At 41.6% G+C, this 72,089-nt stretch overlaps 2 protein-coding genes across 5 annotated transcripts; one reads left to right on the top strand and one right to left on the bottom strand.

Moving 5' to 3' along the window:
- The first annotated feature begins 15,604 nt into the window (after positions 1–15,604).
- Positions 15,605–40,712, top strand: vrk2 (VRK serine/threonine kinase 2). Of its 2 annotated transcripts, none has more exons than XM_069689841.1 (14): positions 15,605–15,612; positions 17,079–17,213; positions 17,734–17,789; positions 19,462–19,531; positions 20,339–20,426; positions 21,989–22,097; positions 22,320–22,412; positions 23,271–23,403; positions 30,393–30,513; positions 33,518–33,576; positions 34,910–35,076; positions 37,736–37,879; positions 39,672–39,845; positions 40,145–40,712. In XM_069689841.1, exons 2-14 carry the CDS (start codon positions 17,084–17,086, stop codon positions 40,511–40,513), a joined length of 1,713 nt encoding a protein of 570 aa, XP_069545942.1. In that variant the 5' UTR covers positions 15,605–15,612; positions 17,079–17,083; the 3' UTR covers positions 40,514–40,712. The 2 variants fall into 2 exon arrangements, with proteins under 2 accessions (XP_069545942.1, XP_069545941.1); XM_069689840.1 differs by having other exon boundaries at positions 37,733–37,879.
- Positions 40,543–70,255, bottom strand: fancl (FA complementation group L). 3 transcript variants are annotated; one of them, XM_069689852.1, is made up of 15 exons: positions 70,177–70,255; positions 69,799–70,001; positions 69,187–69,245; positions 68,996–69,056; positions 68,440–68,496; positions 68,026–68,123; positions 56,838–56,934; positions 54,095–54,163; positions 48,661–48,811; positions 48,419–48,502; positions 46,454–46,499; positions 44,611–44,692; positions 43,474–43,590; positions 41,041–41,112; positions 40,543–40,627 (listed from the first exon to the last, which is right to left on the bottom strand). In XM_069689852.1, the coding sequence occupies exons 2-15, from the start codon at positions 69,883–69,885 to the stop codon at positions 40,592–40,594; spliced, it is 1,116 nt and encodes a 371-aa protein (XP_069545953.1). In that variant the 5' UTR covers positions 69,886–70,001; positions 70,177–70,255; the 3' UTR covers positions 40,543–40,591. The 3 variants fall into 3 exon arrangements, with proteins under 3 accessions (XP_069545953.1, XP_069545952.1, XP_069545954.1); XM_069689851.1 differs by lacking the exon at positions 70,177–70,255 and having other exon boundaries at positions 69,799–70,133; XM_069689853.1 differs by lacking the exons at positions 43,474–43,590; positions 44,611–44,692; positions 70,177–70,255 and having other exon boundaries at positions 69,799–70,133.
- Between the last annotated feature and the right edge of the window lie 1,834 nt (positions 70,256–72,089).

Genomic DNA, 72,089 nt, shown 5'->3' with positions numbered 1-72,089 from the left:
CTCTTAAAGTCCCTGAGGACCGAAGGATAATGTTAATAAGCTGCTTGAAGAACCATCACAAGAAAATACGTAAAGTTTTTCATTTTATGCTCTCCAACAACTGATATAATACTTCAATATGTGTGAGTACCAGTCCTGATGAGAAATACTGATGTTTCCAGCTATGTACAGTATGTCTACATCCAGAAGACAGTGCCCTATTTTGGTCTTTAAACTGCTGTGCAAAACACAAACATTGCTCATACACGTTAACCAGCAGTCACTTCCAAGCCATTTCCAAGCTTTCCAATTCTGATTTTAATGTATGACCACAATACCGTCGGACATCCTCATAAATGTAAGCTAAAGACAATGACTGCACTGTATTTACAAGTAAATGATTCTTCAGAGAGAAAGTTAGAAGTAACGAAACATTTGTTCTCCCTGAATTATGTGATTTTTGTTTCCTCTTCAGCTTTCCTTTTACTTTGGTGGTACTTTCCGTCTCCCTGTCTTTATTCTTCCTCTCTTCATGAGCCCTTTCAATTGCCGGCTTTTCAAGTGTACCCGTCAGGTTTCTTGTCTTCACACTCTGTCGGTTTGTTGGTGTCCTGGGCTGCTGACTTTTGGGAAAGAGGAGGATTTCAGTGTGAAACACATATCCAGCATGGTAGGGGTGTGAATCTGTGCCAGTTGGTGAAACACATGCATGTGTATGGCATGGTGAAGGCAGCTCAGCAGAGATAGAGGTTGAAACCAAGTGCTTCATCAGCTCAGGATTGGGCCTTTCTAACACCGTGTATGGCTCAAACTCTGCATTAGAGAAAACATCTCTGTTGTAAGGTAAAACCCCTACGGACCTGAATCCAGGAGAGACATTCCACAGTGTCATTGCTGACATGAAAGCCTCATTCACACAGTCAGGAATTTCATATATGCTGGCTGTTTTGCTTGAGCTGAATCTCATCAAACTATGAAAAGCTCTGTTGAAGTCGGTCTCAAATGAACCGTGAACACTCTTGTCCAAAAACTGCAGGTGTTGGAGGGCGGAAATGTGAACATAACAATACTATTTCTTTTTGCTATATCCAAAGTCCTGAGTGAAATGTGGGCCTGATGGTTATCAAGGATTAGCAGTGGCTGGTCGGGGGAGCACTCGGTGTGCTGAACTAGATGCTCAGCAAAAGGTCTTCATTGTTCCAGCCAGATCTGGTGGAGGTATCAATTGATTCTGTAGGTGCTCCTATAGTAAAATGGTTCTAGTGCTGTATCTAACCCATTGGCAAGGGAAAAGGTTTGATGTCAACATTAGTAGGGACACAACAATTCACCCCATATGCCCCACATAGGGGTAGACTGTGGTTACATTACACGTAGATTGGTCATTTAATAGAAAATGTTGAGTCACAGTACTACTTTAGGACTTCATCTTCCAGCTGCTTTTCCCTTAACCTGCTCTACACAATCGTCACTTGAATTCTGAATTTCCTATGCATAGTTAAATGATACATTAAAGAAAAGGTTCATATAAACATTTGGTTCAACTTAGGGCCTCATTTGTTGTATTTGTAAAACCAACTTCTTCTGATGTAATGTTTTTCAAAATAAACTCATGACCCGATGTGTTGACTTCCAAAGGTTATATTTGTTAAACATCAAAAGAATAACTTCAATTCTGATGCTTCTTTAATTTTAAACTATAAATCATAATTCGGCCCTCAACTGAAAGGCTGAAGATGCACCTGTGTCTTCATTAGTCTCCTCCACTTCTCTGGCCTCCTGCTGTGTTTCATGAATACAAAACAAAATTAATGGTGACATTAACTTTCAGACAGAAATTTTACTGTACTCATTTTCAGTTCTGCTCTGGCTTTCAATCTGACTGCCAGCCTACAGATTAGTTGCTGAGCTTTTAGACTAAAGCTAAATCTGAAAAATGTCATGAAAAGAAAACATGCCAGTCTGTCTAGTAAAGCAGATGCTAAGATGCTGAGAAGGTCAGTGGATATCCAAATTCAATAGAATACACCTTCTGGGGATGCTGAATGTCTGTACGCAATGTCATGTCATTCCAGTAGTTGTCAAGCTGTTTCACTGAAATATAAAAATCTAAACCTGCTGGTGGTGCTTGAAGAAACATCAATGGATTTCATTCTTTGGGGAAGGATCGGTATTGCCAAAAACAATTATTTTGTATATCTATATTTCTGTATATCTCCTGTATATCTTAATTTTTTGTAACTGTCACCAATTGCTGATGAGTAGAATAGCATGAAAGCGAGGGACAACATTATAAACATGCACCACATAACCGCTTTACTGGCCTCTGCAGTCAGCAACTATTAGGTAGGTAGGTAGGTAGGTAGGTAGTTACTTTATTAATCCCCAAGAGGAAATTCTTTCGCTACAGCAGCATTTATAGATACAGGAAAGCAATAAAATAACAGTAAAAACTATTAAATATAAAAATGCACAGTATATACAGTACACTATATATATATATTTTTTTTAATATTTAAACAAACAAGAAACACAGACAACAGTGTTATTGTTGTGGGATGGATTTTGCCAGAGGTGAGTTATTGTACAGTCTTATTGCAGTGGGCAGGAATGATCTCCTGTATCTGTCCTTGTGACAGCGGAGCTGGAGGAGTCTATTGGAGAACGTCCTCCTCTGTCCCTGCAGCAGGTGGTGGAGAGGGTGGTCAGGATTATCCAATATGGATAATAGTTTGTTCAGCGTCCTCCTCTCCACCACCTTTTCCAGGCTGTCCAGTTTGCAGCCAATGATGGAGCCGGCCTTCTTAACCAGTTTGTTAAGTCTGTTGGTGTCACTGGCTCCAATGCTGCTCCCCCAGCAGACCACAGCGAAGTACAATGCACTGGCTACAACAGACTGCTAGAACATCTCCAACATCTTGCTGCACACATTGAAGGATCACCTCAAGAAAAAGAGTCAACTCATCCCCTTCTTGTAGACAGCATTGATGTTGGTCTTCCAGTTCAGTCTGTTGTCGATGGAGACACCAAGGTACTTGTAGAACATCTCCAACATCTTGCTGCACACATTGAAGGATCGAAGTTTCCTCAAGAAAAAGAGCCGACTCATCCCCTTCTTGTAGACAGCGTTGATGTTGATCTTCCAGTTCAGTCTGTTGTCATGGACACACCCAGGTACTTGTACTCCTCAACTATGTCCACCTCCTCTCCCAGAACGCTCAGCGGTTGTGGAGCTGTCGTCTTCCTCCTGAAGTCGACCACCATCTCTCTGGTCTTGGCCACGTTCAGGAGCAGGTGATTTCTTCCCGCCCACTCCACAAAGTCCTCCACTACTGCCCTGTACTCATCCTCCCGTCCATCCCTTATACACCCAACCACTGCAGAGTCATCAGAGAACTTCTGCAGATGGCAGGACTCTGAGTTGTACTGGAAGTCAGTGAACAGGTGAACAGGAAGGGAGACAGAACAGTTCCCTGTGGAGCTCCAGTACCACTGACCACCGTATCAGACAGCACACCGCCCAGACGGACAAACTGTGGTCTGCCTGTCAGGTAGTCATTGATCCAGGAGACGGTGGGCGTGTCCACCCCCACCACCTGCAGCTTCTCACTCAGCAGCAGTGGTTGGATGGTGTTAAATGCACTGGAGAAATCAAAGAAAGTGATTCTCAGAGTCACCGGTTCCGTCCAGGTGCGACTGAGCTCGTTGCAGCAGGTAGATGAGGGCATCGTCCACTCCCACATGAGGCTGGTACGCAAATTGCAGCGGGTCCAGTGAAGATTTCACCAGCGGCCTGAGGTGGGCCAAGACCAGCCTCTCCAGCACCTTCATCACATGAGATGTGAGGGCAACCGGTCGGTAGTCATTGAGGCCGGATGGAGTCGTCTTCTTTGGTACAGGAACCAGGCACGATGTCTTCCACAGCACCGGGACCTCCTCCTGCTTCAGGCTCAGGTTGAAGAGGTGTTTTAGGACCTCAGCCAGCTGGACGGCGCAGGTCTTCAGGACCCCGGGGCTGATGCCGTCAGGTCCTGCAGCCTTGCGCTGGTGGGGTCTCTCCAGCTGTCTCCTAACCTGGCCAGTCGTCACAGAGAGAGAGGGGTGGGGGGTGGAGGGGTCATGGCGTCGATGGAGGAAGAGCGCTTTGAAGTTGAGGGCTCTGTGTCTATGCAGCTCACTATTAGTGTCTACTGCAGGGGTGGGCAAGCTTTTTGGCTCAGGGGCCACATTGACTTTTAAAATTTGACAGACGGGCCGGGCCAGCACCAGATGCATACATATCAAACATAAACATAAAAAAGGCATTACAGTGTTAATACGTACATTCACTTTTAGTGGGAACAGTGTTGTTGATCACTCTTCTTTGCCAGTGCATTGAAGTCTGGTGTTAGTTTTGTTGTGGCAATTCTCAGAACAGATCTGAGGTGTTCATCACTCAACTGGGATCTGTGAGGTGCTTTGTTGGTGTTCATCACACTAAAAGTCTGTTCACACACGTACGTAGAGCCAATCAACACCAGCATCTTCTGTGCCATCTTCTGGATGTTTGGACATTTGGCTGCGCTTAATGAAGTATAAAACTCATCTAGTTTAAGAGAGTTGAACTTCTCCTTTAAGACGGTGTCACATTGGTGTCATGTGGTGGTGTTTACAAGGACCCAAATGCAAGCTCACAGACTTAGGTATAAGTTCCAAAGTACAGTCTTTATTGCAAAAAAACACAAACAAACCAAAAAGGTGGCACCTATCGCGTCCACTTGCTTCCAGTCGGGAGGGCAACTCGACCGACAGATCCAGGGGGACATGGCTGACAGGGCAGCCGGCAGACCAACGGAAGGGACGGCGTCAACAATCCTCCGAGTCGGGAGGGCAACTCCACCGACTGGTGACTTTGACAGGGAGATCCGCAGGAGGCACAGAGGCCGGAGGGATGGGAATGGGAACAGGAACAGGACTGACGGAGAGCTGACGGAGAGCTGATGGAGGACGGACGGGTGACTAACAAAATGAACCGACCACCTAGAGGAGTGCAGGGGCAGGGTACATATAGTCTGGGGAGGTGATCAGGGAGATGTAGCACACCTGCAGGTGGTGATCAGGGGTGAGTGGCTGCATCTGCTGGGACTGGTGAGGGGCGTGGCCACGGGAGGTGAGGGGCGTGGCCACAGACAAGCAGACAGGGGACTGAGGGGACACAGGAGGAGAGGTGATCAGGGGCAAAACAGAGGAACAAAACTGGACTCCTGACAATTGGAGACCAATCAGTTCCAACTGCAGCTCCTGTGGTGCTGTTTCAGGGTCTTGTGTGAAGGGACACGACACCAGCTGAAGTGACTTGTCAATTTTTCCAAAATCAGAGAACCGATGACAGAATTCTCCGTGCAAGTTGTCCAGTGATTTTGTGTATTTTTTCACATGTCGAGGGGCGTCTTTCAGCGTAGCCAGCGTGGGGAAATGAGTGAATGACTTGTTTGACATTTGCTTTGAGAATAAAGCTAGCCAGGTTTTGAAGGATCTGACGTTTGTGTACATTTCATGGACAAACTGGTCTTTCCCGTGTAGCTTCACATTCAGCTCATTCATGTGTGTCAGTATGTCCTCAGCAAAAGATAAATCACAAAGACAATCTGTGTCACTCAGCTCAGGAAAATCATCAGCTTTCTCAAGTAGCTCCAAAAATGAGATAATCTCCCGTTTGAGCTCCAACACTCGTTGACGTACTTTCCCCAAACTTAACCAGCGGACGTTGGAGTGGTAAAGCAAGTCCTGGTGATCAGCGTCATTTTCTTCAAGAAACTTAATAAACTGATGATGGTGAAGTCCCCTCGCTCCAATAAAGTTCACCACTTCTACACCTGGCTTCACTACATGGTCGAGCTGCAGGACGGATTTACACAGTGTAAGAAAATGACCTCCTGCTCAGGGTTGTCCTCTTTCACCCTCTCCTGGATTCTTTTGAGCAACCCGACGTTTTTTCCAGTCAAATCTGGCGATCCGTCTGTGGTAACGTTGGCGAGCGTACTCCAAGGTAGCTTGAGCTTCTCGATGACCCCCGACACGCCGTCATACAAGTCCTCTCCCTGTGTTTTCCCCTTCAGGGATTCCATGGCCAAAAACCCCTCTGTTATCTCAAAATTGTCATTAATCCCTCTGATAAAAATTAAAAGCTGAGCGGTGTCCTTTATGTCATTACTTTCGTCCAGTGCCAAGGAATATAATGTAAATGACTCCGCTTTTTTGTTTAGCTTGCTAGCCAAGTCTTCGTCAATCAGCTCAACACGGCGAGTCACTGTCCTGCGTGACAAGCTCATTTTTTCAAATTTGTTCTTGCTCTCAGGACACAAGATACCTGCTGTCTCTACCACGCACTCTTTGAGAAACTCCCCTTCGGAGAAAGGCTTGCTGGTCTTTGTTAATTAGAATGCCAGCAAATAACTTGCCTTCGTGCTTGATTCTTGGATGGCAGTTTGTCAGATAAAGGTGTTTGCTGAGCCTGCAAACTAGCTGCCGACCTCTGAGCGGTCGCCGTCCGTTCCTGCGTTGACTGGTTGTTAGCGCAATTAGCATGCTTGGTGGAAAAGTGACGGCTGATGTTGTATTCCTTTAAAACCGCAACGGTTTCTTGGCAAATAAGACACACAGCCTTCGACCGGACTTCAGTGAAAAAGTATTTAGTCGTCCATTCCTTATTAAACACTCGGCACTCGCTGTCGACTTTTCTTTTCTTTGGCCCGTTCATTGTTGCAGATGGGTTCAGAGCAGCAGCAGAGTAACAACAGAGAGCAGCCAGGCCTCCGCAAAATCAAGTCAATGTATCACTGCGCCTAGTACGCCACCTAGTGGACCACCAGGTATTACAGGACAAGGTCAAATGAATGCAGTCATAATTATGATATGATTTGATTTGGGCAATTCTGTACCAATCTTCGGCGGGCCGGATTAAAAAGACCAATGGGCCGGATGTGGCCTGCGGGCCGTAGTTTGCCCACCCCTGGTCTACTGTGTGTTTAAGTGAGTCTATAGCTTGGATATTATGAGACAATTTGATGTTGGACTCACCTACGCATTTTAGTGACAGTTGCTCAGACAGCACATATGATACAAAATAATAACATTGTTTTTTGTATATCCCATACACATTACATGACAACATCACAGTCTGTACAGAGGAAAACGTCTAGGCTATAAACCTTCATGTCACATTCACATTGTTTTCAGAAAATGCTTTTTGTGGATGAGGGTATATTATAGCACTATAACAGTGCTATAAATGTGAATGTCTGCCACTGAATGAGTGATCCAAGTTTCACCATTCACCATCAGCTGAATGCCATGTGACCAATTTAAATTACACCATTGATTGGCCAACTGCAACGACTCACTGTTTCAAATGAAAATCTCATCTCATCTTCTTATAAAGGGTATACAGTAGGGTAAAGCAGAGAAGCCCAGACGCACCTGGGACATGCAACTTCCTCCAACATGTCCCAGTGGATCCTGGGACACTTTAAAATGCTATTCCCTTGATCATTACCCATAGTTTATGTCCCTCAGGTGCCATAGGCCAAAACAATCCTCTTCCACTCTATCAACTCTGTCGTCAATCTCGATGTCCTCAATTGTTTAAATATGTCTCCTGCACAATTTTACACCTTTCTGAAATTCTTCCAGGTTAAGATTACGAAACTTAGGTTGGGTGCTACATCTCATAAACATTTGTCCCATCTCCTCTGTTGTGTTGAATCAGTCAGAGCCTGTCTCCCCCTCAGTTTTTTTTTCCTTTGGTCTCTTAAAAGTGTTGTTTTGCTGTAATTGGTCTCTGTATACTGTCCATTATGAAGGGTTGTCTGTCTGTTGGTTCTGTCCAAGGGTATTTGAAACACTTTGTCCTTTTATTAAGAAGTCAAATTTGGACCGTACAGATCCAGTTAATTTCATACCAATAATAACCTTTTAGTCATTGCTGATGTTGTTGATCCGGCTGTCCAGGTGTTACTTGATTAATTGGTCTGATGACTTAGACCATGAAATTGTATCTCTTGCCGTGCCTGTGGCACCTGACTGATATAATCTTTTCTGTATTAACAGAACCCATATATATAATATTAATGGGTAACTATTTTTATCAATCGGCGTTTCAGACTTGTGGGGTACTGCAAGGATCCATTTTGGGTCCAGTTCTATTTCAACAGTTTGTCCCACCACTTGGATTTATCTGTAAAAAAAGAAATAATACAACATTGCCTATCACTTTTATGCCGATAGGAGTCATATACCTACCACTGAAACTTGACATCGTCTCTTCTGTAAATTCTTAAATAAGTTGCTTAGCCGATGTCAAATCTTGGCTCACACAATTTTGTATCAATCTCAATGAAGGTTAAAAAAAATATTTTACTGCTCAATTCAGCTCACCGCCCAGCTGTGTCTCTTGACAATATTTCATCTTGTCTAGATTTTGTAACATCCCGCTGTGTGGCATCCAACTCACGGTAAAAACCTGGTTGTTATTTTTGACTCTTCTTTTAAAATATATCTGCTGATTAAATCTGTTGTTAGTCAGTTTTAGCTGAGGTCGAGCCCTTCCAATCCTTTAAAGACTTTAAGAAGGCCATTCAAGCTTTTATTACTTCAAGGTTGAACTATTGAAATTCTTTGTATGTTGGAATGAGCCAGACACGAATATCAGCTTCAATTGGTGTAGAACGCAGCAGCAAGGCTCCTGACTGGTACCTGTGAGAATGAGCACATTTCCCCCATCCTTACACTGTTTTAAAAAAAAAAAAAAAAATTGTTTGTGCTTAGGAGTGCTTAAATGGAGCAGCCCCGGCCCATTTCTCCAATCTATTGCAGCCCTATACCCCGTGTCGCTAATTCAGGTCATTGTATTAGCAGCTCTTAGCCGTTTCTGGATCTAAACTGACTACCAGAGCCGACTGGCCTCTCTCTGGTGCAGCTCAGAAACTCTGGAACAACCTGCCCCTCCAGATCAGTTCGCCAACCGCTCTACTTTCTGGCTTTTCCACAGTAAACCCCATTAAATTGCAATCACATTTTAGCCTGTGCATGCTAGCGCAGGTGCATGGGGTACAAAAAGGGGGAGACTCACCGACCATATCCCCACAATACCACTGCACTCAGGTACTCCACATGCCTGTGTGGCATTAGGCTGAACTGTGATCTGTATTGACTTGTGTATTGATTAGCTGAATGTCAGACCAACATTGGTCTGATATCCAGTCCAGTTGTCTACCTCTGATATGATGGATATGATGCAATATTATTTTATTGTAGAATTGATCCATGCTAGTTTATGATGAGCCTCTGAGATGAATTCATTTAAATTGATCTTTACATATTACTACAATGGCTAGTACATATATAAAAAAAAAAGATAATAATAAAAACTGCAAATAATTAATATAGAAACTATCAATGTGCTGTAGGTTAAGCCCACGTTTTCCTCAGCATGTTCTAACCACTGCTTGCTGTGTTTGTCTTACTAATACACACCAGAGTAAAACCTCATTCATGATTAAACAGTTAAATTCATAGGGAGGAAGCTGCAGAGGGGACGCAGATTAACATAAATGAACTGTTACAGCATCACAATTCAAATCCAGACTTGCATCTTTGTTCGACGGGGCACAGCCTTTTCAGTGCATTTCAACGTTTGCATGAAAGAAAGCAAATTACAGTTAAACAGCTACATGTCTCCAATTTCCACTTGCTGGGCCACATCAAGAAATATAAGAACTAAATGATGTTTGGTTTGGGGTTTTACATTTCAATTTAGCCTCAGGCCTGGAAGCCATTACAGCCTAATCTGAATCCTGGTCAGTGCTTGCTCCCTGGAGCAGAAAGTATGGTTTTATTAGCATCAAATCATACACAGCACTGAGAATGCACACACACACACACACACACACACACACACACACACACACACACACACACACACACACACACACACACACACACACACACACACACACACACACACACACACACACACACACACACACACACACACACACAGCCCACGCCCAATAATGGCAAAACAGCATCTCATTACTGGCCATTAGATTTGTATTACATTCATTTGAACTGGCAATACATCTCATATTCATAACGGGAACAAAGTCACAACATGATATAGTGACACAGCTGCATGATGGGAGCTGAGAGTCAATGCCAGGAACAAATGATTCATAAAATGAAACAGTTTGAAAATGTCATTTTTGATACGAGGGCAGGATGTCTGTAATTACAGACAAAATGTAATGCCCACTAATGTACTGACAGGTATGGCTACTGTACTGTAGGTAATTAAGTACACAAATATATCAGTGAATTCTGTCCAATTTGTTATCAGACCGAAAATGGAAATTTATGTGTGTATGAGTGAGTTAGAGGAAATAGAAAAGAGGGCAAAGAGAGTTAAACCTCCTCCATCTCTTTGGCACAACGTCCATACTGAGTATCTCTTACTGATGGACACAGCACATTAACTAGCTCATTATCAGCCTCCCACCATATGGACTCAGGCCGGGGTGGGTCAGAGCCGCGACCGCCCCGATCTGCGCCCCCCTTTCTAATTAGGACAATTATGCCATCTCTATCACGAGGGCCAGTTACACAAAATGGTGTCATGCCCTTGCCAAGATTGGTGTCACCAGGCCCAGACTATGAGAGGCGGTTAGAGGAAACTGCAGTGTCGTTCGGCGGGCAGCGCAGAGCTCTCAGAGCAATTACTCTGGGTGAGAGGTGGCCGAGTCGGAGGGAGGAAAGAGAGAGAAGAGAGCAAGAGAGGTAGAGGGCAAGTGAAAAGAGAGAGGACAACAGAGAGGAACTGACATAGAGATGGAGGGAGGTGAGGGTTAAAACCTGGGCCTCAGTGAGAGGTTACAGTATCAATGAAGTTAACATCGCTGACTTAAGAATCGATTGGTTGTGAGGCTGTACAGCAGTATCCTACTGGAGAAGGACAAAGATTTTATTCACTCATTTAACTTCTACTGCTACCACTGAAGTAAACAGCCTCTTTCTCTGCAGAACTGCTTATAGGAATAGTTCAACAATTTTGGAAAAATATGCTTGTGTACAGAGCAAAACAACCACCCTGGTCATCTGCAAAGTTCAAAAACACACCTACCAAAAACTTTAAAGTTCTTTTTGTAGTTTTTCAATTCATCCAGCATCTCCAGCTATAGGCAAGGGGGTCCACACTGGATAGTCAGTGAGCAACGGCTTTAGAAAAGGTGTATATTTGTCACTACCAATGACAAGGTGCTGGTGAATTGTCCCTACCAAGAATTGGTCAAATCAAACAGGCCCAAAGTCCACTTGGCTGTTACCTGGTTTTCATCTCTCAGCAAGCTGATTGGAAAAGAGGCCAGAGGAACCCATGTCTATGACGACCGATCGAGCTAACAGGCTGGTGGGCATGTGAGAGTATTGTATTAAGACAAACTTGAAAATATGAAACTTTCCTTCAAAGGGCTTGGAGAGTAATTTAGCGTTCCATATATGGTAGACAAAAAAAAACATTAGCGTGTGTTTATAATAAAAATGCATTCTCGTTATCTCAATTGTGCCTCGATCTAAATGCAAATAAGTGAGCTGGGACTGGCTGACTTGTCAACAAGAGTTAAGAGGTGGTGGTCGACGTCCTTTCAACTTGCTGGATGGATTTTTTTTTTCTTTTAAAGAATGTGGTGACACATAATTTATTACATTAACTACTGCCAAGATCCACTTACAATCCAAGCCATTTGAAAATCTTCAAAATGCAGTCTGACTGATCCGATCCCAATGCATTGTGTACTTACACCTGCTACTAATGTGTGTTGTCCATATATTGGTACAGATTGCAGTTTAATGACAGGTCTAAATGAGGGATCAATCCTTCTTGTGTGGCAAGTTTAAAACACTTCTAGATTTGACATTCTCCGTCATTAAAAAAAACAAAAAGTGATAATATGTTGCTGTTTGCACTACAAGTCAAACAAACACTCTTGTTGCAACAAAATTGTTGCCATCACTGGGATCTTGTGGTTTCCTTCTTTGCCCTCCTTACAGACTTTGAAGGCTGATGTTCAAACCACTACACTCAAAGTGTCCAACAACACCACTGAAGAATATGTCACCATATTCCTGCAAAGTTATAATTTGATACAATTGCGCCCCGTCATTGTACGTCCACGAACACCGCTTGCTTTTGCCACTGACAGTCTCAGATTGTTAATATAGCTGTCTGGCAACATTATGGAAAGGATCCCTAACCCAGATCAGAAGTCTTGCTGAAGGAGAATTCTCACTCAACTCTTTCTCAACACAATAGCATTACCTGCAACGAGGCTCTGTTCCAAATTACACACACTTAACACTCACTATTTTGAGTACACAAGTGGATTTACTTTGACAAATAGAGAAAATGCAGTGCACTATGAGTACTCAAAACAGTCCAAACATAGAGTGTGAAACACTGGACACTTGCCACACTCAACGGTCGCCATCTTGGCTACGTACTGGAAAGGGAGGGACCACCAACCTTAAGTATTTTCAAATTGTGGGTCTAAGAAAGCAGCTGTTGTTGCAGAACACCATGCAAAAGTGTGCATTTTTCACTAAGTGCCACTATAGTGCTGTTGGATAGAAGCCATCTGATTTTTTTATGTGTGAATTAAGCAGAGGTCAGGAAAACATGTTCAGCTCTGGGTAAAATAACTCAAGTTGGCAGATATGTTGACAGGTGATACATTTAAATGTCATGGTTATTTCCATTAATAGCAGAACAGCAGTGTGTGATGATGTTGCCAAAATCAAGCACTACACAAGCCGGTGTACTATCATTTGAGTGTACTGTATGTGAGTGTACTAAGGGAAGTCTGTCATTTGCAACACAGCCTCTGTCTGCAGCAGCTCTCCACTTCGAATAGCATTTTTCTCTCTTCTTTGTCCAGCAGTAATCATCCCGGTGAAAATGGTCCCTGCAGATCTGATGGTCTGCAAGGCACCGTGTATGGACAGGAGCATCCATTTGTAGCATACCTAGCCACAGCTTCAGCATGTCTTTATCCAGTAAAGACAGCCTATGAAAACTATGTAAAGTTCACATGATTTGGAAACACAACTACATTGTACTACCATCCTTCAACAACTTACTTTGTCTGTTTGCCTGTTTTGTGGCTGCTGGCTGTATATACGTATCAACACTACACTGAACTGATGATGCGTACATTTGTAAAAAGCTGTTTGGGAAGGACCATGCAGTTAAAAGCATTCCTTATCCCATTTTGTATAAACTCAGTTAATAGCAGGTATTCAGACACAACGTAGGCTCTATCGTGCAATAATTAGGATACATTCATCATAAGTGTTGTTCCATTGATCTTCAAACAAACTGTGCACCCGACTTAGAGCTGATCTTCAATCCAAAGCAGATCCAGTTTCCCCCAGGTTTCCCTGTGACTATCTGATGTTCAACCAGTGATGTTCTATTTTCTTCCTTTCATAGCAGAATCCTTGAGACTTAAATTAGGCCCTAAGGGTGCCGGTAGATCGATAGGCTCACTGCAGGTGCACGCTGACAGGAAAAACAAGAGTAGGCATTTGCCTCTCCTTTCATTGGAATAAAACACGCTTGATTGAGAGCGATGGGGGAGAGAAATGTGCGAGTTGGTGTCCACCACCACCGCTTCCCAGCGTTGCATTCTGCTCCTTCAGCCTGTGTTCAATTAGCTGGCTGTGGTATTAACTGTGTTGTACAGAAAAACAGAGATCAAGCTGGGTTACAACAGGGACGCTTGAATTCCTGAAAACAAACTGTTATTGATTTGTGTAAGTAAGTTGAATAAGCAGTATACAATAGGTTGCTTTCAAGGCCCAATCCAATGTCAGAAACCCGCAGCACCTCTGCTTTCATTTTACTGCGTGTTGCTGCTAACATTGGCTTCCCTTATTGACTATTTGGAGGATTTATGTGTAAGTGGTGTCCACTTTAAGTGTAACAAGAGTGCACCAGAAACTGAAATAGTAAGAAACTAAAAATCATGGACGACGCCCTGAGCTCCTACTTCACTGGAGACTGCTACATTTTTACAAGGCTGATGCACAGGAGGATCTTTTTAAACAGAAGTTACCGACAAGTTCAATATTAACAGGTTTGCTCATAGATATACTCTTGTAGGAAGAAAAGTCCTCTTAATTTGGTACCTGCTAACACCCAGACTAATGAATTCATTTTATGGGAATTATCTGCTCTGTAAAGCACTTTGACCTATTATGCAATGGCAAAATTAAGTATTTAAATGAAAAATGAATTCTCAACATCAAAAAAATGATTGATTAAATTAATTAAATGTTTGATTAACTTTTTTATACAGCGACAGACTTCCCTTATATTTAAAGGGATTGACACAATCTATACCATATTATTGTGTTCAGAAAAGAACATTGTACTAATTAATAACAGCATATTTGCTGCAGCTTCTGCGTAGGTTATAATTGATCAATATTTGTTTGATTTTTTTTTTCATTTTATAGCAATGGGTTAGATTATCTTTTTTTTTTAACTGTTTAATTATAACTAAAAATATCAATAATAATAATTATCAATAACTAATTTAATGTCTTAAACAATGTCTGGACAACAGTTGAAAATCAGCCATTGCCATATTTACAGTGATGTTGATTGAAGTGCATTGGACCTGAAAAATAAACAAATAAACAATTATATATACAGTATTTCATAAGAAAATGTTTGAGAAAATCGCATAATTGTTTTTGCTACTACAATATTTTTTCATAAAGCTTCAATCATCTTGGTACGCCTTAATTATTTTGGAAATCTCTGGTAGTGTCCCAACTTCCACATTTATACTCAGCATTTTAATATACTGGCATATTCGTCATGCCACACATTAATCCTTGGGTTGTATCTGTTCTGTCTGAGCTGTTTTTACCAACTGCTTAACAGACTATCTTCACTTAAAAACAAAACAAAAAAACAACAACCTTAATGATAAACAATAGTATTGTAATTAATTTATTTGACAGGAGAAAGTGCCATAGACACTGATCAATGGAAAAAGGAACTGTAAATGAGCTAGAGTTAGTCCTAATGGCTAATTCCTCCTTGTCCCTGGCCAGTTGTTAAAAAGGCCACCTAAAATTTGAATAAAATTACTTTATGGTAAAATTACTTTATGGTAAAAATGTATCTTATAAATAAAATCATAATAAAACGAAGACATTAGCTTTAAAGTGAAGCCCTGGATTTTAAATAAATGATCTTGGTTTAGTCTCAAATAAACAAAATGACATGTTCAGTTTGTTACTCTGTCAGTTTAAGAGCACGAGACCGTATATTCACGCCTCCCTTGCCTCTCTATTGGCTCTTGATTGTTGTGAAACTTTTTCTTGCATACAATTGGCCGTGCGGCGTGGAGGGCGGGACATGTTTCAGGAAGTGAGAAGGATTTGGTTTCTGTTTTCGTACCGGGTATCGGGTAACAACAAGTCATCGGCTTTACAAATAATTACGACAGTTTATCAGTGTTTTCCTGAACAGAAAGTGAAGACGAACGGCTTCATACCCTCTAAAAGTCGCTGCATATTTTTTTTTTTGGCGTAAGTCATATTTAAGATCCTCTTACTAGTTAAGTCAGCTGTTATTAGCTAGTTATGGGTCACTATAATATTAGTTGTCCAAACGTTTGTCGTCTGCTCAGTTCGTTAAAGCCTAATTTTATCTGCTATACCTGATATTTTCCTTCTGGGTCTTGTGTTTCATTTAACTAACCTTAACAAACTCCTTATCTGCAGTTTTCATATTAACTTGTGTCACTGAAACTGAAATAATACAGAAAACTCATTATACAGAAAACAATACAGAAAACAATGGTCTTATTAAGAATCGCAAAAGCCACAGACGTTTGAAATTGGCACCATGCTTCTGTCTGTAAGAATATTAATGCATAATACAGCGTCGGGATAGCAACGGTTGCTCGAAAGTTCATAGTAGGCACCATAAGTGACATGAGTTGGGCATTAATGTGATTTGTGTGAAAGTTAACGGCATGTTTTTGAGCCAAATAAAGAGTCAGTCGTGGAGTTGTGCGGTGTACTGAACCCAGGACCTGAGCTAAGAAAGAGATCATCTCTCTACCTTGTGTCTCGGCTGCATAATCCCTCAACATATGTTATTTGGAAAAAGACAATATATTGTGCTACATCTCCACACTTTGATTCCATCTCTCTCCATCTTGTATGCAACGCTTCCTTAACAGCCACACTTTTACATTTCTCACTTGTGCTGAGCTTCTTTGTTTGACAGGTTGTCATCTTTCAGTTTTGGTTTCCTGCCATTTCCATCTGAATTTTATCATAGAATGTGATTGTTTGAATGTTAGAGTTTAATACGAATAGTTCGTGTTTTGAAAAAGAATAGGAATCATAGTAATATAATCGTTTGTATAATTTAGACTATTCCCCAAAGGGAAAAAGAGATTACAGAGCATCTTTTTAAGTCATGTTTTATTTGGCTCATTAATTCTGTTTTTTGAAAAAACAAGTTGTTTCGATTCTTTGCTCTATTTATCCCAAAACACATATAAAAGAGTCAACCTCAGAGCAAAACCGAACTACATGCTCCTCAAATGTTGACAGTCTACCAATAGTACGGTAATTCACACTGGGCAGGAACTAAGCTTTAATTCCTAATCAATTTAAGTTAAGTTCATTCCTACACCAGACAGTTAAAATTGACCATTTTTTAAAAGCAGTCTGTGGATGTTGTCACTCACTTTTACAACAGAGACCTATAATGATGCGGGGAAGCCGCATACAAGCTGGACTCAGTGTTATTTCAGTTTTGTTGTCACATTAAGAGATTTCTGTTGCCTCCACTGTACAACTGAATTATCAGCGCTTTTACATTTTTTTTTAATTTTTTTTTTTTTTTATCTCAGAAGCGTATGAGTTTGTTCTGAGCTTTGGGCTCAGTCACATCACATGTAACCTGTTTTGCATCTTCTATTATTATTTGAGCTATATATTTCTAATATTTTCTTACATATTTTTGGTAACTTATCCAGTTTTCATGGCGCCACCAAGAAAAAATAAGTTGCCTAAACCACTCCCAGAGGGCTTCGTATTGACCGACACTGAGAAGAAGAAATGGAAGCTGGGGAAAATTATTGGTCAAGGTGGCTTTGGACTGATTTATCTTGGTAATGAGCACCTTGTGTCTGATGACATGCCTATACACACACACACACACACACACACACACACACACACACACACACACACACACACACACACACACACACACACACACACACACACACACACACACACACGCACGCGCGCAGTAGGTAAGTACATGCATACAGACTGGTAGAAGAACTCCCTCTCATTCTCTGCCACATTTTGTCAGGGAAGCAGTCACTACTCTGTTTTGAACTGTGAGTTGTGAAAAGCTGTTTGAACAGATCAGATTCACAAATGTCAGCACTTTTCATGTACTGCAAACAGTTCACTACCCCTTTAATCTATGAAGATATTTTTTATTCAGGTAGAATTTACTCAAATTTACAAATCCGTTAGTGCCGTGTGTTGTGTTTTTTGAAATTTCCTTCTAGTTTTCGATGCATCTTAATATTCCAAATGGCCTTGATCTGAACCATTAACATCTTTATTCAGTACATGCCGTATCATCTGAACCCTCTTTCTTCTGTCCCCTTCAAGCATCCCAGGACGTAGACAGACCGGTTGCAAGAGATGCTGACTTTGTCATTAAAGTGGTGAGTATCCGTTCACCAGAAGCAGAAAGCGATTGTTGCCATAGTTATTAACAATAACGTACGGATACATTGTTTGACGCAAAGTGCTGTTTCCTCTATTTTTTGGGGGGTTCAACTTCTCAAAACAAGATGTGACTTAGTCAGCGCAAGGTGGCATTTAAAAAAAATTATGACCAAATAGAATATTTGACAATGGAGAAAAATGAAACCTACATCAGTGGGATGGTTCTTCCAACTTCTTGCGTATGCACTTCTGTTCAAGGGAAGCAGAGAATTCTTCACTTGTTGCTGATTTGTATTGTACACTTCCACTTGCCATTAACAGGACTGGGAGACTTAGTACATTGAGACCGGAGCAGTTAGTTTTAATTTAATTCATTTTGTAAATAAGTAAGTATTGTCATCCCTTGATATATGTTTTTGTGCAAATGATTGGACAATAAAAAAAGAGAACAAAACTCTCATTAAAGCATCTCTCATCTGTTTATCACAGCAATAAAGACACAAATCGACACACAAACCACAAAGATAATTTATTTGTTTCCTCGCAAGCAAAAATGCTTTTTAGTCAAAAACAATGTCCCCAAAATGCTTTGAAACCTTGAGACAAACCTTTCAACGTCAAATGAAATGATTGGTTCAGGTATTCATTCCCTTTTGCTCTGTCAAGTCTATTTTCCACACAAAAATGCACCAACCAAAATCAAAGCTTAAAAAAATATCTCAGTTTGGTTTCACACAGCCGTGATCGATAGTTTGGTTACAGCAAGCTCACAAGAACGATTGTATGAAGTCACTGCCTCCAGCCTGGAACCAGCCCATAATACAACCCCCCTGCAAACCTACAAAATATTGTTTTAGTTGTTGCTTTTTTTAATTCCTCTTTTTGTTTGAATTAAACAAACAATTCAATTCAATTCAATTTTATTTATATAGTGCCAAATCACAAAACAGGTTATTTCATGGCACTTGACACATTAAAGTCCTTACAGCAAGACTTTACAATATTATACAGAGAAACCCAACAATTCAACAATTCCCACATAAGCTAGGAGGGAAAAAACTCCTCTTTAAGGGAGAAAAAGCACCAACAGAAGGAAGGAAAAACTCCCTCTTAACAGGAAGAAACCTCTGACAGAACCAGATAAAACATTTTAGTTACATTCCCTTCAGCCCAACAAAGTTCCCTACATTTAGGGGTCTATACGTAACGGTTAAATCAGGTCTTCGATGCAGGTTGCCAGCGTTGTGCGTTGCGTCGCTATGACGTTAACACTCAAGAGTACGAGCATTGTTCGCTTTTACAACAGCTAAATGTGTCTTAACATTTACACTGCTGGTTGAAGGGCAAGCCAACAAAGGCATTGAGGGAAGACAAATGGTCCTCTCGCTTCTCTTAATCAAAGTAGAATTTCCCCTTGTTTGGATGGTTCATCCAAGTATTTTGGTAACGTTCCCTTTCATATAAAAGAAGAAAGACCAATAGGGAAAGCTTTAAAAAGAAAACCGATTGCAAAGGCAGTTGTATTTCGGCCAAGTGGAAGGATGGTCATTGGTTTAGACAGTAATTCTTATCACAATTTTACTTTGTAAATTTGACACAGACAGTTAGCCTTGTGCAGCTTTAACCAGTGATAATGAAATATTGAATACTGTGTGCTTGTATGTGCAGGAGTACCAGGCGAACGGCCCCCTGTTCTCCGAGCTCAAGTTCTACCAGAGGGCAGCCAAACTGGAGAGCAGTGAGTAGCACCACCCGTCCAGCGTCCCGGCAGCTCGCTGGAGCACGAGTGCGTTTGACTGATGAAGTGGCTGCAGACACAGAGGCTTTGCTGCCTGCCGCACAGTAATTAATAATAAGCCAAAGCAAACATGCACCTCAGTGGCAGTTGCACCCCCCCCCCCACACACACACACACACACACACTCTCCGTGCTTGTCTGAGCTCTCCAATGCCTTCGTTTGGAGAGGAGCAGGGGAGAGGAAGCCACTCACATGTAATGATGCCCGGCCCTCCGCTGAGCCCCTGACCACCTGCCAGCCTGGTTGAGAGCCAGTCAGGCCAGCCGCCATCAAGCCCTGAGCCAGGCCCACTGCTTTGTCTGGGGCCTCTCTGTGTGTGTATCTGCAGTTGTGTGTTTTTGTAGCCTCAATACTTTTAGATTGATATTTGTATGCAGGCATTCTTACACCTACAAGGACAAATGTGATTTCTGGACAAAACATTTGCCAACTTTTCATAGTTTGGATTTTTGTTCAGACTTCTCTGTGAAAAGGAGTAATGTTCGGGGGGGAGGGGGGGGGGGACCGAAAGTCAAGGCTAGACAATCATAAAATTGTAAATGTGTAAGAAGTGGTCCAAAGCACCAGAGTTTCTGCTTTGTCAATGCAGCCATTGTGGTTCTGAGTTTTCATTTAGTTGGTGGTTTGACTCCTTTGACTCCTTCTTTTCAAACTCAAACACCCGATTTAAGAACCTCAGGTATTGGAATAATGGAAATATGCGTAGACGCATTGACGTAATTATTCCTCTTCTAATCTTGTTCCAGTGCAAAAATGGAAGAGAAGCAGAAAACTGGACTTCCTGGGCATTCCATCATACTGGGGATCAGGACTCGCTGAACATAATGACCTCAGGTACTGAAGCAGTCACTTGGTAGACAACGTTACTACCCCACAGCTCCGTTCCCTTTTTAAACGCTAAAACAACATGAGCACTTTCTCTGCATTTTCTGTGTGTTAGCCTACAGGGTTCATACAAAGTGAAACCTTGGACAATACTTCATTTGGATCATTATATTTTCAAGGTTAGAAATACGAGGGTGGATCGAAGCGTTCAGAGACTGCTCCTGTTGCACATGAACGGTGTATAGCACCGTGACCTGTGCGAAAATCTTATATCATCGGGAGAACGTTTCCAGGTTTCTTTGCGTGATCAACATCAGCACCTGAGTTACACACGTTTTTATAACCAGTGGTTCGAGAGCATCTGCCAAAATGTATGCCACCTGCCAATTACCTAACTAACTGAAACCTCGTTGACAGAGAAAATCAACAGGTTTGTGCTTTATATACCCGTCTTTTTAAATCCTATTTGTGGCATTAGGCTTTGTTTATAGTGTTTGCGAGATTTGCAGTCGCAGAAGGTGTCCATGCAAACAACATGCTCCAGCTGTAGTCCAAAGCAGTACTCTCAAAAACGCTCGGAAATCCAGAGCGAGTTCAATCCCTTTTAATCCATAACAATTTCAACCTGTGTTCAACGTCTCCGTCGACAGAACCAGCAGCCAGCTGACCTGTTTTCATCCGGCTGAATCACGGCACAAATTTACTCCACAAAATATTGAACTGAGCCGTCAGGTGACCCCTCACTCTGCTAATACATACAATCAAAAATGTGTATGAGCAGCTGGTAAAATAAACAACCTTGCATTTTGCATTGATTTCTGTGTGTATGAAAGAATTCTATTAACTTTATTTTTCGCAAAAAGCTACACGACTAGACTTTTTTAACATGTAGGATCTTAAGAATAGTTGCTTGGCTCTTCTTCGATCACATTTATGTGCTGTAGTCAAAGGTTTTAATGTTGGTCTGCTTCCAGCCAGAGCTGGTCAACAGCTGACTTTCAAGGCCAGTTCTTTTATGTGTTTGTTTTGACCGCAATAGAAAAATCCAGATCGGAGATATTTCTGATCGGTTGACTCATTCAGTTTCAGATAAACTATTAACTATCCTCGTCCTAGGAATAATGCAGAATGGTTTCAACCTCCAGTATTTATTTTCAAGATGATGTCTATTTTTATTCATGAAATTTGTTTTCAACATTTTATTCTTTCTCTTGATGAAATGTTTTTTTTTTTCCCTGATTGTCTTACATAATTCTAATCTCTTTTAGAAATCTTTAATTATGTCCTCAATGACATTTTATGGCTTTTGTTTGTGAATATGATGAAAAGTATCCCTCTTGTTGTCACTTTAATTTTATTGACTGGGTAAATAAAACATTCTTTTACGGAATAGAATATTTCAAATGAAATTCCAGCAGGGCATTTTTTGCAAGGTCCTTTTTAAAAAACTTTGCCAAATGTCTGACTCAGACCTCCTGCTTTGGTTTACTGGGTTTATATTGTACTTTCAATCCCAAAAAACAGTCTGCATAACAGAAAAAAAGGTTTTGAGCTTTTCCTCTCCCACTCAGTTATCGTTTCATGGCCATGGATCGACTGGGCAGTGACCTTCAGAAAGTCTGTGGGCGCAACGGAGGTCGACTAAAGAAGGCCACCGTGCTCCAGCTGGGTCACAGACTGGTGAGATAATCATCATGGAACTCCGGTCTTTTTCTGTTATTGATTGCTGGATGGAGCTGGAGCACCAGTTGCTCAGCTCACAGATCCACAGTCAAAGACCAGTTTAACACCCAATGGCTCCACACCATGTGTTTTCTCTTCTTCTTTTTTTTTTTTTTTTATTGCAGGCTGCTCATCATAATTTTCTTTTTGTCTTGTGTGTTTTTTTGGCTCCTCTGCCAGGTGGATGTTCTGGAGTATATTCATGAAAACGAGTATGTCCATGCAGATGTTAAAGCTGCCAACCTCATGCTGGGTTACAGAGATCCTGAACAGGTTAGACCTTTGTAGATCTCTGGTAATTATCCTGCACATGCATCATAGTAGGGCTTGGGTGATAGTGACCAAAAGTCAGATCCCGACATATTTTGGCTGAATGGAATATTTTTTATGAAGTGGGTTGAACATTCATTTGTAAGTCAAAGCTGCACATGAAATGTCACAAGCACTTTTGTTAACACAGAGTGTAATTGAAATGAAATACAATTTCCGTGATGAAGGCGAGGCTCATAAAAACACTAGATCGTTAACTACAACAACCTCCAAGGAGCTTGGTTTTGGCCCCTCCCCTCAGCCCAAATATATGTGTAATTCCCAGCATGCCTTAGTTCTTTGTAACTTTTGAAAATAAAGCAATTAAATAAATAGGTCGAAGTGACTGGTAGAAATGATATTTACTTTTTATAAAACATAGTTTTGGAACATTTCAATGAAGACAGATAATGGTACATAAAATGGGCTATAATTCAAAACCTTTGGTGTACAAAATGGAAACAGATATATATTGTTAACAAGCTCCACTCTTTACACGTTGCAAAATAAAAATGTAAATGCAGTGTTTTTATGACCAACACTATAAATTGTGCCTGACATTAATATTAAAACTAAATATAGATGATATCATTTTTGCCATCTCTCAAAAAAACAATCTATATATTGTCAAAACTCAATATATTGCCCAGCCCTATATCATAGGTTCAGAATTAAGCTTTGTGCAAAGCACGGCATCAGCAAATAGTTTTCATCAGCTGTCCATTTTAACGAGGTTAATGTTTTTAAGAAGGCAAAGCAGATATACATTTTTTGCTGAATAGCTTTGTAACTATAATGTGTGTGTCTCGCTGTGTGCTGTAGGTCTACCTCGCAGATTATGGACTGTCCTACAGATACTGTCCTGATGGAGTCCACAAAGAATACAAAGAAAACCCCAAGAAGGGCCACAATGGAACCATCGAGTACACCAGCCTTGATGCGCACAAAGGACTCGGTAAGCCTTCCAATTCAGAAATAAAATCCCTGATCTGTGTGCAGTTCCACATGCGATGAGCACAGTAATGATCGGATTGAGTGTTACATGTGATGATCTAGTTGATCATCAGAAATGATGTGCTGCAGAAAGCTTCACAGGACAATAGAGTAGTACCGGAGGTACGGGCCAACAGGGAGGTTTTGATCTTAGTACATCTATCTTAAAACAATACTCGCGTGCCATGTTAAAGTTGAAAGAGTTATCAGCTGCTGAAATTCCTCCTTTCCATACTGGCCATGATTCCTTCAGACTCCAGTAAAAGATATAGAGGACAAAATCCACAGTCAAAGAAAATGCGTTCAAAAGTTTAGCAAAAGCAAAAGCGGTCTGTTCTATGCAGCGCCAATGGCTGTCTTCCAACATTACGATCTATGGTAATGTTTTTTAACATCCTGGAATCTTTCAGCGTAATTTAAATAAATAAAATAATCACAAACGTATTTCCAGAAAAGCATAAGCAATTTGTTTTTGATTATAAGGTATATCCAGGAGTCGTTAGTTCCTACAGTTAGATTCTTGTTAAGTTCCAGACTTTGAAGAAAAAAAAATAGGACATTATTTGTATTAAGTAAAGAAAAGTTCATAAACTAAATAGTTCATAAACTGAAACTCAATATCCAGTTTCCTAGTGAGACTTAACAAAAAAGTCTAAAATTATTTCTGGCATTGATTAAACCTCTAAAAACTCCTCACTAATCATTAAGATTATATATTCAGACGTTTTTTTTCCAAGACAGAAAATCCCTTAATGCCTTAAAGAGGCTCAGATGTACATCAACTTGACACCTTTGCCTTCATTTAATGTGTGAGGATCTATAAATATGCAAATAGTTCCCGCCTCTATCTCCACCCGCCCCATCCGCCACTCACCTGCAGTGACAACTCGGTGATGAAAGCCCCTCCCCCACTGATTGATGGGGTTGGTTCCTCAGGTTTGGAACGTATGAAACCCCGGCTGTCTGAATCTGACATTTCTACTTAATTTTAACAGACCGAGGGTCTCATTTATACAGTAGTGTGTAGGATCCATACCAAAAGTGTATGTGCACCAGAGCCAAAAATGGCTTACGCCAAAAAATATTAAAAACAATAATCAAATTTATAAAACTGCTCCAACGCTAACCTGAATGCAATTCTCCCTTTATAAATCACAGTCCACCTGGAAATGTGCAGAAGTAGATCGTCCTCATATTCATGCTTAAAGTGAGACGTATCATTTTACATATAATGATTGCATTAAATCTTTACAATCTAGATTCAATTCCCCACCTCACCATCTGCATCGGCAGTTTCACCTGTCTCTAAAATGGTTCTTATATGAAAGGTATTGACGTCAAGTTATGAATTATTTGTCACTTACCTGATACATCATTTACTTTTTTTTTTTGTCTTAAAACTCAAATAACTTGGTAACAAACTTTCACCATTTCACATGTGTCAAACAGCACAAGTCTTTCTTGGAAGAAATTCACAAAAAGAAAAATACTGGATCTTTATGTCAATATTTGTTGTCAGGACAAAACACCGGCAATCTGTCAACAAACAACTCCCACCACAAAGATAAACTAGACTTGATTTGTGTGTTCCGGATTGCTGATTTCACTTCTTACAAAGTGTAGGTAAAATGAGAGGTATTCACAATTAACAAGGTATTTTTTTTTACAATATCTTTATCAACCCTTCTATAAGCTCTGTTCTTTGAGTTTGCAGTCAATACATGCAAAATAGTTTTTCAGCCCGCCACCCTCTGCCTCCCTTAGCTGATATTGGGAACACATTAACTGGCAAATTGCATACATGCTCCCTCTCTTCATTGACCATCGATTCTCCATCCGTGGCCTCCGCTGAATTGCCCGGCCTCGTCTCTGTTTAACAATTCCCTAATTAGCCAGAGTCATAACCTGCATCGTGTATTCATCCCCCCATTAATTAAGGGCTTTGATGTTTGGTTAGAGCGAGCCCGAGCCACAGATAACCTCTATGAGCTCCACGCCGACCAACTTCACTACCCGCTGGTTCGATACTGCGAGTTCGAATGGCTCAGACTGCCTAATCACACCAGCACGGTTTCTATCAACGTGATCAATAACTGAAAGAGGGACAGAAAGTGTCCTGTCAGCAATAACTATCAAATGGAGAGGTTGTCGATTTTAATAGTATTTTGAAAAGAGGAAGGGAAGGAGCAGCGGAGAGGTGAGCGATACAATGTCTGATTTGCTTTTTCGGGGGGTTTTTCTACATGAGGCAACATAATGTAAATGTTGTAATTAAGCCTCGGGCAAATGCTGGTGTTGGAGCTGCACAAATGATGTAAGCCTGACACAGACAATGATAATTATTGTCACAAACACACGTCCAAGCCTTTACTGCACTCATCCTTCAGAAAACTGAACCCCCGTCCAGCTATGACGAAAGCCTGACGATGATGTCGTCACCTTTACCACCTGCTCAGATACACGGATGAAAACAAGTTAGTGTTTCCGCTGGAGATTATGACCAAGAACCAGACCCCAATCTGCCCTTCGCTGACCCGACTGGCGTCAATCCCCTACAAAGATGTTGTCACGTTGCCATGCTGAGGTTTGGCGAACACAGCTGGTGAGTGGCAGGCCTGTGAACTCCAGAGCTAAACGGTGTAATTACCGCCATTCGGTGGGCGGACAGCGGACAGACGACCGTCTCCAAACGACAAGACTATGAAGCAGAAGGGTTAAGAGTGCGACACTGCAGCGCGCTTTAGGGAAACGGAATAACAATAGGAGAAAATTAACAGCAACACCATCGCTTCCTCACATCCCTCCAAAGTAGTTAGAGATGGTGTGTGTGTGTGTGTGTGTGTGTGTGTGTGTGTGTGTGTGTGTGTGTGTGTGTGTGTGTGTGTGTGTGTGTGTGTGTGTGTGTGTGTGTGTGTGTGTGTGTGTGTGTGTGTGTGTGCGCGCGCGCACTGTGTTATGTGGGGTGTCATTCATATATGCCCTGTGCATGTCCAAGCTTCCTTTGAGACATGTTTACCGCGTTGTCTTACGTGTACATACATGCAAATTTTCCCGCGTTGTCCTGTGTCATCTCTAATGAGGGCAAAACACATTAAATACAGAAGAGCAGACACACAAAATGCTTTTATGAGCTGCGATAACGCGCCCAGAGCATGCACAGAGGGCAGCGACGTTAAAGTAGTTGTTGATCTTTTTAATTGTTAATTCATTATGGAGCTCTGGGAGTTCCAACACTTATTCCAGTGTTAGTATTGCATGTATTTTTCATCTTGATTTTCCTTTAACAGGTTCTCAGTAACAACGAAGCACAGTGTAATTATTTGCAACCACAGCAAAACCTCACTGTAATACTGACTTAATGCTTACTTTACACTACAAAGGGAAACAGATCTAGCTCATTATCAAAGTCGTTTAGATGAAGTGGAACAAGGACAGTTTCATATTTTGAGCACGTGTATTGTTGACACTTGATGCTGTTTTCGCTGTGTACCCATTCGGTTTAACAAGTAGCCATGAAAGCGATCAGGCAGGATAAGTTTCACTGGTGAAATCTCTGTGCTTTGCTCCCCGTGAACAATGATTTAATTCAATCAAGTTAATTTTATTTCTGACTTTATAGCCTATGCAACAAATGACAACCTCACACTCCAAATGTTAAGATCCAACTCTGCAATAGTTATTATTGTGAGTTATTCCTTTATGCTGGCGACAGCCGAGGCCAGAGGCATTGTGTCTCCGCATTACATGATATCTCAAGAGGGTTTCGAGGGGATTTCTTGAAATTTGGCACAAACATTCACATTGAGTCAAAGACAAACTGATCAAAATTTGGTGATCAAAGGTCCACGTGATCTCACAAACACGTTTGGGACCATAACCAAGACTTCATACAATAATAATGACAAAATTTCACAGTCAAAGGTCAACTTTACTGTGAAATCATAATGGTCTGAACATAAATCTGAAACCATTCATCAGTCACTTGGCAGTAAAGCAGAGTGGTTTGTTGTTTGTCATCTGATAATGATGGTCAAACAGTTACAGGTTCACTGGAAGGAAACGAAACAGGATTTCTCTTTTGATTTGTCATGTTGGCACATGGAAGATTGACATCGCAAAAAAATATGTAGAAGTTGTCAAATTAGTTAAGAAAGGCATTCACTGAGGCTAAAATGAGGAACTGTGTAGTCCGAGTTTTGCATCAGATGGTCATCTCTCAAGGAAAAACACACTCAAGAAAAACGGAGAGAAAAAGTACAAAATTGTAGCAGAAGCAATACACGTCAACAAATTGTCTCCCACAAAGTGGATGTGACAGAATGGATTATAATCTATCTATAATCTATGTCAAAAACTACGTAGAAACAACACGTGTGTTTTTTTTTTATGCTAACATGGAAGATGTTATCCAACATCACTATTCTCACCACCCTTCACCAAATCCAGTTTTGAACCAGCTCCTCCATTCAGATCACCTTCATTGATTGTTTAGCCTCCCTGCTGGGTTTAAGCAGTTTAGTGTTCTGGGATAAACCCTGAGTTTTTTTATTTATTTATTTTTTTGGCACAACATTTGTTTCCTTGAAGTGATTTCCTTTTAGCACCCATTAGATGTTCAGACTGTCCTCACTGCATTCAAATGTCTCCACATTGAAGAACATAACATAGCGATGATAAATCTGAGTACTTCAATTATAAGGAATTTTTCAACATGTAATCAGATTACTGCCCTCGTATCCCTCGTAATCTGGTTGTGTGTGCCATTGACCACGCTTCAATTTTAAACCAGACTGTTGGCTGTGGAGGATCAATGCCGGCCGCAGCTCAGGGAGGAGATTTCTCCCATCTGATGGAACCAGTCGATAGGTAATTTCTCCCGAGACGCGTGGTGGCCGTTACAGTATTGAACTGCTCAAAGTCCCCGGGCTCGACCCCTCTGGATGGACTTGGTCGCTAAGTATTGATAGACCTCACGCATTAACGTAGACCCATGCAGTCACACACACAATCACAATCAAACAGAAATTGCTCTTGACTAGTCTGAAAGAAGTCTTGGGAAATCACACTGGCATCATTCGTAATATTTTGTTCACAAAAATGAAATTCCTCAACGTTAATGTGTGTTCAAATCCCTGAAGTACTAAGGTGCTTTTGGTCATGAATTGTAGAAAGCCTTCGTATCTCCACACTCTTACAGGGCAGGAACACAGCTGATTGCTGTGACCTTAGTAATTGAAGACCTTGATGTTAAGCATATTTTGGGGACAGTAGTTCTTCAGAGTTTGTCTATAGCTGCTCCGTATGAATAGTGCTCTCCAGCAAGAATTTGGCACTGCTTTTCTCAGTTATTGCATCTGGTGGAAAAAACAACAACAACAACAACAACAACAAACTCCACCAATTTAGCACAATTTAACAATTTAAAAAATAAAATTTAATCAAAATTTATTCCAGGAATAGATCAAATCTTTTTTTTTTTTTCCCAGACCTCTCTTTTTCTTCTCACCACCTCCAGGTTACAATGCTACCACACCACTGATAGTTCAGTGGGCTATTTGGGTCTGTTATGCTTATGGATGTATTAAGAAAGCTGAATACGGCCACTTAGCCTGCTAATATTTCCCAGTGGTGACCTGCAGTATTGCAACAAAGATTTTTTTTTTTTTTTTTTTCCATAGATCACAATTGTAAGAGACAGTAAAACTGTTGATGGGGCACCTGCAAGCGAGGTTAGGCTTCACTCATTTCATTAAAAAAAAATTAATCTATGGAGGTCTCTTTTAAACTTTCCTAGGGCAGAGGAAAAGCAGTTTTATTTTTACGACACCACCACAATGTAAAGTCTATGTGATGAGTAATATCCATTTGCCTTTAACACTTCCATGGTCATGCTGGTTGTAACTTGGGTAACTGCAACACAAAGTCTGGTAAACTTTCAATTTGGTACAAACATTCATATTCCCCACAGTATAAATCCTACTGACTTCGGTGACCCCCTAATTTTTCTTCCATCACCACAAAAAGGGTGACATTTTTTGACGAGAGCGATATCTCTCAATAACTATGGGATGTACTGCCATGTACTTTGATGAATACATTTGTGCTTTCCAGAGGATGAATCATGATGAGTTTGGCGATCCCTTACCTTTTCTACCAGCACCACGATCAGGTCAAAATTTCTCCCTCAGAACTAATGACAATCCAGTCAGCCCCATCAGTTTAGGGGCTGATTAGTGAATGTCAGAATTTCTATCACGCATGAAATATGGTCAATATGAAAAACTGTAAACTCTAAAGCTTAGTGTGTTCATGCTTGTTGCTTCTAAGCCTTTTAGCAGGACTGCAATACCAACCACTGCCACTGCCAACGCCACTTTTACTTTGGGTTCCCCGCAGACCCCTAGAATACAAAGTGAACCTCCCCCACTATCATCACCATCATGCTATTCTACAGTATGTCATCTCACTGTCATTGTTTCTCAGCTGAATTCCATACGGACTAAATGTCAAAACCAGGGATCTACTTTGAGACCATCTTCTCATGTAACAGGTGAATTAGTATCTGTGCTGCTGGGTTTTTGACGGATTCTTCTTTGTTGATCGCTCATCGGCTTTAACTTGACAATTAAAATGGTATTTGCGTCAAATCTTGACAGGACTGTTCTTGGAAAAGATCTGTTGTTGGAAAATACAACGTAGCTCTCTGTGTGGGAATCCCGTATTGACATTAGCGCAGGAGTCTTTTTAGGGTCTTTGTATAATTATTCTTGCAATATGAAAACATTTATTTTACCAGCTGAAGTTTGACCAACAAATGTAAAAGTTTACATGAAACTTGATGGAGTCAGGGCTGATAGATAAACCAAGCAGCATGGAAAATAATATTAGTTTGTGTATTTGTGTATAATATTAGTTTAAATCTGACCACTTCACCTACTTGTGTCTTCACAGCTCCATCTAGACGCAGTGACCTCCAGATTCTGGGTTTCTGTCTTGTTCACTGGTTATGTGGCTCTCTGCCCTGGGACGATGTTCTCAAGAATCCAACTCAGGTCCAGGAGGCCAAGACCAGGTCGGTAGTCAGTCGTGTTCTACTGCTCTCCACAGCAGAGATTAGAGGAAATGATCCATGATAAAACCGCCGAGCCAGTTACTCTCAGGGGAGGGTGGGATGTGTTCTAACTCAGCATTTCTTTGGCACAACCTATCCTGTTAACTGTGTATGTACAGTGCATCCGAAAAGTATTCACAGCGCTTCACTTTTTACACATTTTGTTATGTTACAGACTTATTCCAAAATGGATTAAATTAATTTTTTTCCTTCAAAATTCTACACGCAATATCCCATCATGACAAAGTGAAAATAGTCTGTTTAAATTTTTTGCAAATCTATTAAAAATAAAGAATGAAAATATAACACGTACATAAGTATTCACAGCCTTTGCTCAATACTTTGTTGAAGCATCTTTGGCAGAAATTACAGCCTCAAGTCTTTTTGACTATGATGCTATAAGCTTGGCTCCTATTCTTGGGCAGTTTCTCCCATTCTTCTTTTCAGGACCTCTCAAGCTCCATCAGGTTGGATGGGGAGCGTCGGTGCACAGCCATTTTCAGATCTCTCCAGAGATGTTCAATCGGGTTCAAGTCTGGGCTCTGCCTGGGCCTCTCAAAGACATTCACAGAGTTGTCCCGAAGACATTCCTTCATTATCTTTGGCTGTGTGCTTCGGGTCGTTGTCCTGTTGGAAGATGAACCTTCGCCCCAGTCTGAAGTCCAGAGCGCTCTGGAGAAGGTTTTCATCAAGGATGTCTCTGTACATCGCTGCATTCATCTTTCCCTCCATCCTGACTAGTCTCCCAGTTCCTGACACTGAAAAACATCCCCACAGCATGATGCTGCCACCACCATGCTTCACTGTAGAGATGGTGTTGGCCAGGTGATGAGCGGTGCCTGGTTTTCTCCAAACATGACACTTGGCATTCAGGCCAAAGAGTTCAATCTTTGTTTCATCAGACCAGAGAATTTAGTTTCTCATGGTCTGAGAGTCCTTCAGGTGCCTTTTGGTAAACTCCAGGTGGGCTGTCATGTGTCCTTTACTGAGGAGTGGCTTCCGTCTGGTCACTCTACCATACAGGCCTGCTTGGTGGAGTGCTGCAGAGATGGTTGTCCTTCTGGAAGGTTCTCCTCTCTTCACAGAGCAACGTTGGAGCTCTGTCAGAGTGACCATCGGGTTCTTGGTCACCTCCCTGACTAAGGCCCTTCTCCCCCGATCGCTCAGTTTGGCCGGGCGGCCGACTCTAGGAAGAGTCCTGGTGGTTCAAACTTCTTCCATTTACGGATGATGGAGGCCACTGTGCTCATTGGGACCTTCAATGCTGCAGACATTTTTCTGTACCCTTCCCCAGATCTGAGCCTCGATACAATCCTGTCTCAGAGGTCTACAGACAATTCTTTGGACTTCATGTCTTGGTTTGTGCTCTGACATGCACTGTCAACTGTAAGACCTTATATAGACGGTGTGTGCCTTTCCAAATCATGTCCAATCAACTGAATTTACTACAGGTGGACTCCAATCAAGTTGTAGAAACATCTCAAGGATGATCAGTGGAAACAGGAAGCACCTGAGCTCAATTTTGAGTGTAATGGCAAAGGCTGTGAATACTTATGTACATGTGATTTTTTTCATTTTTGATTTTTAATAGATTTGCAAAAATTTCAAAAAAAATGTATTTCACGTTGTCATTATGGGATATTGTGTGTAGAATTTTGAAGGAAAAAATGAATTTAATCCATTTAGGAAAAAGGCTGTAACATAACAAAATGTGGAAAAAGTGAAGCACTGTGAATACTTTCCAGATGCACTGTAATAGGGGCCCGCAGTTTCTATTTGGGTTGAGGATGCAACACAGCATCAAAGAAGAGCCGAGCAGGTATCGGAGCTATTTTTAATATCTAACAGCGTTCCACTTTTAGGCTACTTTTCCCTCGGAGAAGCAATGTTGTGCAACCAAGCAATAATCCCGCTGCACTCCAGCATCTATGGCAGTAACAGATTCCTACGAAACCTACATCACACACACACACACACACACACACACACACACACACACACACACACACACACACACACACACACACACACACACACACACTCACTTTTAATTACTCGTACTGAAATTACACTTACGTAATAACAAGTCAGTAACAGTGCCACTTCTCTCTTCTAACTGCATTAGAGTGCACTTGCAGTCTGTGATCTTTTTAATGATGTTTATCCAAAACCTCCTGGTTTTTACAATAGTGGACGTGGAAACACAAGGCGTAATGTATCTATGTGATGTAAAGCCAAACGTGTATGGGAAGCTGGAGGTCAGAGGTCAGCAATTCGTTTAACTTTTGGGACACTTCTATTACATCTTTCACTTCTATTACATCTTTCATTTGAATAATTTAAGAATAAAGCTGATTTATAAAACAGGTCATTCTTAGTGTATCTGAGGGATGTTACCAGAGACACGTGTTAATATCGCTGACTCATGGGTGTATTACCTGACAGAGCAGGCAGCATTTAAAATGTTATAAGGTTTTTAGGATTTATATTTAAATCTATATTTATGTCTACAGAAGATTTGTGTGAAAAGTCTTTATGTGAAAAAGACGGTCAAACTTCAACTTATATCACTTGGCTAAACATTTTTACTGAACATTTGTCCTCCCTTTTTATTTTGCTCTTGATGGTTACTGAATGTCCAAAGTAATCCTACAATCAAAATAAATTGTACAAAACACTGAAAGGCTGCTAAAGTCTGTCAAAGACACAAAGTCCAGGATTTATACAATCTAAAGCAGTGCTGCTTACAGACTCTTAATTATGACAATAGATATATTGTCTGTCCACGTTGTTAACCTGAGTGAAGCACTAACACTCTGTGGGACGGCTTGCTGTGACTTGGCTTCGCCTCATCCTCCTGCTGTGTTCTTCTCATCCGAGTTAAGCGCACCTAAAACCTCCGTCCCTCTCGTCTCTGTCTGTCCTCACCTCCTCCCTGTTCCATCTTCCTTTACTCTTCTCTCAGACTGATGGATAATCTGCCAGACTCGGTCCAGCAGCTGTCAGTGAGCGGAGCCAGCACAGGTGAGCCAAGGCCGCAGGGCATCCTCAGATTACAGGACATCATTTACACCTCTCAGGTTAAACTGATGATTATGAAGTAAGAGGATGAGGCTGTTGAGGGGGAGGAGGAGATTCTGTCTCTTAATCTTTTTTTATTTTTATGAGAGATCCAGAGGAACGGCCACAGCTTCAGAGTTTACATCGAAATACGTTCACTTGATTGATTTGTAGTTCTTTGGTATCATAAATCGCCTGTATCTATAAATGCTGCTATAGCAAAAAAAAAATTTAAGAATTGTGGAATTTCATTGGTACTGGTACCAAATACAACATTTCTTGCATTGGGACATCACTACATGGACTTTTGGGAAGAATTCCTGAATAAAGGGTCTGATGACTGCCCAGGCGGGGCTGTGCTCATACAGGCACTGGTGAGATGATGTAATGTGACACGAGTTTGAAGCATTAGCGGTGGGATTCTTTATAGAAATGAAAGAAAGGGCTGATCCCGGTTCGGCTTGAACACGGTTGAAACGTTCCGGATGCGAACCGAATCTTTAAAGACGGTCCGGACCGCATCAGAACGTCATTCTTCCAAAGTCACAGAGCCGAAGAATGAAACACTCCTGTTTCCCCTTCAGTTACCAGAAGCTCTATAGAATAACACCGTACCAATTAAACATCTGTCCCATTGACATGCCTTTCAAAGTTTGTCGTGTTTTATCTCTCCTCTTTATAAGGAGAGGTCACACCTGTGTGATGGCTCGGTGTGTGATGTATGGTCGGGACCGGGTGCTCCTCTGCTGACAAAGCCCGGCTGCCCGCCACAGATAAGAGCCAGGGGATGCATCAACTGAGTGTGTGTGTGTGTGTGTGCGTGTGTGTGTGTGTGTGTGTGTGGGAGGGAGAGAGATACAAGTCGTACTGCAGTATGTGTCATACACGTCGTCCGGCCAGCGTGTGATACATTGAGGCTGTGTATGACACTTCCACACACACACACACACACACACACACACACACACACACACACACACACACACACACACACACACACACACACACACGCACCTTATCTAGTGTGTGTTAGGAGATACATGAGCAGCCGTTGTATTATCTGGACTCTGAGACCTTCAGGTTCATCCTGCCTGTGCTGCTGCCTGACTCAAGTCCCTCAAATGATACCATACAGAGGCTGCAGCGTTACGAAGCTACTGCCCATCTGAAATAGAAACGGCGGTAAAATCAAATCAAACTCCGACAGCAAATAACTTCACTGCTGTGGCTTCCTCCAGCGTTTTCTGCACCATATTTGATTTTAAAACTTGTTTCTTGACTCCGCTCCTGTCTGCAGATGAGTTGGGCTCGTTCCTCCTTTATGTGAAGACTCTGGACTACCAAGATAAGCCCGACTACAAGCATCTGAAAGACCTGTTGGCCTGCGCCGTCAGCAGTAGACTCGACTTCTCGGTGCCCGACACAAGGGCGTCGGGCACCGAGGATCCTCGCGCCCGGGAAAAGGTGAGAACATGACGACGTGTCAATCGATGATGACGTGAGATCACAGTACCGATATCTTTTTTTCCTCAGACTGAAATATAAGATTATGAGCAGGACAAGACCGCTTCAAAATGAGGTTTTCTGGTTCATTTGAAGCAGATCAAAAAAGCTAAACCCCTAATAAATGAATCTGCTAACGGTGAACCGTTCTCTCAAGGACATTTGACTAAAATCTTTTCACGCATCCAGAGCAAGCGTCTCCAACCTGTAGCTTGCAAACTATTCGGGGCCCTCGACCCGGTTCTGAGTAGATTGCTGAAGGTTGGAAAACTGTTTCCCACACATAGACTCACTTGGGGCGGTCTGCCCAGGCATGTGGACAGTTCAGCTGAGGTTCAGCTCTGCCCTGAATGAGACACACAGATCAGAGGACAGAAACTGCAACGTGACACGAAATACACAGCAGAGACTCTCAAACTGAGCTGAAAAGAAACGGGTGCTCATAAATTAGGTAAATAACATAAATACAATATTATAGGGAACATTTGTGTACCGTATTTTTCGGACTATAAGGCACACCGGATTATAAGGCGCACTGTGAATTAACGTGTCTATGTTCACACATAAAACGCACCGGATTATAAGGCGCATTAAGCAAAACAACACAGTCTGGTAAATCAAACTTTCCACTTCCGTACCATTGATTCATTGATGTTGAATTCTTTGGCGGCTGCTCTATTCCCACGTTCTGCTGCGTAGCTAATTGCTTGGAGTTTGAAACCCGCTTCGTAAGCATGCCTCTTAACAGGTGCCATTTTTGGAGTCCTTTTACATACACACAAATGTACTGTAATATAATGTTGAAGCACAGTAAGTATAAAAAGTGGAGGGGGTAAGCGTACTAAATACTGTTCTCTGATTGGTTTATTGTAGCTAACGCATACTCCTCACATGAATGCACTTTTAGTTCAGACATTACATTCCTGTTACGGGCCGATCAGGTGGTGACCCGGCGTACCGTAACGCTCTGAATATCCACTGAGCGGAGCGGCTTCGTTGCTTACCAAAGTCGTACTTACACATTTCGACAGATTTTTGAGCACATAAAATCGATCAATAAGCACAACAAGTAACCATACATAAGGCGCGCTGGATTATAAGGCGCACTGTCAATTTTTGAGAAAAGTGAAGGATTTTAAGTGCGCCTTATAGTCCGAAAAATACGGTAATCGTGGTTACAGGAAGAAAAAGAAAAACCTCCAATTGAAAATAAAAGAAATGCAAACAGAAAAAAAAACCATTCACATGCAGTTAAATTTAAGCCGTTGGATACAAAATGTGTGTGAGTATCATTTTGTTATTTTTCACCCTTCAAAAAATCCTTATTAAGCTGGTTTGGGTGGAGTGGATTCTTCTCATCTCACTGAGTCATTTTCTCAATTCTTGGCTGTTTGATTTCATTTTCTCGCTGCTACATTTTTGCAAGACAGGAGGCTCTACGAGCGTGTTTTCGCTCACCATTCATTTATTTCCTCCATGACAAGAGTCCTCAGAAACGGCTGCAAGTTCAAAGTGGGCTCGCTGACCAAAGACGCGCTATAAACAGAGTGAAAACACTCGCTAGCCAGGCAACATTAAGGCTACAAACAACCCATGATGCATTGCTAACTGCAGAATACGGTCATTACATTTGTAATTTGGTATGTACACATCCACTATGCCACTGTGGAAGTATGGAAATGGCCGCGTGTAAAGTACCTTTGTAACTTCTCTACGTCAAATAGAATATTCTGATGTGATCTATGTGTCGTGCTGTTGCTACGGGAACGTGTTGGTGCCGTTCGTTGCTTCATCGCAGATGTTTGTTTACGGCACGAACACAGACGCCCCTCGTTGAGGAATATTTTATTTGAATCACTTCGGTGTTGGCCACAAAGATTCCCGTTTCCTGTGAGTCTCTTCACCTTAGAGTGCAGGAACGTGACAGCAGTGAAGGGGAGGGTTAACCCCCCCCCCCCCCCCGCCACCCTCCCCACAGCCCAACAACGAGCATGTCAACCAGAGGTGGTCAGGTCTGAAGCTGAAGGAGGACCACGATTCTCTTCCAATTCAGCAGAATCACATCTTGACATCCGGGGGGGGGGGGGGGGGGGGGGGGGGGGGGGGGGGGGGGGGCTCTCAACGGCCCAATTTTGAAGGAGTTGATGACACACACTTTACGCAGCGCATGGTGTCTCCAATTATGCTCCTGATTTCCTCTCTCCTTGTGTCATTTCATTTCCATGCTAAAGTGCTGGCCAGTTTGATCTCTAGTTAAACAGAAGTGGCCATTTACTGGCGGGTTTTAGTGGGGAGAGTAAATGTCAGTGGAGATAAAGGCCACTGAAGGGGCATGTTTCGCAGAATCGTTTGCCACTACTGTTCTATGAATACATGATTGTAGTTCGTAGTGAAGGGAAAAGTTGAATTCAAGGAAGTCTCGACAGATATTTATTGAAATACGGCTGTGGAGTTTGAGGAGATTTTATGTGGAGGTTTAACAGACATGGAAACAAGGGATCAGCATGGAAATTGGCACAATTCGAGGAGGAAATGGGGAGTTTCGACTGGGGCTCAAACATGAACCCACACAGAGGTTTCGTCCAATCCGGACTCACTAATCATGAACTCCCATCAGCAGAAAGCAGGACGAGCCAGAGGGCCGCCCAAAGCCGAGCGTTCGCCTGCTGAGGCGGACGATGGAGCACCCGCAGGGACGAAGACCAAGCAGGTGCCCGCTCGCTATATAAGAGGACCTCCCCTCATGAAACCGCCGTCACAGCGGGTGAGCTGTCAAACCAACTCAATGATGAACAGCCGAACACTCGACTCGGCAAAATCAATATCACGATGAATGACGTCTGAAATGACTTTTAATGTATTCGGTCATCTTCAGAGCTGAAACGGGACAAATCAATGAAAAAAAAAAGTTCCATTTAATATCTCTGGTGACTTTGATAGTCGGTGGTATGAAGTGCTATCAGTCTCCAGACTGGTTGGAGAACATCACACCACTACGTCATCTGTGTGTGTGTGTGTGTGTGTGTGTGTGTGTGTGTGTGCTGACCTGTTCTAGATGAGTTTGTAATGTGATGGAGGGTCAAATCCACAGTCTTTGATTGCTAAAGCTTCAAATAAACTTGAACACAACAAAGTTAAACAAATGAAGTGGAAATCTTCCAAACAGTGTTTTTTTAGATAAACAATATTACACAACTTCGGTAATGTTGACTCACTTGCCTTGGTCCTGACCGCATCGCCATCGTGCCGATTAATGACATTACAGCACACCCTCTGGTGTAATATTGCAGATTATACAACAAGTTGCCATCTAAATAAAATACGTAATCTAAATGTATTCATATTGTGGAGCAATTCACTCTGAAACTATAAAACCTCTGGTTAGTGCAATCTCCATTTCCATGGCAATACATTGGTTATGACTTAATACCTGGAAAACAATCATTCGTGTCAATAGACTCTCTTGACCCTTAGCAACCACCTAGCAACAGAGAGGATTTCCAGTCCGTATTAATGCTTTCTAGAGACGGTTCCTCAAACTGAATAACTACCAAACTTAGAAACACTAAACTGCTTTGCTCGCTCAGTCTGGTTGTAACTAAAATATTTGCTGAAAAAGAAATCCATGGACACACATATTTTTAAGATAGTGGTGTCGTGTCACCAGCACAGGTGATATGATCCAATAACCCAATAAGCTAACAGTTCCTCCAGATCATTGTAAAAACCCAAAAGTCAAAATGTATTTTAAAAAGATGTTATCATTCCCAAAATTCAAGTTTTTTTTTTATCTAACGAAATATTCTGTTCCAATTCCAAATGTTTGAGATGTGCTGTAATACTGATTTGAGCACGTTCCAAATGTACAGCTGACCAATCGGATTTCCTGCTTGTAGCTACCTGCTGTTTAACGTGACGTCCTCCTCAGTTTGTGTGTTGTGTCTCTGCCGAGCTGCGGTGGAAGATCAGTAACACGGAGACGACATCTCATAGTACAAATGCTGCAACTTCCACTTGATCTGAAACACAGCTTTTCTTTTATCATTATTATTATCTTCACATAAACTCAATATATTCCTATAAAGAAAGAGGAATTAAGCTCGTTAAGAAAGGATCTCTGAGTATGAGCAGGAGGACTGATGGCATGGAGACCAGACTGTTGCTTTAAAAACAAACCTGAAGAACTGTGAACCTCTGCTTTTATGAGGAGACACATTTGAAATGAAACTGCTGCAACTCTGAAACACTTGAAGCAAAAAAAAAAAAAGAAACGTGGTTGTTTCCCAGCATTTGATAGAAGGACTCGGAGTGAGTCACAGCTACAGCTGGAGGCACAAAGCAGACGGAGCGGTAACATGAGGCCACACGGTGAACTGCTGACTGTGCTGGTGTTTGTACCTCTAGGGTTACGTTTATCATACTCTCGGGTGAAAGTTCCACAAATCTTATCTTATTGACATGCTGACATCAGCAGATTATTGCCGATTCATGAGGGAGTTTGACCGGATTATTAAGTGTATTTATATGACGAGCTGTTTCTTTCTGTTTGCTGGTAGAAGGAAGAAGTTGTGCTTCCTGTCAGAAGATCGCAGAGGTCAAGGCCTGACCCCGTACACACTTCTGATGAAGACGACAGTGAAACGGAGGAGGATGAAGATGTCAGACCCAAACCCATTCCTGCATGTTACCTGAGAGGCCCTCCGATAAACCCCGGAGCTCAACCCAAACAGGTGTGATGGCCGACACGCTGTCAGCCGTGCTCCTCGTGTAGAACTGGTTTTATTCTGCTGTGTTAAACTGCTGTTACATTTTTCATGATGAATGTTAAACAAAAGACTCCAAAACAAGTATGTTACTGTCATTAAAACTTTGTTAACATGCTATTAAACCATAAGACATCTTGTTGGGCACCACAGGTCTCCAAAAGGTCGCCGAGGAATACACAAGTATGCAGCTGGCATTTAAATCTTACACGTCGTCTGTGGCGGTTATTAAAAGAGCAAACATTTTGAATCCCCCTCTTCAACAGAAAACAAACTCCAAAAGGAGAACAGACGACCCGACCGTGACCTCGAGGAGACTGGAACGACGACATCGCCTGCAGAGGAGAAACCATCTTTTGGCAAACTGCAACATTAAGAGCCAAACACGCACTGATAACACAGAGAGACGGGATGAAGGGCCACTTCATCATCACACACAGCGGTGGGACAGTCAGCGCTGTTCTAAGCACAGAGACCATTCTGGTGAATGGGAAGAGTCTGTTCTCAAAGGCCCGGGATGGGACGCTGCGTCCATACAGAGACACAGACGGACGTCCTGGTTTGTCTTTTTGGGTGTCGTCCTTTTGATGGCTGCCGTTCACGCAGTTTGCCAAAATCCATTTAAACCCCTTTGAACAGGTAAAAAAAAAGTCTCTTTTCTAAACTGCTTCCCGAAAAGTGGAGCCGGAGCTGCCGGAGCACAAAGCCTCTCCTCAGGACTTCTGGGCTGCCATTTTCACAGTAATAGGCTGGAATAGAAAGAGAAGCCACAGTTTATTCTGCCTATTAAATCGTCTGTAAAGTTAAATGTGGTATGAAGTATCGCTTTATAAATTTTTTTTAAAAAAAAATCAAGTGGGCTCTCGTTTCCGACTCCAAATCACACGCACAAATAAAACGGTCTTTGACTCTGAATCACAGACTTCCAGTATCACATACGTGCTCCTTTATCAGACGAGGAGTAGCTGCTGTAAAAGTGCGTGAATGCAGCACATTGTTGTGAGCGCACTCGGCGGCCGCCCAGAGAAGAAGAAGAAGGCTACGTCGCCGTATGGAGCCGCGGCAATTAAGTATGCTGAATATGTATCGAGTGTGCAAAGGGAGGCCCTTTTGTGAAGCGCCGCGAAGGCAGCTGTCAGTCAAATCGGAGGCACGGACGTACCTTGCTGCAGTAAGGACACTCTCCAAAAACAATGCCGAAGCTCTGCCTGCTGGAGGGGAGCGCCCGCAGCCACTGGAGGGGAAAAGAGAAAGACACTACTTCACCAAATCATTACCTTGGAGCTGACGTATCGCTGATAATACCACTTGTTTCAATGTCCACTCCTTCCCGCACTCTGTAAAAGCATTATTCAACCTTATGCGACACCTTGAAGCACACTGAGGGCTTTGAAGTAGAACTTTTATAATGTCCTTCTGTCTGGGTTTTTTTTTTTTTTCCTTTTTCTCTCGCCTTTAAAAAAAAAGAAAAAGAGATCTCAGTATGCAGAGGCTCACTGAATACAGAGAATAGAAACAAAGGGATCCGTGCTCATGGAAGATGGAGCTCATGAAGCGGCATCGGTCCACCTCTTCACCTCCGAGTGCCGCGCAGAAAGCTGCGTCTCCGCTCTGAATCGGCGACGGATCACTCGCGTTCTCCACCCGAGCCGCTCGACAGTTAGAAATCTAATCCAGTGAAATTAAAGTCTTTTAATATGAACTCTCTTTATATGACCAAAAAAAAAAAAACTTTGAATGTTGCAGCCTTTAAGTAAATGAAAACATCACTGTTATTAAAACAAAACAACATTATGCCAAAATAAGAAACAACTTCTTTTTTTTTTTATATTTTCTATTGCAGACCTGCCTGACATGAAATATGGATATTATAAAGAAGAAAAAAAAAACATAGCAAGTAGCTTTCAAGTATTCCAAAAAAAACCACAACTACAATACTGTCTTCTAAAACTCTCATATTTTTCTCACGTTTTCTGAAAGTCAGTTAGATTAAATCATTAAAAAGACCTACGACCGTCTGATCAACGACCAATTGGGACTTCAACATTAAATTCACAACTCCTGTTTTGGAGTGTGATGCTGATGTACGTGAATCTGCGACAGCAGGCCGGACGTCCCGTTGGACGAGGCCCTCTGAAGGGGATCTGATGAAACGTTGTACTGTGATTGGATGTAATAAACACATGTAGAGTGTTTTCATGCTATTTGGAGTCAAATGTATGTTTCGCGCAAAACCAGCTGAGGTCGTATTCTATTCAGTTTACTGCACTATTAAAACCCGAGGAACCCGTCAGCTGCTTCATCTGTAAAGGATTGAGTCCAAACAGAACCCCTTTAAGGGGGACCTTTGTACATTTATATGAATACATGAGAGAACGGTGTCACTCTGGTAGTACAGATGTGACTCAGAAGAAGTCTTACGCATCACCTCACCAACAGCATTTTGTTTATTTAGTTGCTATTCCACAATTATTTAAAGACCACATGAACTATTTGATGTTATTTTCTTTTTAAGATTTAATGTCTATTTGAAAAAGTCACTGTACAAAAGTGAAGCCGAAATATTTCACAAAGGAGGACTGTCATCTCGCGCTGGTGATGTCATTGGTCAGTACGGTAAGTGATGCGAGGGAAAATGATTTTCCAACAGAGGACGGCTGCTCAGAAGGCGGAACATCTGCACACTAAATGACGTCACCTGCAGAAAGACCGCAATGCCCAGTTGACATTACCCACAATGCAACTCGACTGCTGAGAGTTGAATCGGAGATTCGGGGGTGTTTTACGAGTAGCAGCTAATTCTTTCTAATTCCTCTGATCTTCAGACCGACAATAACCCAAGTGACTCGATGACATCGATTAGACTTACCAGAGCTTTATACTATTTATCATTTATTTACTAGCAACCGGTCACTTAAGAACTTGTTAGTGTTTTTAGTTGTGTTTCCACTGACATTAAAACTGAGCTAAGTTAAAAAAATTTCAGGTTTCATCAAAGAAATGTCTAAAAATAAAACAATAATTATTGAGTATTTCTTTTCAGTTCAAACATCAAATATCAATGGGACAGTGCATTTTGAATCTCTGTATCAAATCACATCAAGCACAGTTATATGTCCAGTTTCAAATAGCAGGACAACACTGACCCCATTACAAGCAAGTTGTCTCTTCTTGTCATCACTTTTCATTATTCAGCAGTAAAGAGTGTCTGAAGCGAAGGGAAGCCTGCTGACGTGGACGTGAGAATCTCTGTGGGCTGCTCAGTCTCTCTGTGTGTGTGTGTGTGTGTGTGTGTGTGTGTGTGTGTGTGTGTGTGTGTGTGTGTGTGTGTGTGTGTGTGTGTGTGTGTGTGTGTGTGTGTGTGTGTGTGTGTGTGTGTGTACTTGTACAACTGTGTTTATGAGGACCATTTTGAGTTTTAGACAATTAGGTTCAGGTTATGTAACGATTGGTGGGAGGCACTTAGTTGCGATGGTTAAGGTTAGGAGAAGGGGCGATAATATAGCCATACAAGATTGTGTGTGCGTGCGTGCATGCGTGTATGTGTGTGTGTGTGTGTGTGTGTGTGTGTGTGTGTGTGTGTGTGTCTCCATACCTCATACAGACATGCCTGGTGGAATGGCTGGCCACAGCGAGGGTCATTACACACCTGATCAGGGATGGCAGCCTCAAGACGATAAGAGTAACAGATGCCACACTCGACGTTCAAACTCTGCGCCCCCCCCCCCCACCACACACACACACACACACACACACAGAGAGAAAACAATTAATACAAGTATCCAGCAGGCCTTCTTAAATGCTCTTTCACACACAGAGTGGTCACAGATGCTGAAGATCCAGAGAGTCGCACTTCCTGATAAACCTCCACCCTCTTATAAAACCTGCATCACCAAACACCCTGTAGCACCCGCTCTCTCTCCAGTCCCACCATCACCCCTTCAACACACACACACACACACACACACACACACACACACACACACACACACACACACACACACACACACACACACACACACACACACACACACACACACACACACACTCTCTCTCTCTCTGTTCTCGTTTGCATTTTTCCGTAATGAGAAGCTCCATTTTTTTTCTAGAGCTATCCATTAAGAGAGAGGATGGCAGGTAAAATAAAATAAAATTTAAAAAAAAATCAACATCTGGTCAACTCAACTTTTTTTGCACTCCTCTGAATGTTAATGAAGATGAGGCATTAATCACCGCTTCGACAGCGGATAAACACGACGCCCTTTCAACCCATCCGCAGAGAGGGGAGGCGAAAGACCGAGTGTTTAAAAAAAAAAAAGATAAATGGTTTTGCGTGATTAAAGCGGTTTGATAGTGCCGAGAATTCTGCCATCTTTGTTATTCTAATGATCTTATCTGTAAACAACCCAATTAAAGAAGAATTTGTGCCCACCTCGTAGAAAAGCAACAAGCCAGAGAAAGACAAATATGGAAATAGACAGAAAAAAGAAAAAGCAGTGGTATACATCCGCCCCCTTATAACTTGAAGCTCCTACAGACACACGAACATGCATAGATGTGAACACACACACACACACACACACACACACACACACACACACACACACACACACACACACACACACACACACACACACACACACACACACACACACACACACACAGCTCCTTGAGGTAATCGTGATGGGAATGGACATGTTTGAAATGGAAAGGGGGCAACTGTGTGACATACAGATTTTTCGTGGGTGGCAGGTGACGGGAATTCGATCTCCAAAACATCCCGGAGGTTGTGCAAGACGCTCGAGTCCGGGTTCCTGCCAGCAGACCACAGACAGCTCCTTCACACACTAATTAACCACATGCAAATGAGCCTGCAAAGACACTGGGGGATGATTAAGAGACTTTCACCATTGGTACATTAAAAAAAAAAAAAAAAAAAAAAATAGAGAAATAAGAAGATTTGAGCTGCTACAGAGGTGTGTGTGTGTGTGTGTGGGGGGGGGGGGGTGTTCCTGAGATGTATGTCATGCAGGGAGGCAAATGTTAAAACCCGTGGTGATGTTTGAAATCTCTGCTTCATTTCAAAATGAAAAGTGATGTTTTTGGTCTTTTTCCCCGAGTGACTCATGAGCAGTTGAAGTGGTTCCACTGAGACTCTGATCATTTTGTTGGACGGTAACATTACAGGCTGATTCACTCACAACTACCAAACCGACAATGAATGAGTTTGTTATGGAGTTGGTGGCTGGAAGTTGCTCCTACACAAACCTCGCTTTTTTAGCCTAATTTGTTTTGCTGAATTAGCTGCTGACAGTCTGTTTTTTGCTCTGTAACATCAGATGTTTATGACAACTGTCATTGAATTATTGTGATCCTGAGGAAATCCTGACGATTCTCAGGGAAGTTCTTAAAGTGCTCCGGTTGGTACATGCACACAGTGAGTTACACTGTGGGCTGCGATTTGTTTTTAGCCTTTAGAGCAAATCTAATTTGTCATTTTGATAGTGAAGTAATTTTTTAATTTGATTTAAGCTGCATTAGTCCATTTTTAGCGGTTGTAGAAAGCCATGTCATGTAGAGGTTGAAAAAAACACTGTTGCCTGTTTATACGACCAACAGATACAAAGCTGCATTAGCTTCCACTTGGAAGTTGTGTGTGATGCTATTCAAAATGCACAGAAACGACGTTCTGTACCGAACTGTGAATAAATTCAAATGCATAACATTTTTACATTTATTTTCAATACGTGAAAATATTTCCAAACTATACGACATTAACATTTTTGCAATCATGGCAATATTGTGACAGTGACTGCAACGACTAACATGGCTGACCGCTTGGAGGAGTTCGTTCTAAAGGGAGTGACTTTAGTTGTGAAGTGGTTTGGTTACATCATATGCACAACAAACTGCAGTAATATGTTCTTTTTTTGGGGCCAAATTTTCTAAATTATCCTGACATAAGTTATATTGTAATTGTATGTTCTTGAAATAAAAAAAAAAATAAAAAACATTTTTGCAGTATTTTAGTCATCATTATCGCAGAAATGCCCTGAAATATCCTCAAATTATTTGTAGGGCTATATTACAGATTCTCAAAACACACTGCATTTGCATGTGTTTTAATAAACTGTAAAATGTCCACCAGCTGTTTGGTCACTCGGTGCTGCTGGAAACCGACTTCGTGAGCCTGGACTGAAAAAAAAAAAAAAAAAGAGTTCTGGCTAAAGAACCAGAACCACGATCCAAAAGATGCTAAAACGTTCGAAGGAGCCGCGGCAAAGTGCAGACAGATGACGATTCTCCGTGGCTTCATCACTACCGGCGACTCCTTTCACATTATCCAGCGCCTTCGCTTAATGTCTATATAAAAACAGAGCTAAGTTAAAGTTGTACATTTTGCTGGGAACCGACGGGCAACAGAGGCGGTAAAATCCGTTTTGAGTAGATGCACTAACATGACAAAACGGGGAAGGTAGTGAAATGACAATCTTGTAATCATATTATTCTGCTGAAAAAACAAATGATTCTACTGAATTACCCACATAAAAGCTCACTGGTGCGGAGACCCTTACCACAAGTGCATGTTGGCGTTCAGCTTATTCCTCAGCGGAGTCACCACTGCAACGACAAAACAAAGGAGTTATTTGGTAACGGGGTGTAAATTGTATTACTAATAACAACCCCTCTAAAATTGATTTGGACTCTGTTTTCCACACTTTTCAAGCACCTGCAGATACGCTGCCGTTGTATGTAAGCCCTAGGAAAATTAGACCGGCCTTAAAAGAAAATCGCACTCTGCATCTCCCTCAAACGGCGTCTCTTATTTGACAACGGCCCGGTTCACCCGCAGACGGCGGCGGCGCCGCTGTCAGACGCGAACCGTCATTGGTTCCTCTGTTCCACCGGGGAGCTTTGTCTCCGTGCAGCACTCATCACTTTCACTATTTGTTATTCCTACATGCAAAAAGCAATATTTCTGCGCGACCCCCCCCGTATTGGAGGGTCACCGCCTGCCTCCCCGTCTCGGTGGCTGAAGTGTGCATGTGTTTAATATCTTTTGAGTTGCATTGCTAGGCAACAGGCTAGGAGTTGTGTGACCTTGGGTTTACAGAAACAATGGCCGACAATTGACGAGGACTTAAATATAAAGCTGAAGCCGGAGCTGGCGTGGCCGGCTCCTGGTGTCGGCGTGGGGAGAATGAAAATGTGCCATTCTGGAAGCAGGTCCTCTGACATGACAACACAACCAAACAGTCAACACAACCGGTCCGGTTGAAGACGAGACGTGCGGAGATCAGGAAAAAAAAGAAGCGTTTATTCCCTTTTTTTTCATTCACACACACATTCACACATTCACACATTCACACATTCACGATGGCTTCGTGCTGATATAATCGGAATAATGGCGGCGCAGGCGGAATTTGTACTTTATTGCCTGGGCTGATCCTTCGGCTGGCCAGATTATAGTGTGAAAACACGCAGGACACACACATGATTACAGTTACACGGGCCTTGTGAAGAGGCTCCAGACAGTCAGGGACATTTGTGATGAAACAATTAGTTTTGGTGAGGATGAGGGTTTAGTCTGCGACACTCAGCCGGGGACATTTATCACGATTGTTTTGACATTTTAAAGACTCGAGGTTCAATTTAAAAGATGATTAATTTTGTTAAATAATCCTAGATTTGGACTGAAATCAAATAATTAGATAAAACAACCATTGGATTTGCTGCTAGAGGAGATTTGTACAAACATTTTGCTGGTTTGGTGACATTTTTCATGTTTGCACAGTTCTCAAATTTCCTACATGGAAATTACAGATTTTCATAGTTTTTCCGTATGTTTTTTTTTTGTTACAACATTTTGGATTTTCTCATTAAAAACAGTGTCCGCAACCTCACATATGTTTGGCTTTAAAGACATAAATGCAGTGTAATATAAGTTCTATGTCTCAGTGTGCTAACAACACAGAAAGAAAAGGCTACAATTTGTATTCCTTTGTTCGACTTATCAAAGGCAGAAATACAATCTAATGTGCTGTTTTTGATAGATTAATAAAAGTACATAAGTACAATACACTTTAAAAAAAAAATCTAACTCGATTGTATCAGCCTGAATCCAAACCAGACTTTACTTGACATCTGAACTCTGAAGGTAAAAGTAGTGATCAGAGAGCCGGAGTTGAGGGAAGCTGTACGACGTTGGGTGAGCTGCACGACCCTGATTCGAGCCGTCACTTACTTTAAGAGGAGAAGCGGATGAATACAGTGTGACCAGGTTGTGTCTGGTCTGGTAAGTTAAGTCAAGCATTTCTCCTTTTGATGGCTGCCACCTGGCTTCGTCACCTGCAAATCCTGAATGTACTCACAAACCTCACAGTTACCTGATAACTGCATCACAATGAGGAGAGGATTTCCCATGCTATAACACAGTGTGTCACTTTTAGGGGTGTTATAGTGCAGATACACTTGTTATGCTCTTGCACTGCCTGAGAAGACCCTTTGAAGTGTTGCCATGTCTCTGGGGTCCTACCCACCATGCTCGGCTCCCAGAAGGCAGCACTCTGGCAGCATCTTCGGGTGTCTGGGATCCACCTCCACTTTGATGGATGCATTGTTTCCTGCGCACACAGACGGCGATGCGCTCTTTTAAATCATATGGAGTGATGAGCGTTAGTGTAATTTGAGGGTCCTGTGACCCGTGAAGTCTGAAGAGACACTGTGCCAGTGCGTGTACGACAACTTTACTGGAATTAGCCGGGCGTGTGTTTCACAGTACCGATGGCGATCCGCCTCATGGTGTCGGACCGGCTGGGCTTTTCTGGCTCCAGAATCCAGGTGTCGCTGTCGATCTCATCCAAGACGTCCCAGAACTCTGTGAGGGACTTCAAGACCAGCAGGAACTGCCTGTGGAGCTGCTCCAGGGTACTCTTAACAAACCAGACCAGGCGAAGCACAACACATAAACAACCACTGTGTCATTGATAATAGAGCCGGGCTTTCATTTGGATTCAATTGCAGATACATTTAAATGTGGATATTGATAACTTACGATTTATCTTTCAATTTGCACAAATTTGAAACAAAAGTTGGATTTATGTTTTTTTTTGAAAGACGCACTTAGTTGTTTTCCTTCCGAGTTTGATAAGATGATAAATAACAAGCTCATGTGTCTACAGTCAGTTCACTCCTGGAGCGATTAGCTTAGCAAAAAGACCGGAAACAGGAGAAACAGCTCGCCTGGCTTCATCTAAACTTCAGAAATACACAAAGTTAAAATGTTCTTTTGGTGTCTCTGTTGATCTGTTTATACAGAAACTACAATTTGTGGTTTTAGCGGGTTATGTATTGTAATTGTTTCTCAGCAAACAACAGCAAGCGATATTCCGGAAGGCTTTTCATCACAGTGAGCTTTTTTTAATGTCCCTCTGCTTCCTGACTGTATGCTATGCTATGCTATGCTATGCTATGCTAACCAACCACATCCTACATCCAATGCCGTATTTAACTCATGAATGAAGAGTGCTATCAACGTGCTACATCGTCGGAGAAAACGATTAAATTCAGACAATAAACAGCAGCTGATCGATAATAAAAATGAAAAATAAGGTAAATAAAGTTGATAGACGTGTGATGTATGAAACGCCTCCCACGATTGCGTGAAAAGACAAAACTTGTGATTCAGTTTATTAGGAGAACAAAGTGACAGAAGAGCAGAGAGGATCCGTTAATATCATGATTAGTCTGCTGAGATCCGACACTGAAACGCTGCGCATGTTCGTCTTTGATACAACCAAACGCAGAAGGCGTCTGCCGTCGCGTTTCATTTCAGAGAACCGACGTGAACAGAAAGTGCAGATGGCAAATGACCAGTTGGTAAAACTCTAACAACTTAAGGCGCACACACACACACACACGCTCACACACACACACACACACACACACACACACACACACACACACACACACACACACACACACACACACACACACACACACACACACACACACACACACACACACACACACACACAAACAGAGAGAAGAGAAAGGGAGGCTAATAGAGGTGTGGGAGAGCAATACAGATGGAATGAGAGGGAAAAAATGAGGGGGAAAAAATGAACCAAAAATGATGGGTCATTGTGCCAGCACAGTGCACACAATTAAGCATCGTCCAGGTGCTGAGAGCCTCGGCAATTACAGCCCAATTAATGCCAGTGGTATGATTACAGTTACAGCTCAGGATAACTACGCTAGGCTCAGTTCAGAAAGAAGAAGAAAGAAGAAAAGAAAAAAAAAAAAAGAAGAAAAGCAGAAGAGCTGGTAATTGAATTCCTGCTGCATCTCAGACAAGAACATGAGTGAGAGCGTAGGACTGTAGGAAAGTATGAAAGAGACTGAGATTTGCTCCTTGGCCATCTCAATCAGTCCTCTTTTTCTATTTATGATATCTTTAACTGACCTCGATTTAGCTCCTAAAAGCAGCCAGGATGAAGAATTCACTCCTCTTTAGTCAGATACTGTTAAATGTTTTTTGACCTTTTTTTTTGGAAAACATTTCTAGCTGAGCATCTGATATGTTCTCTATTGTAAAAAAAAAATAGTTTTCCCCTGACTACTCAATCCTATACATTTATATAATTTAAAGATGAGACACATAATGTGGCTGTTAATGGCTGCGTCTAAATGTTTTATAAGCTGCCAACATTGTCATAATCTCTACAGTACAAAGCACAATCAGGTGAAGTAATTAATGGTCTATAAAGTAAGTCAGTGAACACATTAGGTACCTGCACTGTTTCTGTTGTTTGTGATGAACAAAGAGAGTAAAAATGTGTCTGCGTCACAAACACTAATGTTGTATTTGTTGGCCATGATTGATAACGTTACATTTGAAATTCTGATTTTGCAATTTTATACACGCACATGAGCCAAAACCTCATGGCCGCTCACAGATGAAGCAAAACATGTTGATTGTCTCGTAACAATGGCGCATTTTCAAGGTCTGGGATCTATTCAACAGTATTCGATTAACTTAGGAGGCTCCCTGCAATCCTGACTGCAAACCGCCAAGGTTAAGAATAAAGGTGCTCCAATCAATCCAGCCACCGATGGCGAGCGGCCGATATTAGCTCTGAAAAAGAAATCTGCAGTCTCTAAAAAGGCCGATCAGAGGAGGCGATCACGTGACATAAAACTCTCCGCGGCGAGCTAACATGGCTCCACTGGCGTCACCTGTCTGCTAGTACATTCAGATGTCTGCTGAAGTTTTTTCATTTTCTTATTACTAAGAAGGATAAAGAGACATTTCTCCAACGCAGGATGTTCTGACATCCTGGCTGCTGGACGGCGACGCGACCGAGCGGCTCCGAGCCACAGGGAAAGTAGCGCGAGCTGCTTTTCGCGTGCTCCGTACGGCGAATCGTTGGATAACGATGGAGAACATAGTGGCGGCGACATCAGCAGCAGATGTAACTCTACCTGTCGCAGCCAGTTGTCCCATGAAGCGGACAGCTGCGTGGGGTTTTTAGCAGGACGATAATAAAAGCTGCTTTTGCAAAGGGACGTGAGCCCATAGGTAGCGATAGACTTTTCAGGCCGGCAGGAAATATTGTAACTGTGAAGAGGAAGAAACTGTCTGCCAGAAAAAGAAGAGATGCTTGTATTTAAGCTTAGAGAGGTATGAAGGATATTAATGATGTATGAATAATACTGATTTTTATTCACTGTCTTTCTCTCTTTCTGAATGAGCTGTTCCAAATATTTATTTATTTGAATTAAAACCTAACCTTCTTCATTTGTTTTTACTAGTGTGTTGTTTTTTTGTTTGTTTTTGATATATATCATTCACTTTGACATTTGGTTATTTAACGTTATCAAATTCCTACATTTTTAACTGACATCAGTGTCTAATTATTTTGTGGTTCGCAATTTTGAGAAACGTATTGTAGGCTGAGGTTTGTATTTACTAAATAATGCAATAGCAACCAAAATACAATAGGAAAACTGTAGAGTCATGATATGATGTATACAGCAGGGGCATTGCTGTCTACTGCACATACACCCCTCACATTTGTATTCATCCCAATGCTTCCTTCATCAGTTAATAAATGCACTTTTTGGTTGTTAAAAATCACCATTGTGCAGCCTGCAGGTACAATGGACACAAACTACACACACACACACACACACACACACACACACACACACACACACACACACACACACACACACACACACACACACACACACACACACACACACACACACACAGAAAAACACACACACAGAGGTTGATTTCTCTTCCCATTCTAGTTCCACACAAACGCACAGAGTCTTGGCCCTGCAACAGAGCAGGCAATAATTACTCATTCAAATGAACATGTCAGGACTGCCGACAGACAGGCCCTTCCCCCCGCCAAACACACACACACACACACACACACACACACACACACACACACACACACACACACACACACACACACACACACACACACACATTAGACAAAAACACACTTGGCAGATGCAAGCACATACACACCCGTATATATATATACCCACACACACACACACACGCGCACACTTCATGTTGCAGTGTGGGAGAGATCCATCAACGGCCCAGCAGGCAGACAGGCTCCATACGGTAGCGCTGTTCTAAGCTGGTCCTCACTGTACGCCTGCCATGTATCAGCTCAGTAACACACACACACACACACACACACACACACACACACACACACACACACACACACACACACACACACACACACACACACACACACACACACACACACACACACACACACACACACATTTGTGATGAAACTCATTGACATAATGCGTTTCACAGCTCCTGTCTCCTCACACTCCAAAGGTCTAAAACTCAAACTGGTCCCCATAAAGGTCGACATGAGGAACATTAGGAAGAACGATCCAGCGAAATACTCAGATATGGACCAGCAGCTCTTTTATGATGGACAAAGTGACAGTAAAAAAAAAAGAAAAGAAAATATATAATACACAAGACAAAACAAGACATTTATGTATGTGTGTGTGTGTGTGTGTGTGTGTGTGTGTGTGTGTGTGTGTGTGTGTGTGTGTGTGTGTGTGTGTGTGTGTGTGTGTGTGTGTGTGTGTGTGTGTGTGTGTGTGTGTGTGTGTGTGTGTGTGTGAGTAAGCGACACAGACTGAGAGGCAGTGACAGAGATGAAAAGCAGCAAGACGGCAAGCAACAATAACGAGGAGGCAAAGAGATACAGAGAGCCCAACGTTGTTTTTACATCAAAGCACTTTTATGGCAATTATAGAGGACTCAATCTGAGCGGCTGGAGATGTGTTCTGTCAAATTATGCAACAGGTAGCAGAGAATGAGTCAAGTGTATTCTTGTAGGCCTTAATCAGATTGTGAGTCTCAAAGGGCTTCAAAACGTTACATTAAAAAACTCTGAAGCTTTGAGGTTTCACAAAATTGAATTTTCCAATTTACATTTGCAACATAAATAAAGTGACACAGTTGGCGTAGTGGACTGGTTCTCGGATTCTTGTGACATGGCTTTTTCAGTGTTCCTGGTTGTAATGCTACTTTTTACAGTACGAGTATGTGCCGAGCCAACAGTCAATCACATTGTAAATGAAAGGATTTAAAGAACGCTACTGTAAAGTCAAGCTCTTAATCAGCTGGATTCGATATCTATAGTAGGACTGTTGACCCTTTTGCTCTAAGCTGAACACAGACACTGCAATCTGGTGCATGAATAAAAACACAGTTCACAGTATTTAGGAGAGCATGGCAATAACTGGTATTTTAATAAATTATTTACCAAATTTATCTAAAAGGCACGAAGAAGCACTCAGCTTTTACTTTTCTTGTTAAAGTCTTGCTTTTTTAAGGACAAGAATAAATATGAACTAATTGCAACAACTGTAACTACAAAAGAATTTACTCCATCCGCTAACTGTGTGATATGTTTGATCTCCTGAACACAGATTTCCTGACCAGTATTCAAAGTGTTCTGCTCCTGTCCAAAAGTTTTCACTGATATACAGTTATGTGAAGTTCCCACATTCATAAGTCAGTAGCAGGTTTTCAAAGTGTAAGCATTTCTTTTTTTGTTTTTGTTTTAACAAAACGCACTAAGTGATCAATGAGCAGCATTTCAAATGTGTAAAAAGTCAGTGGATAGATAGTGTATCTGTACGCGTGCACATACCTGCGGTGTCCAGGTTATGGCCAGAGGCACTGGCAGGTCAGCTGAGCATTCAGGGGCGTCTGCAGGGTGCTGTAGAAGGTGGGATAAGTTTTGAGCATAAATTAAAACTTAATTTAAATATGGAAGCTAACTGATCCTCTGAATCCCTGCAGTGATTATATATGAAATGTGCCCCAAAACCATTACAATAAAAACTCCCTGCCATTTCTTTCTCTATAACATCTCCTTGTTACCTCACAGACTCTAGTTTTCATTTATTGTTGATGCAGTCAAAAAAACAGCAACAACAACAACAACAACAAAAAAACAACGTAACTCGCTTTGATACATTCAGAATAGTGTCGAGTCAAGTCACGCTTACCACACTGCTGCTTCTCTTTTTAATAGGAATATTATTTTCAATGTGTTTGGTGTTTTTTCTATTGTTAAGTGACCGTGTTGTGGTCACTGGTTTATGTTGTGGTCCAGCCAAAAATATTTGATTTGTTATTTACCTAATTAATGAGCACCCGTTTCTTTCCAGATCAGTTTGAGAGTCTCCGCTGCGTTTTGCAGGCACGTTCCCGGTTGCGTTTCTGTCCTCTGATCTCTGCGTGTTTCTGATCAGACCAGAGCTCGACTCTGCCTGTTCTCCTCTGTTACACTCACACAGTGCTGAGCGGACACAGGTGAAGGAGAGCGAGGGGAAGGTTGTCCACTCGTCGATCGATCGGGTTCGCACATCGCTCGAACCTTCAGTGAGCTACTCAGAAACGGGTCCCGGGCTACTAGTAGCTTGCGAGGAATTTTTGCACAAAGTATTATATGTCACTGAGAGTGCTTGAACAGTTCTATCATAGCTTAGCGACAGTAATTAGGCATGGCAGGCCTGTCAAGATTTGGACTTCTCGACATGCTGAAGCAGTTTGCACTCTGTAGTAGAGATTCTGCACTTAAAGAGTTTAAAGGACTGTGTGTTTTATAGCCATTACAGCAAAATGTCCTAATAAATGGTCAGAGGAAAATACATTGTACTGAATTTATAAATATGCCAAGTGAGTCATTAAAATACAGGCAATCCTACCCCTCCTTAAGGTTTTGGTTTTTTTTGCCCGGCATTAGCAACCCGCTTAGATTGATTTAAAATTGTCTTGCATCAAAGAATTTACAGTAAGCCCTGGCATTAGCGGTGGCCAGCATCAATATCCCGCTAAAACCTCATTAAGAGCTCAATAAGAAGCTCTGGTCAGTGCATACGAGCCAGACTTCCTCTCCCTGTTTCACCTTCAACATCACACTACTCTCTTGTCCTTTCCCTGTGCTCGTCCTCTCTCCCTCCCCCGCCTTCCCAGCCGCCATGCATCCGTGCCAGTGCTGCCTCCTCCCTAACTGTGCCCGGTGAGGGATGACCTGGCGCTGGATCTGGTAGAAGCAGCTGGAGCGCAGAGAGGACTTGGAGCTATTTTTACCCGGTGCCAGAGGGGTGAGGAGGGCCAGGTGAGCAGGTGGGCACAGAGTGGGGTCCCCACCACCCTCCTTTGTCCCCAGTGGATGTCATCTGGGCTTAGGTAAGCACCACCTCACCACGCCACCCACCTACCCAACCACAATGCCCAGAATATGCAATCCCACTCTGGGCGAATTCCACTCTTGCCAGCTACTACAGGCTTCATTTGGACTTGGATATTAAGTCAAAGACAGGACTGAGAAACATTCTTGCACAAGTAAAATCTAACCTTCAAGTATTTGTACTTTTTAAAACAATAATCTGAGTTTATACTTTAAACTTGCAGTGCAGAACTTTTGTCTCTGTCTTTTGCCAACTAGAGCAATAACAATAACACTGTTATTAGGCTCCACCAAAGGCTATCGCTGTGGAATGAGATGTTTTACTATCAGAAGTTGATCCATTCAGTCCAATAACAGCTGGAAATTGTAGGAGTTGCACTATTGAATTATTTTATCCCCAGTCAAGACAGCATTGGGTTAAACCAGTTAGCTGACTGGGCCGGAGGAAGTCTCTGAGTGCCCATGCTCATGAATTATTGATTTGTTCACATTAAGCAAAAACAAAACTTCCAATTGCCTATACTATTCCCAGTTTTATTCCACACCATCGTGAGCGATGACCTTTTCTTGGATTCTGTTGGAAGGGATGTTTTGGTTGCAATACTACGGTTGGCCACTGCAGTATTGCAACAAACAATCATCATGTGTTCCTGAGACCAAATGTGATTAAACACAATCTGTTTCCTCTTGTTTTTCAATACGGAGATCCCCGAAATGCAAACATTTCAAACGCCCTGTAATACCCTACTATTCCCCAGGTCTGCATACGCCTTTACCAACACGAGGTAAAGGTTTCGTGCACTTCTCTCGATGTCGGTGATCAGAGACAGCGGGTATGGAGATGAGTGTGGGTGTATTGGTTTTTCTCTATGCATAGAGGAAGGTTTTCCATCATGCTGAGGTCTACGTGGAGATGTTTTATCTGTGCTACATCTCAGTCACAGCGGGTTATCATGTCTCTCCACACCCTCTCCAGTTTGACCTAGATTTAGGGGCACAGATGTAAATCACTGATTTGCTATCAGCAAATTGAACATCTCCATACGCGTTTGGTGAAGATGGCCTGTTTGGATTTGGATTGGCTACAGGTCAACATCAAGTTGTGTTCCATTTGATGAAACATTTTCAGCGAGTCCTTACAGTACTGTGTGGGTGTGTGGGTGTTTCTGAGCGTGCAGGGTAGTGTGTCTCTTACCTTAGACCCGAGTTTAATAGTGAGAATGTGATGCCTCTCAGAGGAATCCTCCGCTTTCAGTCTCAACGTTCGGAACTCTGTGTCTATTGAAAGCAGCCTGAAGATGGACAAACACAATGGATACGCCATAAATCAATATCCGTTCACAGACACTGTAAAGTACAGCAGCCATCATCCGTCATTAATCACAGCTGCAGACAAAATATTGAGACATCAACTCTACCTTGAGATTCATTACTCTAGGTACCAACACTGACATTACATCAGGCTACAACTCCATATTCACACCCAAATCTGAGCAGTGTTTACATCGATCGGATGGTGGCTGACGTTCATTAAGCGACGTCAGACGTATTGTGTCATTTCCCGTTGATTTGGTATTACGCAACACAAACGTTCTCTGTAGAGTGGCTAATTTGAAATTATACAAGGAGTTCCGACGCAGCAATCTGATTGGTCAAGTGGACATTTGGAACATGCTCAAATCAGCATAAAAGCACACCCTGTTCATCACTAGAAATATCACTCCGCCTTCTCGATGGGAATCGAATTTCATATAATGTTCAATATAATGTTGTTTTTACTCGTAATAGGACTATTAAATGTGACCCATTTGGCAAAATCTGGTTTGTTTTGGTCCTTTTTGGTCGCTCCGAGCACCCGTACCGTAACACCACGGATAGTCGAGCACTAAAAATCCTAACAGTGGCGAGCCTGACTTGTTATGTTTTAACACGACACAACGCTAAAATCTTAAATAATACATGACTCCCTCGATATATTTTTTCAGCGGATATTTTACTTACAACACGATTAAGGTAGCTAAGCAGTTTTGTTTTTTTTGTGTGGTATTTATTCAATTTGAGAAACCATATCTGGAAAGCAATAAAACGGACTAGAAATCCTCTCTGTTGCTAGGTGGTTGCTAAGGGTCGGCCAACTTCCTGAAGTGGGAAACATTGCATACATCAAATTCGCTTTTACTGATGCGACTGATTGTTTTCCAGTTGTTAGAATATCCCATGTATTGCAATGGAAACGGAGATCACACTAACAAAAAGTTTCATATTGTGAGTGTGAATTGCCCCACAATATGAATGTATTTTGATAACATATCTTATTTAGATGGTAATTTGTTGTGGAATCACAATATGTATATATAATCGAGGGTCTGCTTTAACGTCATTATTGGCAACTCAGTGATGCTTAATTATAACACTAATTTGCTCTACTCAAGCACCTGTGTTGCAAATTTTTGTGCTAACCATAAACTTAAGTAATATACTGAGAACTTGGACTGGAACATGTCAGCATGTCATTGGGATTAAAGGAACTGCACTGGGCTTGTTTAAATCATATTTACACGATAGATTCCAAATTTGTTAATGCCAACAATGACTTCCATGCACACAAACATTAGTCACAGAGATCAACAGGGTTCTTTACTGGGACCAATATTTTTTTATACTATTACTATACTATTTATATTATACGTGCTTCCTTTCAGCAATATCTATTAGGAAACACTGCAAAAATGCAAAAAAATGGCTAAGCAGACGGCACAAAGTGATATTTATCACAGTTGTAGTTGGAGACCAAAACCGAGATAAAAGAAGAGTTAATATTGGAATGACATTCGTCAGCTCAATAATCTTTGTCTGCTGGATGTGTAAACTGACCGTCTTTTAGCTATGTCAATTTCAAAAGGCCACAATTTGTCAAATGTGCATGCGATATTTAGCTTGTTGCGAAGGTTCTGTCTACAAGTGGCCACATGTTCTGCTCAGCGTGTTTATAGATCAACAAAGTCAGTCCCCATCTGTTATCTCAAGTCACATGACTGACAGTCTGCCGCCAATAAGCAAAAGTTAGAAATGCAAAATGGGAACAATTTCATTCCCTGATCTGCTACATAAATAATTATGTTAAAAATTAACAAAATACAGTGCAGGTCAGATACTCCTGACTGATAACAGCGTTAACAGCCACAGTGCTGCTCTACTATCTAACGCTTAGCTCCTGGGACGCATTAGTGTTGGAGGATCCAAGTTTAGCATTACCATGAGGGTAATTAGCTAAACCGGACAACTGCCGGACAACAATATTGGGGACTTTTGACGACTTAATGCTGCTGTGTTCACGGACATGACAGACTTGACTTTTCTCTTACTTCAAAGGCGTTAAAGTGCACTTGATTTACAATTTGTGCTGCTTGTAGGGCCGGAAAGCAAATATGCCTGTAATTAAACTGTAGGAGGCTAAATGTAGAGACACAACTGTGTACTACAGCAAGTCTATAATGCATTTTCGGACAGTTACACCACATATTCCTGGTCTACTGCAAGTTTGGTTAGTTTATTTTTAATATATTTCTTTTACCAGAAATGAATAGATTGACGACTAATCATGAACACCCTAAGTGTATATATAAGTAATTTGTTAGCAAAGTTGCACAGAAGAAGTCTGTAGATACTTTTGGTGGTCTCATGACACTATCCTTGTTCACCATACTGGTGCCCTGAGAATATCTACAATTACAATGTGTTCACCAGGGCAAAATATGCCAAGACACTTCAAAAGGACACATGACTGAATATTTGACTGCTGCCATAAATAAACCTTGGTCAACACCTGAGTGCCATCAGCAGTTACAGAAGTGGGATTGAAGCTCTCGGGAAATATTGCGTCTCTGTTTTGAAGGCAAAATTCACACTTTCAAGCTTCAATCAACATGTAAATCAGAACGTTTTCCTTCCTGAGCTAATTATAACCTACTGAGTCTAAGGAGACAACACCGATCTGGCTGGAGCATTCACCAACACTGCTGTCAGATTTACTGCTCCTTCAGCTGCTCCAGCACGCTGTGAAGGAGTCAGTTCCTCCCACTCGACAGTCCACCTCTGGTCGACTGAGACCTGCAGACAAAAGACTGATCGGAGACAAAGGATTTGAACAGTCCTCCTCCAGATTTACAGTACATTAGGATGGAAGCTCTGTGCCAAGGCTGACATGGCTGTATATCTGCTGAGGATTTATGGACCGTGTTGGAGAGGAGTGATGTGAGCGGTGTGCTCCGAGGAATGACGCGCACACTTAGGGAAGTGATGGAATGATGTGAGACGGTGTCCGATGGGCCCGACTCATAAAAGTGTCTGCTCGCTCACACATTTGCAATCGAACTCCCGGAGTAGGGCAACAGTGCTTTAATGTCACACACACACACACACACACACACACACACACACACACACACACACACACACACACACACACACACACACACTAGCATCTTGTCATATGCTCACTAGCATCTACACATACAAGCACACAATGCTACGATCATGCCACACACAAACACTTCCCTATGCAGCACTTTAGGAATGTGTGGGTGCCACCTGCTGATAGCGGCCTGCAAAAAGAAAAGATTGCAGCAGTTTAGAACGTCTTGAACAAACAATTCCCTGGCAACTTTAAATTAGGGATGGGAGATGATATTTAAATAGCTGTTAAATATATATATATTTTAAATCTATTAGCATATGGCACGATAGTTCTTCCTTATTTCCTCTGTTTTAACTGGCGTCTGGTTGTAATGCGTTACTGCCGTCCAAAGGTGGCGGTAATGCACGTAAAAGCTGTCTGCCAGCCACCATTGAACAAGACAAGGAGAAAAAGACCACGTTGCTGCCAGACTTCGATTAATAATCAAATAGTTAAGGGCACATTTTGAAAAGTAATTTTGCTTGAAACGCCCATCCCTGCGTAATATCCTCAGGTGCACATTAATGACGAGTCCAGATCAGTAAAATACCCATTGCTGCACATAACAATAGATACATAAGTCAGTCCCACCAGGATTTTGCAGTGCTTTTTCTTTTGATAGTTGCAAACAAAACTGCTTGATTTTGCAGCAGCTTTTCTCAAAAAAAATTCTGTAATTTGCAGTGTTGTGACTTATTTTTCAGTAAACTTAGAGGAAATGCAAATATTCCAAGTCAAGAATAAATGAAGAATAAATATAATATAATATATAAGAATAAATGAAGTGATTCTTTTTTTTTTTTTTAACTACAATCTAATAAAGAGTCACATGTACTCATTTTGTATGATAATAAGCACTGCACATCACGGATATAGCCAGAATTATTTTAGTTCTTATCTTTTTTGTTTTTCCTTTCTAAACTTTAGGAATCATGGGATCATAGTTTTTAAATAATAAAGTAAAAATACAAATGAGCTTAATAGCTTAAATAATACTAGTTCAACACACTGTATATACAAAAAAAAAAAATGCAATTGCTTACAACTGTAAGTGTGTATAAAATGTAATTCAGTATGATCAGTCTGCCAAAGGGAAGTCTGGAGATTTGTAGCTCAAGAGAAGACCACATTTCCCAAAAACCCTGTCACCTCCAGTTTTTCATTTTTTCCCAGTCAACGACATGCCGTTTGTTTTGATAGGTTGCTGACTGTAAACAAGCTATTTTTGTTAATGTAACAAGTTTTATTTGGAAAGGCTTTGTACAGTAATGCCTTCATTAGAGCTTCTGTCGAAAAAATGTATAGTAGAGAAATGGCGAGAACAAAATTGTAAACTACCATGAATATCGGATAGTACGGTCGAGTTTGCATTTATCATTGTGTTCGAAAGATCGCAAGATGGAGGGACTTGCAAATCAGTCAAGCAAGGCCAGGTAATAGACCAAAATGGACAAATTGATGAGGAAAAAGTTTAATTGAAATAAATGTGATTTGTAGAAGTGGTTCACTCAAAATAAAGATAGTCTTTTCTTTAATCCTATTGAAGTCATGACACCTGAGTGAATTCCTTTATATCCATTTGTATTTCTTCAGTTATGTCTGATGCACAAATTTACAGTAGTGTTTGCAGGTTTAAACAATCAAAATGATCGACACTATAACACCTTTTTAAAGCTGCCATGGGATTAAATGAATCTTTCACCTCTCCCTTTGCTACCTGCAGGACTGTGTAAAGGTGGTTCATACTGCTGGTAATTCCATAAATACATGAACATCTGTGCATGCTGGATTTATTGAGTTAGGTCCAATGGCACTTGATTCAGTCCAAATCATGTATGAAAGTCCTTATTGAATTCAAATCCTTTTGTCTACCTCATTGAATCAAATTACGTTTCATTAACCTTTGGTTGGCAGAGAATTCAGAAACATAATTTGTGCATGGAATATTAAGTGGGCCATTCTCCTGAAACTGCAAAATCAGATAATTTTACGAGAGAAGTGAGGCAACAATGATTAGCTTGCACAACTACAAAAACACACCATCCCCTCACAACTGCACAGAGTGGTGTTACAGAGAACTGATTCTCTTCTTTCACAAATCATCTTTGGTTACATACAGACACTGATATGTAGGCAGCACTTCAACCATTGTGAAAAAAAGAATCTCTATAATTCATGTAAAAATCTATTTTTCTCGTTTACAATCGACTTCACCCTCATTGAAAAAACATTTTAAATTTGTTCTGCTTTTGCGGGCTTCAGGTTTTCACATCATGTGGTCCATGAATGACGTTCAAACCAGATGTGATATCACAGAAGCCCGTACATACATGTGTTAATAAACTGAGATTTAAGGTGAGCTCGGAGAAACTTTATCCTTTCAGCAGATGAATGTGAAAACAGCCTCTGAGTATCAGCCTCTGCAACATACATCCTGCTGCACAGTGAGGCTCAAATGTGAAGTAGAAGTAACCACGAGCAAAACAATTATCTGAGTGATAATTAGCTGTAGTTAATTTATTCTGCTGAAGATGATGTTTGAAACTCTAACTCAGCATTGATCGGCACAGGCTAAAAACGACAAGCCAGCGACCTGAATGCAACCCCCCCCCCCCCCAAAAAAAATAGTCAGCTGTTGAAGGTGAAGGCTGTAGAAGCACAACGCACAACGGAGAATATGAGAAAACTTTTGAAGTACGGGGTCTCTAGGGCTGTGAATTTCATCAATAGTCAATTTTTCAACAGGATATTATGGTAGTAAAACAATAAACTGAGTAGAGACATAATATTAATAAGCTGTATTTAATAAAGCAGAAATAATGTAGATCTTGCCACTGAATTAATCGTGCAATCAGAGAAGACTAAACAGAAATAGTCAGAATTAGCCAACTTCTAAGGTTTGGTTGTGGAAAAAAAGTCACCAGTTCATTACAAACACGTATATTCCCATCTCCTCTCCTCCGGGGTCTCACGGGCAGGATAGCGGGGACTAGCTGCCGCCCCTACTTGGCCATGATGGAAACAGCATGACAGTCAGACGTCCAGCTGGGAAGACTGATGAGAGCATCCCATTTGCAACTCCACAGCCAAGTGAGCCATTTCCAGACAGCGCACCCCACTCAAATTTGTGTGTGCGCATGTCCCTGATTTTGTGTGTGTGTGTGTGTGTGTGTGTGTGTGTGTGTGTGTGTGTGTGTGTGTGTGTGTGTGTGTGTGTGTGTGTGTGTTGACAAAGTGATTCATGAATGCTGAGATCAATGCATATGTAGAGAGCTTGTGTGTGCTGCATAAGTAACACGCATGCAAAGTAATGGCATTAGCAAGATACGGTAGAGGAAATGGAGGACAATGCAAGTCGCATGCAGACAAATGTAATGCATGTGCAAATCAAATGCACACACACACACAAAAAAACTATACTAATTTTATAAAGCATTGAGACCTGTATAACCATTAGCCTGGTTTACAGTTTAACTGTGCCAACCAGGACATTCCCATTACTTACTGAATATGACTGTGGAATTCCCAATGCAATTTTTTATGGCATTTATATCACAGGATTGTAGGAGTAATGTATCGGCAGGACTAATAATATAACAAAAACAAAGATGAAGAAAAAAAAAAATCCACGTTGGGAACCTTCAGCCATCCCTCAGCCCTGGGCCTGCTGGACCAACAAAGCCCTGCTGTCAGAGAGCTGTTATAACTGGCCTCGGAAGAGCAGCAACACAGTGTGACGGACCGATAACACCGGGATAAGACGAGACGATGCTCCGCACGTACGCTGAGAGGCTGTGAACATGGAGAGCCAGCTGTGCCTGTAATGAGCCTCCGAGCTTCCAGGGCCACGTTTTGGGGCCATCGAATGATGGCGGCTGACCTACTTGACCTAATTTTCCATTAATTAACACATGGTTTGCCATCTTCAGCCAATTAAGATGACCACACTCTCAAATGCAGAAATGGAGACCACGTGATGAAAGAGAAGAGAGAGAAAGACTCACTTACCTGGCCCAATCAGCAGACAGAATTACAGCTGAAAACCCCTGGTGGCTATTAGCACGGCCCATACCAATTAAGACGCTAAGCGAATCTCGAGTGCTTTGGAGATTGAGGCCCACTGTGTATAATGCCTCCTAACCGTAACACGACACTGAAAATGATGTTGGTCCCATTTCCAGCATAAAGCATACCTTCACCCCCCCCCACACTTCTCCTATTAAAACCTGAGAGTCTTCAATTAGAGCCATTTGCATTTTGCTAATATCATAATTGTAGCCATGGTCATTAATAGGAAAGTGGAAAATGAGTGTAGTAGTCAAGGCTTAATCCGAGCTGGGGGAGAATAGATATCTTCCTACTAACTACCGCCTCCCCCTCCTCACTCTCTCCTGACGAGTGGAGACAACGATATTAGCCGGGCCTGTCAGCGCACGTGGGCTGAGCGTTATTAAATGTGACCTGGATTTAACTATAACTCAATAACTAAAAATATGGAAGTCATTAAGAGACATTTGTTAATGTGGAGCTGTGTTGTTGCAGGCTCTCATATCAGTTTAGACTGCTGGAGGAGAAGAAAAAAAAAAAAAACAGGGACTGCTCCATATAGCCACGTAAAGCGGAGGAGGTTTATACCAATATACTGTATACAGCTCGGAAAGTTAATCTTACCTCTGTGGAAAATACATCAAAGAAAAACAAAATATATCTCCTGAGTTTTTACACCATCAATAACAATGTTTCATTGTTCCTGGCTGGTGAGTTGCTTACAGTTGCTTATTTGTTGCCCTTAAATTGGAGGGTGTACTTGTAGAAGCAACAGAGCTTCTACAGAGAGAAGGAAAACCACAGAGTTGAGATCTGGCTCGCTCCGAGAGAAGCTCCATCAACGAGTAATTCCACAGGCAAATTACTTCCACAGCATCCTGGGACCATGTAAGTGCTGCACAGAACCATGTTACCATGTTGTTCATTAAGAAAAAAAATAATTGTTTGATTATCGCATAATTTTCTTTGTAAGCCAATTTAAACAACTATTTACACTGAGTGGGATTGATTCTGTAGTATTGCAGCTTACCGTTTCCAGGGCAGAGCTAAATCTCATTTTTAAAGGCCCACCGAAAACCATATAATCAATCTCATGGACTTTTTTTTTCTGTATTATGGGTCTTGTGTTGTTTTGTTTACTCCTCCGACCACTAAGTTGTGCCTACTTGTTTTGTGAAATTTAAAAACAGTGATCAAGGAAGTAAAGCTTGATCAGAGTCAGGTGTTGTTGATCTGAGAGGAGGAATGCTGATTTTTTTTTTTTACCGTCATTCATACTCAGATAAATCTGCACAATAGATATGAACTTGGATGATGAATGGGCAATTTGGTAAAAAAGCATGTGTCACTACAGTTTTTAAAAAGCAGCCACATTGGGTAAAGAAAATAGTGACTGGAGAGGAGAGGAGAGGAGAGGAGAGAAGTTGGAGGCTGTAAACAGGTACTGTATAAGCCATGCTGACACCAGCATCTCAGCCATGACTGCATCCACAGTTGGGGTTTTTTCTCCTATTTTTCAAAAATAGCAAACACAAGTGCAACTAGCAACCGATGACAGTCCACCACCATTGTTTCTAAGTCACATTCAACTACTGAAGTTTCTGAGATCCCAAGTTTGTGGAATTGCCACACAAACGTAATTCTTGGTTCTGCTCTTGATGGAATTGTCTGGTTTGCGTTCTTATAATTAGAAGATTACAAATCAGACAAATCTGTCATTATGTCCGTTGTCTCCCACGTTCAGAAAATGTATAAGGTTTGAAAATCCTCCAGTGTGCACAAGGACTTAAAGAATCAGCCGCTCACGTCTTGGTGCCAGAGGCCACCTTCAGAGGGCTTGCAGAGTCCACGCCTCGGTGGCTCAGAGCTGTTTTGGCTCATCAAGTGCATGTACAGTGGGTACAGAAAGTATTCAGACCCCTTTAAATTTTTCACTCTTTGTTTCATTGCAGCCATTTGCTAAAATCAAAAAAGTTCATTTTATTTCTCATTAATGTACACTCAGCACCCCATCTTGACAGAAAAAAACAGAAATGTAGAAATTTGTGCAAATTTATTAAAAAAGAAAAACTGAAATATCACATGGTCATAAGTATTCAGACCCTTTGCTGTGACACTCATATTTAACTCACATGCTGTCCATTTCTTCTGATCCTCCTTGAGATGGTTCTACTCCTTCATTGGAGTCCAGCTGTGTTTAATTAAACTGATTGGACTTGATTAGGAAAGGCACACACCTGTCTATATAAGACCTTACAGCTCACAGTGCATGTCAGAGCAAATGAGAATCATGAGGTCGAAGGAACTGTCCAAGGAGCTCAGAGACAGAGTTGTGGCAAGGCACAGATCTGGCCAAGGTTACAAAATAATTTCTGCAGCACTCAAGGTTCCTAAGAGCACAGTGGCCTCCATAATCCTTAAATGGAAGAAGTTTGGGACGACCAGAACTCTTCCTAGACCTGGCCGTCCAGCCAAACTGAGCAATCGTGGGAGAAGAGCCTTGGTGAGAGAGGTAAAGAAGAACCCAAAGATCACTGTGGCTGAGCTCCAGAGATGCAGTAGGGAGATGGGAGAAAGTTCCACAAAGTCAACTATCACTGCAGCCCTCCACCAGTCGGGGCTTTATGGCAGAGTGGCCCGACGGAAGCCTCTCCTCAGTGCAAGACATATGAAAGCCCGCATAGAGTTTGCCAAAAAACACATGAAGGACTCCCAGACTATGAGAAATAAGATTCTCTGGTCTGATGAGACCAAGATTGAACTTTTTGTCGTTAATTCTAAGCGGTATGTGTGGAGAAAACCAGGCACTGCTCATCACCTGCCCAATACAATCCCAACAGTGAAACATGGTGGTGGCAGCATCATGCTATGGGGGTGTTTTTCAGCTGCAGGGACAGGACGACCGGTTGCAATTGAAGGAAAGATGAATGCGGCCAAGTACAGAGATATCCTGGAAGAAAACCTCTTCCAGAGTGCTCTGGACCTCAGACTGGGCCGAAGGTTCACCTTCCAACAAGACAATGACCCTAAGCACACAGCTAAAATAACAAAGGAGTGGCTTCGGAACAACTCTGTGACCATTCTTGACTGGCCCAGCCAGAGCCCTGACCTAAACCCAATTGAGCATCTCTGGAGAGACCTGAAAATGGCTGTCCACCAACGTTCACCATCCAACCTGATGGAACTGGAGAGGATCTGCAAGGAAGAATGGCAGAGGATCCCCAAATCCAGGTGTGAAAAGCTTGTTGCATCATTCCCAAGAAGACTCATGGCTGTACGAGCTCAAAAGGGTGCTTCTACTCAATACTGAGCAAAGGGTCTGAATACTTATGACCATGTGATATTTCAGTTTTTCTTTTTTAATAAATTTGCACAAATTTCTACATTTGTTTTTTTCTGTCAAGATGGGGTGCTGAGTGTACATTAATGAGAAATAAAATGAACTTTTTTGATTTAAGCAAATGGCTGCAATGAAACAAAGAGTGAAAAATGTAAAGGGGTCTGAATACTTTCCGTACCCACTGTAGCATGTAGCAGAGCATGAGCATCACATTCATCACACTCAAAGACTATTTTGGACATAACTTTTCCAAACTTTGACCTCACATCAGTCAAAAGATGGCACGTACCCGAGGTACCCCTTGTACACTCTTTTTCAGCTTTCCAAATCTTAAAATGTGTTTGCCTTTGGAAAACTGTGATAAACATTTTTCATCGTTTCCTTTTTTTTTTACATTTATAAACAAAATTATTTAAAAAATAAAATAAATAAAACAATAAACGTGGTAGTCATAGCCAACTTCCCCAAGACTTCCCAGCTTAGTGACTAATGCTCCTTTAAAGCCGCGTGCCAGAACATGTGTTAGTGTTGCCCACTTACTTGTCCCACCCAAGGGTCTCCATCTCAGAGATGAGCTGAGAGTAATACTGTGGAGGCGCGATGGAGCAGCACTCAGGACGGCTCTTCAGACCCACTTCCTGCCATGACACACAGAACACTTCTCATTTTCAGCCCGGATTACTATACACATCATATCACCACTTCACTCTCCGCCGTAATCTCTCCACTGAAAGCAAACAGCATAAAGGAATCAGAGCCAATAAGTCTTTGTGCCTTTGTTTTACGGCAGGCACATACGGTAGGCGTTTTCATTAATCTAACAGAATGTACATGTAGATGTGTGCGTCACAATCAAGGCTATTGATAGTGCCTGGAGGTTCCCATTTACTTCCTATTCATAAAGCAACAATGTCAAAGTGACCGTGCAAACCACAATGTCATTCTCCTCCTTACCAAGACAGTCTTCAGCTCCAGAATGAAGCTGACAAGATCAGCCGACTGCTGCAGCCTCTGTGAGAAGTCAAACAAGAGAGAAAAGACATCCTTGAATGAAAGGATAATGAAGTGACAGTGTCTATTTTTTTTTTCCTCTAGCCAGCCTTTCAAATCAAACACAGTGTTTGTGATTAATGGGGGCTGCCACCAGCTTTAATAATTAATGATAGCTTAAAGGCTGTGAAAATAATGAACTTTGCAGCCCGGGGTGAAATATCAATCTCATCCAAATAACCCTGAGGGGCCACATAACAAATAGGGACATTTTCCAGGCAATGTTAATTAAACAGTGAAAAATATTTTTCTCTCCTTCTGAATGAGGCGAGCCTGATGGGTGACAGAGTGCAGGAAAAAAAAAATGCTCAATGCAGCCAACACAAAGGAGCCAAAATGACTTGACAAAAAACACAAATGATAAACAGATACACAGCAAACAACATAATCTCAATCATTGATCGCAGATTCAATTTGTCACTAAATATTATGATTCAACAAGCAGCACATTGCTGTTTACCTGCTTCACGATGTGCTCATATCCACGCAACAGGTGTTTCAACTGCCAACAACAGTGCAGCCTATAAAGACAAAATCATACATTTTTGCAACACATTCAGAAAATCATATACTCTGTGGCTATGCAGGAGCTTATATATATCATACTTGTTCGCATAGTTTGTAAAGAGAAGGAGAGGAGATAATTCGTACTTGGCCTGCTTGAGTTGGCGATCCGGTGGGAGAACTATTCTCATTCTGAAGTCTCTTTCCTGGAAAAAAAAAACACAGAATAACTGGAAGTTAAATGACAACATGTTATCAATAAACTGGTACAAGTTTTAATGTGCTGAGATTAGAAAATTACAGTTTTATATGAGCTCTGAAACTAACTTGCTAATGAAGAACGTGTGACCTGCAGAATTCCGTTCAGGAATTTTACAATATAAAGTTTATTTTAGAAGTGAAAGAGACACATTAATGGTAGAACATAACTTCAGAACTATTTTTAGTCAACACAATCAACTGTTTAATACGGCATGACACTCGTAGTTCCTAACAACGTTCAAAATAAAATATCGCCCGAATCTTCTACAGCATTGCATGCATATATGAGTGGATGCAAATATCAATGATACAAGTTGGCTAAGTTTTATTAAAGCTGGCCGAATTCACCAACTGTCTCTACACATATGTTTAATGTTTGAAGTTTAAGTCTACCAAACGAGTAAACGTGTCCACACCAAGGAACCTTTAAATTAAAAGAGTTTTCAATGCAGTTTGGACTGGAGAAAGAAGACTCCACTAATACATGAACTAAGTTACCTGAACAGTGATAAATCCGTCATAGACCGTTTTCTCCTTGTTGAGCGGTAAAAGCAGCGGGTTGTCTTTTACTAGTGAACCCTCCATAGAACTTTATAACGTTATGGGCCCAACTTTCAGCTGTCAGACCAGCACGACTGCTTCCCAGCTAACTTTACCAAGCCTGGCAGGATGGACGATAGCGGTGGGTTTAACTCGGTAACCTGAACCAAACAGTTAATATTAGATCTGTCAGATAATGCTGTCATACACAGGATTAGCCAAGACGTCAGTTGGCTTTAGTAGAACAAATACTAGTCGTCAACTTCAGCAAAACCTCCGCATCCCGCCATCAATAACAAAACAGCTGACGTCACGAAGCTGCCTTCAATGACTCACAACGAATATGGGAATTCCCAATCACGCACTTGTTGGTGTGGCGATCAAATGCCAGCGTGTAAATGTTTTTACTGGTGGATTGTGTTAAATCCCAAATTGAAGAGACCCGACTACACCTGACGTCCTCACATCTACGCCACATCCTGGGTTTGTCAATTTCATGGGCACTACCAGGAAACAATATAACCCCGCCCCTTTGGCCTGCAGAGCATCTTTCCCTCCAAACACACAAGAACAAAGAAGGGCTCTGTAAGTGAAAATGAACCTTTAATTCCACCTGTTTAAAGTCATAATAAAGACATTTAGTAGACATAAAACACACATGCATTATTAAACAAAGAAAATGAAAATAAATAATAATAAATAATTTCCTTTGTTTAACAATTCATGTGTGTTTTATGTCTACTAAATGTCTTCATTATGACTTTATACCTGTTTGTTACATTTAAAGAGGATGGAAAACCAAGTTTGTGAATGTATTCACTATGTAAATTAAACATTGTTTATAAACCATCGTATTTACTTACTCATTGTGCGATTTGTTAATGCTGATATTTGATACTTTTTGATACTTCCTGTTTAGAAAAAAAAATCATCCATCCATCCCTCCTTTGTTAATCCTGAACCACCAAAACAAACTGTTGGAGCAGCTTTGGGATCCAGTGTTTAAATGTGCATGCCGAATCAGAAGTTCAGTGAACCAACACCACCACCTTCACTATAGTTATTTCAGATTGTGTATACATGTTGTAACTGTTAGCTGAAATGATTGCACCCTTATTAGTGATTGTTTGTTTTTAGGTGCTGATTTAGAACTATGAGTTATGTTATGTATGTTATGTTATGTTATGTTATGTTATGTTATGTTATGTTATGTTATGTTATGTTATGTTATGTTATGTTATGTTATGTTATGTTATGTTATGTTATGTTACAAAGTTAAAAGCTGAAAAACATTTTAAACACAGGCTATGTTCCCAACTTGAATTACTTCCTCTGTCCAGACTTTAATATGTAGTGGAGATTTTGAAGGAATCCTTATATGTGTACACGCCATTGACTGTATATAAAGGTATTCGTAGCTTCCAGGTCTGAAAAATGAGGCAGATGCAGATGTGCCTTAAGCTGCAGTACCACCGAATACCACTAGAGGTTGGTTTCAAAAAAGCCTCAGGCTCTGTAGACTCCCATTCAACTTCTCTTATGAAATTCAAAGTCAGTAAATTTTTTCCACAAGTTATCATGGTTTTGCTAGATAAAGTCACTCCTTCTTTAGGTTTCTGACAGTTCATCTGAAAATAATCCTGTCATTGATTAGGGAATAAGTCTTAAAAATCTTGTTTTTGGGTGTGTCCATTTGATTGGATAAGCCTGTGGAAAACTTTCAATTTATGGGACTAATGTTTTTTCTTCACAATGCAGTCACACTTACAGACTACATTTACACCTGATTGATATCCAGTCCCAATGCAAGCCTGTCCACCTCTAAACTCTGGCTGATCCAATTGCAATCCAATCTGTATTAGCACAGGTTCTGTGTGCACATGTTAATACCAGGTATAAATGGGGTATCTGTGTTACAAACAGCTGCCTGCTGTGTCTAGAAAGGAGGTTGATGGTGAAAGTGAACCAAGGTGGGAAGGTTGCACGGCCCCACAGCCTAAACATATGAAACACTGAATAGAGCTGCTGATCATTTCCAGTGGGTTCATCACAACAAGCAACAACAGCAACTTGAAAATGTGTAAGGACAAAGCTGATTAATGCAGCTTTAAAATATTGCTTGAAACAGTGCTTTTTTGTTTTTTGACTTGTTCTTGACTTGACCCCACTTAAATTCAGTCTTGACTTGATCTCGAAACTGCTCAGTCTTCTCTCAGACTTCACAACCACAGCTTTGCTGGTTCTTGTTT

Source organism: Brachyistius frenatus, unplaced genomic scaffold, assembly GCF_029030835.1.
Source record: "Brachyistius frenatus isolate BFR_SWC_R1_liver_20210118 unplaced genomic scaffold, ASM2903083v1 Contig_8, whole genome shotgun sequence".
Classification (NCBI taxonomy): Eukaryota; Metazoa; Chordata; class Actinopteri; family Embiotocidae; genus Brachyistius; species Brachyistius frenatus.
Note: the sequence above shows the minus strand (reverse complement) of the source record. Positions and strands in the feature narration are given on the sequence as shown.

Bases quoted from the DNA above. Each gene is read 5' to 3' on its own strand.
- vrk2 (XM_069689840.1), top strand. From the start codon at position 17,084: ATGGCGCCACCAAGAAAAAATAAGTTGCCTAAACCACTCCCAGAGGGC. The intron at 23,404-30,392 runs GTAAGCCTTCCA...GTGTCTTCACAG, and splicing joins TGATGCGCACAAAGGACTCG to CTCCATCTAGACGCAGTGAC. The intron at 30,514-33,517 runs GTCGGTAGTCAG...CTCTTCTCTCAG, and splicing joins GTCCAGGAGGCCAAGACCAG to ACTGATGGATAATCTGCCAG.
- fancl (XM_069689852.1), bottom strand. From the start codon at position 69,885: ATGGAGGGTTCACTAGTAAAAGACAACCCGCTGCTTTTACCGCTCAAC. The intron at 68,124-68,439 runs GTAAGGAGGAGA...GTGTCATGGCAG, and splicing joins TGGAGCTGAAGACTGTCTTG to GAAGTGGGTCTGAAGAGCCG. The intron at 48,812-54,094 runs GTATGTGCACGC...TGGTTTGTTAAG, and splicing joins CCATAACCTGGACACCGCAG to AGTACCCTGGAGCAGCTCCA.